Source organism: Nyctibius grandis, chromosome 1 (assembly GCF_013368605.1).
Source record: "Nyctibius grandis isolate bNycGra1 chromosome 1, bNycGra1.pri, whole genome shotgun sequence".
Taxonomy (NCBI): domain Eukaryota; kingdom Metazoa; phylum Chordata; class Aves; order Nyctibiiformes; family Nyctibiidae; genus Nyctibius; species Nyctibius grandis.
Genome location: NC_090658.1, coordinates 35,711,757 through 35,782,084, shown reverse-complemented (window position 1 = coordinate 35,782,084; position 70,328 = coordinate 35,711,757). Strand labels below are relative to the sequence as shown.

The 70,328-nt window shown below is 49.7% G+C and overlaps 1 protein-coding gene across 5 annotated transcripts; it reads left to right on the top strand.

The window, feature by feature from the left end:
- Positions 1-14,456: 14,456 nt before the first annotated feature.
- VEGFA (vascular endothelial growth factor A) lies at positions 14,457-37,873 on the top strand. Of its 5 annotated transcripts, XM_068415813.1 has the most exons (8): positions 14,457-15,214; positions 21,263-21,314; positions 26,440-26,636; positions 28,339-28,415; positions 28,830-28,862; positions 31,613-31,684; positions 32,823-32,954; positions 35,233-37,873. In XM_068415813.1, the coding sequence occupies exons 1-8, from the start codon at positions 15,149-15,151 to the stop codon at positions 35,252-35,254; spliced, it is 651 nt and encodes a 216-aa protein (XP_068271914.1). In that variant the 5' UTR covers positions 14,457-15,148; the 3' UTR covers positions 35,255-37,873. The 5 variants fall into 5 exon arrangements, with proteins under 5 accessions (XP_068271914.1, XP_068271924.1, XP_068271933.1 ...); XM_068415823.1 differs by lacking the exon at positions 31,613-31,684; XM_068415832.1 differs by lacking the exon at positions 32,823-32,954.
- Positions 37,874-70,328: the final 32,455 nt, after the last annotated feature.

Here is a 70,328-nt window from a genome sequence, read left to right as displayed (position 1 = left end):
AGTGCTTGAGCATTTCAGATATAGCTGCATTTCTCCAACATTGGCTAAATTAGGGACAGAAGTTTTACTCAGGGGAAAACTGCTTTAGTTTTGGATAATTTTTTTTAAAAAAATTATTATTCAAAAATGTTATCTTCATGGGAACAAGAGGTTGCAGGAGAGGCCAGGGCTGACCACTTTGAGCAGGAAATTATTAACGATCCTTATCTTCTGGAATTTGAGTAGATTTGGTTGGTGATCTTTATAGAACAATATTTATCTTTCCCTGGTGGACTTTCTCTTTGTCTCCACCAGCTATCAGAATTATAACCTGGCGTTCTGCATGAGTGGTTTTGTAACTGTGAGCCGAGGGACCCGGGAGCAAAGACAATAGAATTACGGTTATGGTTGGCAAATTGTGAAGACTTTTTGTTTAAGGTTGGATGGTAATCACAAGAGATTGGGTTTTGTGATTACTAATGGTCCTTCACTCCCCTTTCCCATGTGAGTCTTTGCCTGTACAGAGCTGCAAGAAATTGCATGGAGTGAGACTTTCTTTTTTTACATGCTATTAATGTGAGTTAAGATTTCAGTGTGTTTTTTCCCTCCTCCTGTTTATGCTGCTTCTGTGTTTACGAAGGAGAAGATCTTTGGAGATCATCTGATGTTTAAAACTTTCTCATTCAAATTTTCAATCTCTCAACTGCCCTGGGCAAAATCTCATTTTCTTTTCTTCCTACACCACCTTATCTGTCCTTCCTCGCTGTGCTATCTTGTCCCATAAATACCCCAGAATCTATATGTTTGTATGTCTTCAACTATTTTTCTTACACTATCTTGAGCTATTCCTGCTGCATATGCAATAGTAAACAATGATAGCACAAACTGATGTCGTTTTTTACTCTTTGTATATAAATGTGTCTAATCCCAGTTGTTGGGAGAAGTTGCTCTTTGCTTCCCTGCTTGAAAACTGGTAGTGTTATATGGGCTAACAGTGTGAGAAGTGTCCTGCCACAGAAGAAATCAGTGCTGGATTCCTTACCAGATAGGCCAGAGATATACTAAAAATTTAATTTATCACTAGTGGGGCCGTGCTGTCCCTGTTACAGCCAGGTCTGTGCTCCCTTATTGCTTTATTCAAAGTGTTTTGGTGGTGGTGCGCAGCCCACAGACCAGACCACATGCTGGTCTGTTGTGTTGGTAGGCATATCGGAGTCCTTTTGTACCAAAGCCTGGGCTGTATTTTCCCCGATAAAGCAACTTCTTCTGAAAGAGTGAGTGGGTTCAATTGGAGGGGGAGCTTCAGCAGGAGATGACAGGGTTGGTTTGGCAGAAAGATATTGCCAGAGGGATGGAGGTGTCCCATGGGATTCTTGAGCCTCAGCTCTCTCCAGTGGGAGTATAATCCTGGTTTTCTTTTTTGAGGTTTAGCAGCCTTGCCCCAAAGTCCTCTACACACAAAGAAAATGCTCAGAGTAGCTTCAGTGTGCCCAGGGTCAGGCTTTCTAATGGCCTGATGGGATCTGGGGAGCACAAGAAATATGAGGTGCAAGACCAGTTGCATTTCACTCTGGAATTTTTCCATCTTCTTGCAGCTAGACTACATTCCCTGGAAAGCCCAACTAATATGCCCCTCCATTAGCCGCATGTTAATTATTACCAGCTATCTCAGAAACAGAAATCTTCACTCGTTTTTCTTCTTAATCCCTATCTTCAGAAGAAAAGTCCTGTCTTCAGAGGGTGGCTGGCAGGAGGGGACAGACCATTCCTTTGAGTTAGCACTCCTGTATCTGGCGTCTTAGTAATAACAACAACAACAATACTAATAAGTTAATTTTTAGCAATCTATTTCTGCCGGGGTTATGACCGTACTGTCAGAGGGCGGAGGTAATGGGATTGTGCTTCCACTTCCAGCTATGAGTCATGCAAAGCGTGAGGTAACATTCAAGTTAATGACATTCCTGTTCACACATCTCTCCAATAGCCTCTGTAGCTCTCTGATGCTGTTGAGTCTTTCCTACAACGGCGTTTGTAGGCAGAGGTTTCCATGGCTTGGGCGACTGTGTTTACACAGGCTTTATTTTCTTGCTAGCATCAGCCAAATAAAGAGGCATTCCTCATTGCTCCCCTCATCCAGGCTGAAATTCATGCCCTGTCGAAACACGTGGGTGAGGGATATTTAATCCTGAGTACCTCCAGGCACGGGACCAGGTGCCATCATGATCTTTTTCTATATCTCACCTCCAGAATTGGAAGTAGCCAGAAAACGAGTGGAGTCAGGGATGGGCCAGCCTGCAGCGAGGGCCGAGAAGCAGTGTGACCAGCAGAGGGGAGTGTGGGCAGCACCGAAATTTAGTCGCTTCACTATCAGCGGAAAAAACAACAACCGACCAAACATGGTCTTAGGTTTTGAATGCTGGTGCAGTAGATGGGAGTTTGCTCTGGGTCCCTTCTTCGCTCTGCCACAAACCTGGGGTATGACCCGGGCAAGTTGTTCATCGTGGGAGTTGCCTTACCTGCTCAAAAGTTGCCTTTAGCTGCCCAAAAATTTGCCTCTGACTCAAGCCTGAGGCAGTTACATAGCTGCTCTCTGTAGCCGAACAGAGAGACGTGGGCATCTTTCAGGGCACCTGTAGGGTCTTTCTCCAGAGACATCTCTTGGGATTTAACAGTAGGAGCAGGGAGGAGAAATAGCACTGACTGACCAGCAGGAAGGCATGAATCCCTATTGCATTGAGAGCAAGCAACAAATATACCCACAGAATCCATCGACTTTTGTAACAGATTCAGAAACATAAGGCAGAAGGGACTGTGGTGTCCATCTCATCTGATCTATGTAACAACTGACAAAGGATCTTCCTGAGTTCATCCCTGGTTCAATTAAGGAGAAACATTAAAGCTCTTTTCTAGAAAATAAATTACTGAAAGAATTCCAGTTTTCAAAAAATCTGCCAGAGCTTCTTGTAATTTTCCTCAGTTGCATTTTTGCCTCATTTCTAACCTCCAAGATTGCCTTGCATCATTTCCCCCCATTGTCTCTTTTAATATTTGTAACTTCTAAACCAAAGAGAACCATTTGTTATTGCATTGCTATCTCCAGTGTAAAACTCTTATATGCCATGACCAAATCACCCATGACCTTCTCTTTCATCGATGAACAGACTGTGTCCTGGCAGCTCTACTCCATGGCATCTTTTCCAGTGCTGCAGTCATCCTCTGGCTCTTCTTGGCACCCTCCTGACTCCTCCCCACCCATGCAGTGATCCCAGCAGCAGTTGTCTTGGTGCTGAAGGCTGGGATAATGCAACCTCCCTTTTCCTGCTTAATATTTCCTGTTTTGCAGCCCAGGACCTTGTTACCCTTGACACTGTATTTCACCCTGGCAGATACATCCATGACCTCCGAGTCCTCTCCAGATTTCTGGCTTGCTTGGGTAGAAATCCCCTTTTGGTAGCAGGTCTCCTGCTTTCTTCCACAGCTGAGAGTCATACATTTCTGCATTAAAATGCATGATGTTTGCATGAGCCCAGGCAATCTGTATTGTTCTGCACCAGAGACATATACTCTTCATTACTTAATAGTTCCCTCTTTGTGCTATCTTCAGACTTCAACAGGAATAATTTCATCTCTCTTTCTGAGTTGGATTTGGAGGAGCTGGGCCAAAAGAACCACCTGCCAGATGGTGACTCTTCACTTACAGTATCAGTTCCTCACACCTACTAGTTAGCCAGGTTGTAATCCATTTAATAAGATCCATGCTTATTTTGTATCATCCTATGGCATGAACTAAAATGGCCTGAAGAAGTCCAAGTAAATTACATCAACCCAGTTACTTCTGCCAAGCAAACTCATAATCTCACTGGTAAAAGCTGTCATTATTCTAACTAGATCCATTTTCTACGTATCTAGGCTCACTGATATGAATTATGCTATCTCCTTTAATTCATTCTTATTGAAAAGCTCAGGAATGGAGGCTCCACCAGCTCTCTGGGTATCTTGCTGCAGTGCCACACAACCTTCTTTATTTACTCATTGTAATACTGGTACAATGCCACCTTGTTTCTAGGCCTATGAAACCTCTTTTCCAAAACTTGTTGAAGCCCCTCAGAGTCTTCTTCTGCCAGCTCTTTGTAATGTTTTGCAGGGGGTTTTTTTTTGTGTATTCAATCTACATCGCTGCCTTCAGGTTTCTTACGCTTCTGTTAAATTTTTAAAAATCTCTGTAGTCTCTATGGGGAAGGAAATGTGTGTCGTCACTGTCCAAAGTCTACAACAGGCATATTTCTTGGCTACATCTGCTCTCTCTATCATTATTGGATAATTATTTCACAACTATTTCCACGTAGAAATGGACCAGAATTGTTTTATGATATGTTTTGTTTTGACTCTGCTTGAAAAAAGCTGTCTTACTGCCCTTAAATCTACTGTCCACAAATATCTTCCTGTCCTTTTGCTCCCCCTATCAATTTTCTACAGTTGCAATCAATTAAATTGTCAAATTAATTATTGCTACCAGCTTCTCTCTCCCCCTCATATCTACATACACACAAATCCATACAGAGAGAGCATCTACATATTTAATTTTTGTGACTGCTTTATTTTCCCTCCAAACCAGCCTTCTTTCTCAATTGTGATATTTCAGCACCAATAAAAATACTCAGTTTCCCAACTATTCAATTTCTTCCGTTTGCATTTCTCTCCCAGCCGATTTAACTCAAAGCTGAATTGTTTTCAGCTTCGGAAACTGGCCCTTTTAAAACTCCAGGTTTGCACATTAGCAGTTTGGACTTTATTCTGTTTGCCCATAACAAATCACATTGAGTCACGCTCATTTAACTCTTTAACTAATCAATAATTCATTTTCGGTTCTGCAGTTAGTAGTCCTCATCTAGCGCGGAATACCAATAGGGAGTGAGTTTCTACCAAAGGAAGGTGTTTTGCAAGGTCTGCCCTGACCCCTCCTACCCCGCTCTGTCTCCATTCTGCCTGCAAATGTGTGCTAGCTGTTGTGGGATCACCTCCCACGTTAGCCTAGTTAGCCTAGGCGCTACTAGTGCTGGTCAGAGTAAAATACGAGTGACTCACAAGTCTCCTGGGATGCAACTGGCTGTTTTGCTCTCAGTCCTGCAGTGCTTTGGAGTTGAACACGCTTTGGTGCCTTTGGGACAGGAGCAGCCAGCAATGAACTGCCCTGGATAATTTTTTCCCATTTGCCAGGAGGTGACTGTCCCCAAGGTGTCTGCAGTGACAGAGCAAAGGCCACCTTCTGTAAGATGGCACAGAGTTGCTGTGCTGGCCAGCTCCAGTCATGTGCTTGGGTTCCTCTGGCTAACGCTTGTCCACCAGTGCGCAGGTACCTCCACATGGCTCACGTCCTGATTCTTGTCTGGTTCCTGCTACCAGGCCATGTCTGGTGAGGAGATTGCTCCCGCATTGGGGGCCTGCCTCAGTGGTGACACCATCAGAGACCTTTGTTCTCCTAGGTGGCCAGATATGTACAGGTGGGATGCCAGGAGAGAAGTGCCAGCATGATCCTCGCAGTCCTCTCCCTGCCAGGATGAGCTGCAGACCTGGGAGAGCAGGTAGCCAACCTGATAGCCACTCTCTGAGGCACACATGCACATCGACGGAGAAAAACGCAGCTGCTCAGGCAACCTCAGCAGCTGCTTAATGAGTCTTGACTCATCCGTGTATGCCAAGCATTCGACCAGATGAAATTGGTGCTGGCTGATGCAGCTCCTCCATTCCCACTGTTCAGTCCAGAGCAAAATGAAAGGCAAGCACTTTCAACCGAAACCTGGCACAAGCCCCCAGCTACCAGCCTCAGCTCTCTGCACCATAGGATGCTGTCCAGCAGCAAGGCCAGTCTACACACGGTCTGCACCTGGGTCAAGGATGAATGTTATTAAAGAAGACAACTCCCTTGGCAACCACTTCGTTCTCCAAGGTGGTAGCCCTTGGGCTTCTCAATATCTCCAGTGTGTCAGAAGTGCTCTGTTACATTGTGAACTGACGGGTTGTCCTCTTCCCATTAAATCCACCAGGCATGGTCCCTTGGGTGAAGGGCTACAGACCCTCTACCAGAGCCTCCTCTCTCAGCCTCTGCTCCATTTCTTCACTGTGCACTCTCTGGCCAGCCCAGCCTCGTGTGCCCAGACCTCTCCTCAGTCCCAGTCAGGGTGGGAACGTGGGTACACATGCAGCAGAGGTGTTAATCAGTGAAAGAACTGAAGTACAGAAAGAGGAAGGTATTTCTGTTCTGGAAGTCACTTCTTCCCTTCAAAGACAGCAAAGCTACCTTCCTTTTGAACAGAAAAGGCCAACTAAATCACAGGCTCAAATGCTGCTTCAGCAGAGCTTTGCAGCTGGAGCCATTCACTGTTGCAGGGTCCCTCTGGCTGAGTATGCCAGAACCACAAAGGATCAAGGCAAACTCCCTGAGTGAAATGCAGTGAAATGTGCCAGTGTGCAAGGGAGAGAGTGAGCACAAGTGTCAGAGACGGGACTGCCAGCCTTCAGAGCAGGGCTAGCTAGCCAGGCACGGCGCTGCATTAAACACACTTATTCTTGCATTGAGTTTGCTGCCTGGCTTCGTTTGCTTAATTGTTTGTTTTCACAGATAGCACCGGGTTGTGCAATCATTTTCTTTGAAAATGGGATTCAGCTCACGTTATTTCACCTAACTGGGCTGATGTCGAGCGAAGTAAAAGCTGTTTTGCTGACAGCCCTGGTCCCCAGCCAGTGACATGTACTCAGGATGTTGCCTCAGAGAACGATTGTCTTGTCCCAATGTCAGGCGTGTCCTGGGGCCCCAGCACAGCACTGCACATGGCAACTGGGAGACATGTAAGCCAACTCCTCAAAAACTAATGGCACGTGGCTCCAGTTGTGGCATGAAGGTATTTTGAATGGGCAGGAGGGGCTTTTTCCCATCCAAGCTTCAGGGTTACGAGCGTTAAATGGTAAAGTGGCTTAAGCATTTGGTCCTGGGTAGAGAGGGTGTTTTGGGGCTTTTGAAACTTTTGGGGGTAAATGAGAAAGGAAGATGGAAAGAAATGGTACGCTGCTATTTCTAAAGGGTGAGGGAAGCTTTATTCCAACTCAGCCTGCATCTCTTGTATTTGCAAACTGGTTGGCTCTGGAAACAGGCTATCCAGATATAAATACATTGCTGTGAGAGTTGGTTTATGGCTCACTTTCAGGGAAAACAAACTGCTAGGTACTTTATAGCAAGTTTTTTTTTGAGCAAGGACTGTATACTTTCTTTTGCTAGGAAGGCAGCTTGCTCTTTCTGAGTGCTGCTGCCTCACATTGTAGTGGTAAGACAGCACTGCCCTGTGCAGGTTTGGAGCACCGCCCTGATGGTCCTGTGCTGCCCTGCAACATAACGCAGGTGGGTGAGATGCTAGTCCACCCACAATGTAACTCTCATGAAATGTCCAGGAATGGGATGGGGTAAAGCTGCTCTATATTTTTTGCTACCAGGATAGAGACAGTATGTTAGATTCACTGGAGATTTGCAAACTCACATCCCTTCCTGTGTCCATCCTCCTTTGGAAGAGCTAATATTGTCCCTCGGGGAGAAAAATAACATATATGGGAATACAGATAATATTGAAAAGCAACTTCTCTATCAAACTATGGATGTCAGAAGCTAAGCTCTTTGACCTACAGCTTTGTTCCAGAAAAAACACTTCTTCTTAGATGAGCAGAAAATAATCTGGAAATGATGAAACTGATCATATGTTTGAACTTTACTTTTGTTGATGAATGGCAGTTGTATGAGTAGCTGCCCCTACGGTTTTTGTTTAAAATTATCTGGGCTTTTAATATTGACCTTTCTGTGAATTGGTGACATCAGAAAAACCCATTACCCAATTCAGATTTTGCCAATCTTCTTCAGAAGTGGTTTTATTTATGAATATCGTATTTGTAAGAAAAGGGGCATTTCTGGCATCTCAGGCATCTTAAGCCTTGGCTATGTTTTCTCCTACTGGTGTAAATGTTGTTTTCCCAGAACTGTCACTAGTGAAGTGTTGTCTCAAGCTGAAGCTGTTTGGATCAAAGTTCCTTCCTCCAAGATTTCCCCTAAGAGCTCGGTTTTGAAATGCTGAGAGGAAAAAGGAATTTGGGAAATTATAATTAGCAAGGAGAAGGCTGATGAGCTTGGACAAGGATGAGGAAAGTGCTCTCTCAAATTCTATTCTCAAGAAATGCTGTGTGGGCTGCATTTCGGTTCCAGAGCTGAGAAGTACTCTCGCAGGAGACTGAGAGCTGAAGCATTTAGGAACCTCCTAACAGCCAACTTGCCTTTGTTTTGATCTTTCACTAGTTGGAGTATTGCCCAGCCTTTTTTTGGGTGTGAAGGTGTGGCTCTGGGCAGACAGCCCAGCCAAGGTGTGTGGGCATTGGTAGAGTCCAGAGACAGAAGGAATTTAAGAAAACTCCCCTGCTTTGAGCAACCCAATGAAATTGCTCACTGAACTGTATTCAATATGCTCTACTTAAGGTCCTGCCGAAACTGAAATACTATCTTGTGTAAACTGTGATTCAAAAGAGTTATCAAATTTCCATTTATCCAAAACAATTTGTTGAAGTCTGTTACTTAAAAAAAATTGCATGTTTTTGGAGTGTTGAGCCAGACATTAATATACCTCTGAGATGGAAGCTTTACAATTGTCTGTATGGTTTGTGGTTTACACATCAGATAGATAATAATCTAGTTTCAGTATGGAAATATTTAACTGGCATCCAGTGGTGGATTTGATTGGAGCATCCTTTGATCGGGGTTTATAGCCTGCACGGTTGAGTGGGCAGGATTTCCTGAAGGGATCGGGCCCCAGGTCATTTGTGGAGGTAAGTCTGGGACGATCACGAGTTACTTGTGGGAAAGGGAGTGGGAGGAGGAAGTGGTGCAAGGAGGCCTAGAGTCACCTGTGGGGAAGTGGTGCTTGGGGATGGGGAGGTTCCCTACCTCAGACCCTAATTGCTGGGGAAGAGGCACGGGTGTTGCTTTGGTGCATATACATTTCATGCTCCTCTGGTACCCTGCGATGAGGAACCACAAATGGCTGGCCAATAGCTGCTCCTCAGCTTTTCACTCTAAGGAAGTTATAACTCTCAAATCTTCTCCTTTCATTGCAGAGGGGCATTCGAGTCTTACTGAGCGGATCTGAGAGGAGGTTGGGTCAGCGCTTGTTGGCACCATGCCTGTGTGGCAATAACCCCACACTTCCTGAAGGGATGCAGGAAGAGTTTCTCCTGCCTTGGAAGGAGAAGGAGGCATCAGGGTTTCTTCTGCAGCTTCTTCCTTCTAGGGGAGCACTGGTAAGTGAGCAGCCAGAGAAAAGACATGATTTGCGACAAGGTGTCTCCGTGTCCCTGTTCCCGTGTCTCCAGCATTTAATCTGACTGTCAGATCTGTGGGCAGGAGGGAGTTCTTCCTTGGTCAGATAGACACCACCAGTTGGGGTTTGCTACCTTCCTCTTTGGCACGTACAGCTTCTGATGGTTGTGTGGGGCACTGGTGCAAACCACAGCCTGCCACTGCTGGGGCTTGGAGACCGCCTTGCGCTCTTCTCTCTTTCTGTGGCATGTTACGTTTGTGGTATTTGGTCTTTGCTACAGCACTGAAGTGCGGTGTGAGGTGCTGGGAGGGACTTTGTGGCCCATGGCACATAGAATAGATACTCTGTGGGTTCCATAGACTGGTGTTCCATTTGCTTGTCTTTGCAGAGGACTGCACATGCTGACTGTCCAGCTTCTGTGTCCCTCTGTTACCGTACTCATTTGATGTGTCTTTGGTGTGATTCTGATTTGATTGTTGTATAGGTTTATTTATTGTTCAAGTCAATATTGCTAACGGCCACTTGATTTGCAGGGGAGGGATAGGCGTACTTGAGTTTAGTTTTATTTTTGTTTGGTCTTTACCAAAATGTTGAAATCTGAGGCCAAGTCATAACTTCTTCAGCAAGCAACATGTGTCTGGCACCTGGGACAAACATCAAGTGATCAACCTCAAACAACAGAACAGCTTCTCTGAAATTAGCATTTGGTTCTTAGACCCATAGCCATGAATAACACCCACTCCCTATGCTGGGAACGTAAGATACAAGCACCAGGACAAATGATAATAAATGAGCACAAATGAATTCTCCCCTCCAGGAAATGATTTAATATATAAGGCTGCCCCATCAGACACCTCTCCGGGGACTGTGATGTAAGTGTAAGGTGAAGTACTATTGCAATAACCGCGTGTGTATATTCCTACCAGCTCTATTAGCTGGGGACGTATAAGTGAGGGTCAAGATGTCTGTACCTTTAGTTGACATTACATGTAGTTTCAGCAGGAAAAAAGCTGTTTGAGTCTCTTGATCTCTCTGTAGATATTAAAACAATCCTGCTGATGGCTGAGGACCTGTCCTGTTACCTCCACTCACTTGTCACTGCCTCTGCTGCCTGCTGCAAAAGGATCATGCAAAGATCCAGTGAGAGACAGGAAAATAGAGATGGAGAGAAGGAAAGAGGGAACAGCTCTTCGTAACCTGCTGTAATTGTTGACTATGGGAGAAGCACCCAGGGTACAAAATCAACTCAGGAGGACAGAGAAAGTGATGGGGCTGCACATTCGTGAGCATTTTTCTCTCTTTCCAGGAGCTGCAGATCTTTGGACAAACTCCTGAGTGACAGAGGCAAGTGAAACTGCCAGTGGGTGGTGCATGGGCATCTCTAATGCTTGCAAATACAAGGCTAGCACTGCCCGTGCCCGCTGCATGTATTCTATTTATACCACAGTAGAGGGAGCATTGGCAAAGCATCTCTGAGGAGCAACCTTTTGTTATACCTACAGCTGCTCCCTTCCCTGTTAGTGCAACCGACAAAAAAATAATCACAATAATAAGGATCGTGCAGTTAATTGATTCGCTGCCTTGCTACCATCCTGCAGCTGACTCGGCCATAGCTTGGTTGTTGCATCTTGTGTCCCTGTGATTTCTTACAGGGAAGGAAGCACCTGAAATACCTCAGGATGTTTAGGATCCATTCACCTGGCTGCTTCTCTCAACAGCTCACTCCATTCAGGCCTTTTTTCCACGTCTGCTAGAAGGCCGGATCAAGACGTGGATTTTCCTTGTGCTGTTCTCCAGGCTCAGCGCTGAGGGACTATATTTGACATCAGAGAGTGAGCTGCGTGTTAAGAAATAGCTCTGGCACTAAAATGTTTAAAATTACTCTTTGTTTCCCTGACTTCTCTCCTAATTTAGATTATCCAAATCCAGATTCCCCCCAGACTTGCCCACAAGATGGAATTCTAAGAAAATATTGTTTTGTTTCATTTGTTTTTTAACCTCCACATTTCTCACATTTCCTGTTGCAGTTTCAAAGTGGGCCTGAGCTCCTCCGCGAACATTGCTCCAGCTGTTATTCCGGGGATCTGAGAGAGGGGAGAAAAAATAAACGAAGGGTGGGGAGGGCGTTTCTTGCATTTCCCCCTTGTCAGCCACAGGTTCTTTTAGGCGAGATGGTAAAGAGTTACTGACATTCCTCTCTTTTCAGGTTAAATAGAGGGATTAGATGAAGGGTATTACTAACATGGGTCAAGGTATTAAAAAATGGATGCCTAAATTTAGGCTTCTAATTTTGTATTTTGAGACCCTAAACAAGGGCTTGATCTTGTGCCCTTTGAAGTCAGTGCCAAAGCTTCCACTGAATCCAATCTGCAAGATGAAGTCCTAAATTATGGTCAGGTTCTTAAAAGTTCTCAGCGTCTCACAGCTCCAAATAAGTCATCCCTCAGCCTCTTTGCAAATCACGCGTCTTCCCTTAAGTGCCTAAACATGGAGCTCGTGCTTTTAGGTATTCCATATTTAAAATCCTGCCTGTTAATGCTGTCTTTCTTTCTGTCTCAGGAGCCTCTGACATGGGAAAGATAACAAGGCTAATAAAGAAGCGTAGCATGGACACACACTGATCTGCTTTTTCGGTGAGCGGTGCTTAGCACGAACACTGGAGATTCTATAGCAATACCAGTATTTATGACAGTGTAACGTTAACATGGAAGGCACATGAATGTCCTTGCCAGCGCCAGAATTCAGGCAAGTTCATGACCATTCGCACAAGCTTCACATACACCGCTCTCCTGGTAACAGGATGTTGGCAGGTGGGAAGATCACAGGATCCAGTTGAAACGTAAGATGAGATGAGCAATCCTGTAGGGGTAATTTTAGAAGCTGGGTTCTGTACATTATTTACAGTACATTGTAGCTTCAAGGGGATAAGGCTCCCCCTTGCCACTTGTGGATTTAATCTTTTCTGTGAGTTTCTGTGTGGGACTTTCAAGCAGTGCAGCAGCCGGAGGAATTTCGTCCATCCAGAGGAGTGTTAAAATTGCAGGTTATTTGCAATTTTAGAGCAGTAGAGCTACCTTCATTCATAAAATGTGCACCTAGCAGGAGGGGAAAAGGACCTTCTACCAAATAAAGAGAAAAAAGTACTGAGTGAGCTATCTGCTTGCTGCTGATCTGAAGTGGAAAGGCCTGGCATAAGGAGGGAGCTGCTCACAGTGAACCATGACAGAGTTGGAAGCAGTTCCTGCCTCCAGGAACTTTAATTTGGCTTTACCTTCACTTAGTGAAATATCCCCTCTTTTTCCCGGAGGGGGCTTGAAGCGTCCCTGTCTCTTGGAGGACATTTTTGGCAATTGCATTCTGAATACGGGAAACTCCGTTTATTTTGGATGGATATTTGTTTCTTCAGAAATCCTCTGCGACAATTAGTTAAAAAAAAAAAACGAGAGAGCAAAGAAAAAGGGATTCTTTTGCAATGTTTGAACAACACTCACCACCCCTCTGTAGAAATGTGATTCCTGAGGGGAAAGGGACTACATTCTCCTCCAGGCTTTCGACTAGGCTGGATTTCTGCCCTTGCCCAGAAAGAAGGCTGCAGACACCAAGGGTGCGGGGTGTGACCCTGCTGCCCGGGCAGGAGCTGGAGTCACTCCTTGCTCAGACAGACCTGTCACTCATCTCCCAACCTTCCTCGGGATCAGTGTGACCCAGGCGACATCCCCACCCCAAGGGGTGATGCAAAATCTTAAAAAATAAACAAGGGGAAGAACAGGTCTAAGATCTACTGAAAGCAAAGATTTTAATTTTTTTCCTGTTTCGTGTGTTTCCCTCAGCCAGCAGGTGCCTCTGTAGAGCTAACGCTTTGCCTGTATCAGTAGGAGTCTGTGGCACAGCACTGGAATACCTGCTTTCGAATGATAATATGGCCTTTTCTTTCTTCCGTGCCTTTTTCCCCTTCCCCTTCCTCCAGCCCATGGAGAGCCTCAGGAATCTGCCAGTCTGGACTTCCACTCCATCTGCCACCCAAGGTCCTTGAAAGGACAGTGGCAGGAGGGAGATTTATATATGTTGACACATGCGTATTGTTACTATATATCCCAAATGAGGAAATTTTGTGTGTGACACCAGCGGAGGAGCTCAGCTGGGGAATGCCTGCGGTAACCCCAGTGAGACGAAGCTGCCTTTTTGCCCATCAAATACCTTTCCCAGACAGCAGGGTGGGGGGTTTGTCTGGCAAAACCTTCACCGCTTCAGTCCGACACCCTTCTGCGTACTGGGGCACCGCTCAGCCAGTGCAGGCAGACCCCTTGAGCAAGGGGGATTGGCGCTGGATAAAGAGAAATAAAATCCAACCGAGGATGACCCCCCCACCACCCCTTTAGCACGTAGGTGATAAGAAATCACTGTATCTGAAAAGTGAAGGCCTTGGGGGGGACAAATGATGACCATGATCACAATTTGTCCCCTGCTGCCCCCTCCCCCCAAAATGGCTCTGCTGGACTTTGGAGCAATTCCCACGGGCAAGGTGAATTTTGACCCGAACGTGCATCCATCGGCAGGGCAGGAAGGGTGGAGGAAGCGCGGCCCGTGGGGCGGCCAAGGGGAAGGCAGGGCAGGGATTCTGGGGGCGAAATGGTGCGAGCCGCGGGGGGCTGCGGACCCGAGCGAGGCGGGAGGGGAGGGCGGCGGAGGGGGCGCGCATCCTTTTACCTCCGTGGCCTTTTCGCCCAGCGCGGAAAGGGATGGGAGGGGAGGAGGGAGGGGAATCGCCGGGGAGGGTGGGACTTGCCGGAGCGTCTCTCCCCGCGGCCGCGCCGAGCAGTTGCAGAGCGCCGGCGAGCGGGCGGTGGGGCGGGCGCTGCGCGGAGCCGCCGCTGGAGTGCGCGGAGCCCGGCTGCCGCCGCGCCGGGGGCGAGGAGCGCACGCCGCGCCGGCGGGGGACAGCGCGCCGCGGGAGCAGCCCTCCCCGGGCACCGGGACCTGCTGTTGGCTTGCCGCCTTGCTTTATTCTCTCGTTTAATTTATTTTTTCCCCACCTATACTTTGATCCGCTGGGATTTTTTTTTTCCTCCCTTTCCTGCGGAGCCTCCCCCCGCTCCGGTTCCCTCCCTCTCTAGCCAGTTTGGATTTTTTCTTTTCTTTTTTTTTTTTTTTTAATATTACTGATTTTTTTTTTTTTTTTTAAAGCGGTGGACAGAGGGAGAGAGAGACAGAGAGGGCAGGAGGAAAGCGCTCTGTTCGTCCCCTCCGCCACCACCACCCCGACTTGCGGAGAAGGGGTCGGGCCGAGCGGCGGCGGGATCAGCCCCTTCCCCCCGGAGAGGCGACCCCGGCTCGGGGAGCCGCCGGAGGCAGGCGCCGCGAAGAGGGGGGCGCAGGAAAAGAGATGCATTGAAACTTTCCGCGCAAACTTTGGCGTGAGTGCGCGAAACCGAGCGAGCGCGGCGCGGGTGCCTGCCTGCCCCGGCGCTGGGAGAGCGGCCGCGGACCGACCGGGCGCCGCTGTGGAGCTCGGACTGCCCGGCGGCGGGGGCCGGGCGGCGGCGGCGGGGCGGCCGCGGAGCCTGCGCTCGGCCCGGCGGAGCACCCACCGAAAGCAGCAGCGGGGGCCGGCGGAGAGCCGGGCTTATGGAGGGGTGAAACCGGAGACCCCGAAGAGGAACCCCCCTTCCCCCGGAGCCCCTCGCAGCGCCCGGCCGGCGGCACCCCAGAAGGCGGCGGCGGGCACGGAGGAGGCGCGGGCGAGAGCGCGGCGGGGCGGCGGCGGCGGGGCGGCGGCGAGGCGGAGCGCGGCGGGCCCCGCTCCGCGGCGTGCGGCGGCAACCATGAACTTTCTGCTGACTTGGATCCACTGGGGGCTGGCGGCGCTGCTCTATCTGCAGAGCGCGGAGGTAAGCGGCGGGGACGGGGACGGCGGCGGGACGGGGGCTTTGTGCCCCGCGTACGGGGAGGGGGGCGGCGGAAAAGACTTTTCCTCCGTTTTTTTTATTTCGCCCCCCGCCCTTGCCTCCCACCTGCTCGGTGCGGTGCCGCCGCGCTGCTGGCACCGGCTCCGGGTGGGTGCCTGCAGCGCACACACGTGTGTGTGCGTGCGTGCAGTGCTGCAGCGGGGGGGGGTGGTGGTGGAAAGCGCTGCCCGGCGCTTCACGGGCCCCCGGAGCAGGCGGCAGCGCCGTGCGGAGTGCCCGCGCACATGTGCGCGCATTGCACGGCCCCCGGCGTGGGGCTCCCGGGGCCGCGGGGTCCCGGCGGGGCCGGGCCCGGGGCGCTGCGCGGCGCAGCGAAGGGAAGGGAGGCAGCGCGCTGGCTTCTTGCATCAGCCTCGCCTCCCGTCCTCGGGTCTCCTGACATTGCAAAAGGGTGTTTCGGCGGTATTTGCCTTGGGTCCCAGCTCGGGTTTGTGCCGCCGAGTGGAGTTCAAAATACCTAGCTGGAAAAACAAATAGAGATCAAAGAGGACAAAACGGATCCTGAATTTCTTCCAGATTGATTTTTTTTTTTCCAAAATACATATCTCCTGCACCGAGATTACAAAACCCGCGCATTTTTCTCTTCTCTTCCTCCTCAGTCACTTTTACTTTTGCCTCATTGTCATTCCCGAGGGATTAGAAACCAACTCTTCCTCCTTTACTTGCCCTTTTTTTTTTTTTGTTAAGAAAAAAGAAAGGCAGTTTTCTGTGCAAACCTGTCCTATAAATCTGATTTCTAAAGAGTCAAGAGGGCTGTGTTGCCAAGAGATATTAAGGGGTTTAGACAGTGCCCACGTGAAAGCGGGCTGTTCGCTAGGCAGGCATGGATTACGTTTTAAAGGCTGTAACAGGTTAGTTCTCTCCTGCCATTTCTCCTCGACACTTGTAGAGAACGCGGGCCAGATCATCTCCCACAGTTGTGAAAATAAACGTCGCTTGCAAACTAATCAGTTATTCACATTGTTTGTTCAGCACTGATGCTGGAAGGTAACTCCCCAATTAGGAGCCATTTCAGCTGTAACTGAAGTCATGCAGGCATTGCACGCTTTGTTTCTAGCCTGTTATATCTCTACTTTCTCCAGTGACAGCCACACATTAGGCTGTGCTTGGTGGGAAACGAGGCGCAGCTCTCACTCGAGTGTGGCACAGAGCGGCTCCGTGCTGCCTGCCTGCCAGATTTGGCTCCTGGGACAATTCTTTCCGCTCTCCAAGAGTTTTTCCACCGTCACCTAAACCAGGGGTTTCTTTGCCTCCCAACTCCTCAGTAAACTTGTACAGTAGTGTCTGTTCCCCCACTATAGGTTAGACAACTCTGCATCTGTGTCTAGTGATAATACCCTTTAACCCTCCCCTTGTTCCTTCTCCCCTCCCCTTCCTCTTCCCCAGAGGAGGAAACGGCGGATCAGGTAGAGTCCAGGTCTGTCTGTCCTCCGGAGTTATGTAGAAGCCTCGTACTGCCTTTTCTCCTAGGCAGGAGGACGGTGCTGGTGAGAACAGGAAAAGGATAACGGTGGGAAAAAAAGTAGGGAGAAATTACGGTGTGGCGATGGGGTTGGTGGGCAGTGTTGCAGGGATAGATACATGAGAGATTGCGAGACGTTCAGATGGCTGGGTGATGCGGTCCATATAAGTGCTCAGGCAGATCGACGGTGAGGTCTGCCCTTCGGTTCTGTCCTTATTTGTCCGTTGGTCGCCTGGGCACCACGGTGATGGGAACGTTAGAAATGCCGGCAGATCTCACGTAGGCAGCTTGACGATGACTCTGGGCATGGCAGAAGGCATGACTCTTCACGCCGGGACTAGGGTTTTGTGCTTTGATGATAATATTTATCTGTATTGTTAATCTGACTGTTGTGCTGAATAAAACCTATCTAGCTAGCCAGGCGCGTTGGAGAGAATTAAATAAAAGCCCTGGCAGAGGCTGAGTTGGGGAAGCGGGGTCCAGCGCGTCAGGCTGCTGACACGCTTTCCTGAAGGCAAAGGAGGAGGGTCGCAGGAATTGCGGTGCTCCTTTGGGGAAGGCTGCAGTGGGATGCCTCCTTATTGAGGGAGCTGTTACGGTTGCTGCTGCAGCAAGGCTGGGACGGTGGGAAATCATGCCACAGTCAGGGCTGGGCAGCTCTGATGCCACAGGTGTTTCCCTCCACTGGTGGCGATAGTCTTTCTGTGCAGGAGAGGGAGGAAAAGGGGTTTTGCAGTGCCGCCCTCCCCGCTGTTTCCCGGTGCTGAGCTGTGCTGCGCAGTGCTCATGCCCCATGGGGTCAGGCGGTTTGCATTGTTGCCCCCTTCCAGTTCCCCCTTCCCTAGAGAATGGGGGCCAGTGGGTCATTCCCCATCTTCCTTTGTCTGAGGGTCGTGGTGGCAACTTGGTGGCAGGTCACCCCAGATGAGGGTCTGGGAACTCTTCCCTTCCTGCCCTGAACTGCGGAGGGACCTAGATACACCAGCTGTATTGCCACAGGGAACAGGCAGTGACCAGAGACCCAGGGAGGGAGAGCGAGCCTGTGACTAGACTGCTAATGATCACACACCCACCAGGCTCCCTGCCTTTGGTGTGCCTCTGCGCCAGGCCACGATGGGGAGCCACCAGAACCTGCTTCCTCAGTCTGTAGGCAGCTGGGACACAGCGGGTCGCCTTCCCAAAAGCTGCTTCAGGCCCGTGCTCTGAGAACAGGCTGGGAGGAGGCGTGCTCCTTTCGGAGCAGGGGAGAGGGAAGCCCGAGCTGACATCTCAGAAGGGCTCTCTGATTCTTGAGCAACACCAAATCTGCTCTCCTGTCTGTCCTGCTCCATGTCAGAGGTGCCTCAGCTGTGCCGGCAGCTTGCAGGATTACTGACCTCTGTCTTCATGTACAATGGAGAAGGAGTGCAGTGAGCCCTGTCCCCCCCACCCCCCCGCCCCACCTTAAGTAGAAACCGCTGAGAAGAATTTCTAGCGCCTAAGACGAAAAGTGCCTTAACTCCTGTCCCAGAGTCCCTCTCAAAGTGTATGGATTGTTTGTTCCAGTCCTAAACAGTTACAAAGCTCTTTTAATGAGGCTGCACAGATTAGGGGGAGGGGAAGGGAGAGAAAGAGTGCTGGTGGTGGTGGTAAGGGGGGTGATGGTTGGAGAGGAATGACTTGGTTAACCTTTTCTCTCCCTTCAGAGAATAACTGGCTTTGGACAGGGACTAGGGGAGAAGGGGGACAGGGAAGGTGCAGATACACGGATGGTGTGAAGTGGGTTTATTTGTTAGGGAGGGTTTTACACGGATGGTGTGAAGTGGGTTTATTTGTTAGGGAGGGTTTTACTCCACTGTGGGACATGCATTTGCTGCGACCTGCAAAGGGTGCAGAAAGGAGCTTTCCCTGGGTCAGACCCATTCCCGGGGTCATTTATCCCGCTCTCAAGCCCAGGGGTTGCTTCCACACCTCCATGAAATGTTTAAAATCTATTGGAAGGAAGTGGTGTTACAGAGCTGTCGGGTAATGCTGAAAGCCAGCAGAAGAGAGCGTGACCTTCAGGCTCCCACCAAAGGGCACGCTGGGCCTGCTTGTCCCTTGGAAGGCTTTTGGTTCCCCATTGCCCTGTCTGCTATGTAGCAGCCTGGTTTAACGAGAGGCAAAAGCCCGTGACTTGCCTGCTGTTCTAGGGAATGGGCTTTGAGGACACTAGCCACAGGTGAAAGGCACTGCCGAAAGGGCAGAAAAGTTTCTTGGTATAGTCAGCAGAGAGTGTGTTACTGGTAGTTCTGGGAAACCTTTCAGGTTTCTGCAGAAAGCTCCCTTGGGAGTGCTCAGAAGCTCTTTTCAGGTTTCGTACCGATCTTGTTTCCCGTTCTTGGGGTGGGATCGCAACTCAGGTCTAGGTGAGCACTGGGAGAGGGTTCTGGCTCCTGCTCTAGTACGTCACAGGCAGGGTGAGGTGCTGGCTAGGCGCAGGTGAGCAGTGAAAGTGTGTGGCTTGCTTTGGCTTCCCATCACCTGTGCACCACGTGTGCTTGCGTGTGAGGAGGCAGTGGGCTTGGCAGCCGACTGGGCAGCCTTGCATAGAGAATGGGCAGAATGACTCTCAAGGTGTCTCCGAGCTAATTCTGCTCAGTCTGTCACGGTCATTCTGTATGTGAACCAGAAATCCCTCTGCGAAAAGGTCTTGGGGGTGTTGTGACTTGGTTAAACTGACTTGGCTCGTGATCCTCTTCCTGTGCTACGACACAGATTGAGGCTTTTCTTGCCTTGATGCGGTTTTCTTTTTACCCATAGATTGTCAGGCGCTCAGTGGCTTTGGAAGGCCGCTGCAACCTCCGCTGCCTCCATTTTGTTTGTGCTGTTGCAGTGACCTTCACACTTCAGGAATGAAACTGTTTCTAGGAACCTGCTTTTTAAACTGTTGTCACAGCACTGAGGTTGGGCACACAGCCCTCTCCTACCCAGAGAAGAAATAGATCTATGCATGGGGTGGCTCAAGTCTGGGCTGGTGAGTTATGCCCAGGTACAGAAAGACTTTGGTGGAAATGAGAAGCGAGGAGTTCGGTCAGGGGCACCTTAGACAAAGGGAACTGTGCGCAGACACAAAGGAGCGGCTGGGAGAGGGGCTTGTAGGGTTCGCTGGCTCTCCTGCCCCCTCCTTTTAAAAGCTGACACTTTGGGCTGCTCGGACGGTGGTGCTGCCCTGTGCACGAGGCTGCCAGGAAGACCGTAGGTGGCAGATTCCTGTTATGAGCTTGAGGTCGACTTTGCCTTCTCAGTTTGGTCCTGTCTCTGGCTGCGAGATCAGAGGGCCTTTTTCGAAGCCTAAATGCAGCAGCATATTGCTGATGAAACAGTATTTTGTGTGTATGTATTGCCAGGCTCTTTTTGGGCCTCTGCTGAAAGGCAGCAGGTTCTGGGGCGGATGGTGTCACACAGGTGGCAGCATACCTCGAAGCAGTGAAGAAAACCGGCCATTTTTCGGTTTTGGTTCAGAACAGCAGGGGGAAACCTGACTTGGCTGGAAAGTTACGTCAGAGCTCAAACCCTCACTCTGAGCAGGAAGAGTGGAGTTTTTGTTTCACCTGGATTTAAAAGGACTGCCTTCGTAAAGCGGTGTAATGCTTCTCCATCCTGGTCTGGGCTTGGGTTACCTGTCCCCAGTCCTGCCTGCGTCAGCAGTGTGGAAATGCCCCTCATCCCAAAAGGCAGCACGAGTGAATACAGAGCTTGGGGCCTTTTTGGTTTTTGACCCCAGAAAGCTGTGGGGAGCACAGGGACGGCAGCACAGGCGCTAGGGACCGGGCCTGTTAGGTGAGGGCGTGCGGTGCCCTCCCTTGCAGAGGAGAGGAGGGAAACGGGTGGTTTGGTGGTGTTCGTCAGCGACGCAATGCTGTCACAGTTAATCGCCCTGACTCCCGGCCAGATACTGACACCTCGGTGGCCACCACCGCTCCATGACAGACATCTGTGACATTGAGAGGGGAGCAATGCCCTTTCACGCCTGGCTGCCCTTCTCCCTCCTCTGCCCTCCCTGCTCCGGCCGAATTCACCTTTACGTGGGGAAATGGAGGCGCCCAGCCCCACTGGTCATGTCAGCGGCAGAAGGTCACCCCCGTTAGTTTTCTCCCCCGGGCCCAGGTTTATTCGCTGGTTTTTGACCATAATGACTGAAAGCGCCTTGCTGGGGACACGTTTCTCCCCTCGGTGCCTCTCTGGGGCCCGCCGCACTGGAGGCCCGGCCGCCTCCCTCCTGCCTGCCCCTTCCCTCGGCGCGGGGCTGTCCCGCCCGCACCGCCCGTGTCCTTCTCGGCTCCCCGGGGCACAGGGTGGGGAACAAAAGGTCCCTCTGTGCCCGCCAGCCCGGCCGGAGGGGAACGGGCTCCACCTCGGGGGCGCCCCCTCCCGCCGGGGCCTCTCTCCGCCTCCCGCCCGGCGGGGCGGCGGGCCCGGGAGCCTTCCCGCGCCCCGGGACAGCGTAACGACTCCGCGTTGTGACCGATTTTCTGTTATCTTTGCAGTTGTCGAAGGCTGCTCCTGCCCTGGGGGATGGGGAGCGGAAACCCAATGAAGGTAAGCGCTGGGCGGCTTCCCGGCGGGGGGCGCGGGGGGCGGCCGGGGGCTCGGGGGAAGGAGGCCCGAGCCCCGGGAGAACCGCCGGCGGCCAACAGCGCCACCTCCCGGGGAGCGGCGGCGGCGGGAACGGGGGGCTGCCGGCGGGAGGCGCCGCCGCCATTAACCCCTTCGCGGCGGCGCCGCCCCCCCGCGCTCCCCCTGCGGGCCCGGGGCGGCCGCGGGGCCGTGGCCCAGGGCGGCGGCGGGGCCGGGGCGGACAGCAGGGCCGGCCCAGCCCGCCTCTCGCTTCCCACAGCTCTGAGGAAAACTGTGTGCGTGCACTCGTGCACATACACACGCTCATTTATATATATATATATATATATGCCCACACGTGTGCACACAAAGAGCTGAGTAGCGGTGAGCAGTTTGCTAGGGATTCGCCACAGTGCCGTAGGAAGGGATTTGTCACCTTCGCCACCCACCTCTTCCCCGGTGGCGCTGGCCGTGCCTGGTGGGGTGGCCAGGGCTGATCCCCAAACAAAGGCCGAAGCAGCGCTCTGACTCTCCCCGATGGCCGGGCGGCAGGTCTCCGGGGGTAGAGAAGGGAAAAAGGGCGGCCCAGGATGATTTTACAGAGTCGTGCCTCCTGACAGTCCCGGGTATGCCCCCAGTCAGGATATTCAGGATATTGCTAAGCGCTGTGCAGAGCCAGGCTCGAAAAATACACCCTTTTATTCTGGTTTGAGCTAGCAGGCTTAGCAGATTCAGAGGACAGCGGTGTGATCCACTAGGTTCTACTTAATTTGTTGCTGATGGTTCAGTACGGATGGGACCATTGCCTGGTGAGGAAATGAGGTGGTGCTTCTGCAGCCGTTGTGATTTTCTGTCGCTCCAGCTGCCCAAAGGCCAGGCTGTGGCAGCGTCCTCTGCCTCATCTGTTTGTTGCAAATAAATGTAGACCAGAAGAGCAGTCAGCCCCCAGGTTAGTCAGAGACGCCTCTTGCAAGTGGCCTGTCTGGTGGGGCCCTGTGCGTTGCCGGAGGTTGGCTTTCTGTCCTCAGTCCTCAGTTCAGAAGGGGGGTAAAAGGGCTGTGGACTTTAGAGCCTTAAGGCTGAGGTGATCATCAGCTGCTTTAAGACCATCCTGACAGTGTTTTCCCCATACCTTCGTAGCAGAGCAGACCACTTGCTGCATGGCAGGGCCTGGCCAAGTTCTTGCAGGGTCCCCATGGGTTGTGACCTCCAGCGTTATTCCAGCTGGAGGTCAGCAGAGGGCTCTAGCAGTGTGGGCCTAGATTGGCCATTTTTTTGTCGCACTCTATTTCGATTTCAGTAACTTTGTGTGACAGGCTGCATGTGCGTTGCCAAAGGTTTGTGGCAGGCTGTGTTTGGGATAGGTGTCCATTTTGCATGGGCAAAATATCTGATTTGTTGGTGGGCTGCTGCCTGTTGCGCTTGACCCTTGCTCCTGTTGAAGTCAACAGAAGAAGGTTCAGTGACTCCAGAGAGATCAAGATGGAGTCTGCTGTGAGGCTTATTTTGGTAACCAGTCCTCTGCTGTTGGTAGAGAAGAGGTAGTGTCCTCATCTGTGCCATTTGTTGTGGCCGACTGCCTTCCTGGGGAGGGTAAGAGTTGAACAGAATTTAATTCCCTGTCACAAGAAGAATGATGGGATCGCAGGAGAAATTGGTCTGTCAATATGAGCGGTGGGACTTAGGTGCTATTGCCTTGGTGCTATTTCTGGTTCTGCGGTGCAGATATATCTGTGAGCTAAAAATCAAGACTCTTGGCATTACCTTCCTGGCTCTACTTCTGTCCTACATATGACCTTGGAGGTCCTTTCTCAGCACCTCCGTTTCTCTTCTGTGAAGAGGAGACAATGATGCGCCTCTGTTCACAAGGACAGCCCTGTAGTTCTTCCGCTGAAGCTCCTGGAGGCTTTTGGGTTGGGGTGAAAGGTGATTTTGTGTCATTGGCCATTTTGTGTTTGCTCTGAGATGTTGAGGTGTGACAGGTTTTTATTTGGGATGGACTTACGCTGGTTGGAGAGCGTAATTTTAGCTTCAGCCCCTACCCTTTTGTGCTCAAGAGAGCGTTCCACATGTTTTGTGGCACGGGAAGTTGTAGAGGAGTCAGACAAACACTCTTTGTTTGTCTCACGAGAAAAGATTTTCTGGTATAAATAAAGGAAACCACCAGCACTTGTGGCTGCACTTTTGTTTTTAAAAGAACAGTGTGTCTGTATTGCTGCTAAGCCATTGACGGGGAGGGAGGCAAAATCATCATAGACCTGCTCGTTTTCTAGTCTAGCATGTTCCCACTTGACTGCTCCAAATTTGGACTTAATCCTGCCTGCTGTGGCTATGTCAACTCTGAAGAGTTAATGCGGGCCCTGACTGCGTTTTAACCTTACTTCCCCCTCCATTCACAAAGAAGAACCTCTGACTCAAATCTGGAGGTGTTTTGCAGGGTAGGGGTGTGGGTTAGATGCAGGATTAAATTTTAACATGGGCTGAAGCCCAAATTACAGGAAAGGAACAGGCCAAGTGGCGTTAGTCCTTCAGTGACCTTCTTGTGTTTCCCTATGAAAGACAGACCTTCTTCCGTCCCTGACACAACCAATGGAAAGGAAGCACAGACTGAATCAGCCCAGCAAAGTGTGGAATATGACTCCTGGTACATAGGAGTAAGCGTAGGTACGGTAGCAGGGGCAGGGCTTTGCTGTGAGGATGACTGTACCTCAGTCATGCGCTCCAGTTTGGGTGCTAACTGTGCAAATGAACTGGAGCGTTGCACAGTCTCTGTGTGAATGCTCTGTGTCCAGCGAAGTCAAGGCAACGCGCCTTTTGTGGCAGGATGTTCTGACTGGCAGCTGGAGAAAGATTCCCCGTTTCCTTTTCAGAGGCTGATTCAGACTTTGGAAAACCATCATATGTTAAAGTAAAGGCAAAAACTCCCATGTCCTTTATGGGAAGGATTTGGTCCGGTTAGATCTGCCAGGTCTCAAGTATAGTCATCAGGGTGCAGCTGTGAAAGTAAACCCTCTGCAAAAGGAGTTGAATGTGCTGTGCTGTGGCCAGTCTGTACTCCGGATTCTGTGGTGTAATCCAGCTGCTTGCACAGTGCAAGCATTTGGAAAGCGTGGCAGATGTGAATCAGTTACACTTCAGTTTTCTACTCTGTTTCGGTTTCTGCCTCTTTATGCCCCAGACTACTGTGGTGAGCAGCATTTGATCTGCACAGGTAACTGCTGCTTTCCCTCCCTCTTTTCTTCCCTCCCTCCTTCCCTCCCTCTCCTTGATGTAGGTCTGTAAGCATTTTTATCCAGAACTGTGCGTTTACTGCCAGAGTTCCCAGACCCTTTCTGCTGTGAATAATCAACAGTGCAGTTCAGTGGCTGTCATTGTGCCTGCAGAATTTCCCACATGTTAAATTGTTCAACTTACTGGACCATAGGGGAGACTGAGGTCACTCCGAAGGGGAACGGGAAGAAGGAGGTAGCCACAGACAAGATAGAACAGACAGGAGGCATACTGCAGTTAGAGGAGGAGGGAAGAGGAAGGGAAGGGACAAGGAACAGAAACATGCTGTCTTCTAGACAAGGAATACCAACGAGCAGTCCATGCCTGCCAGGCTGCATTTCCTTTTCACAAGCCACTTTCTCTTTTAATAGCTGCTTACGCTCTCTGACACTTCAGACTCCCTGGATGGAAGCTCCTCCTCTCTTGTACCCACTCTCAGCACTGTGGCACTGTCAGCTCTTGCATGACCTAGAATTAACTTTCAACAATTAACTGCGGGCTGTGAGCTCCAAGCCCTGCAGCTTTTGCATTTTTGTGGCAAAGTAACCTTTATGCCAGTTTGTCACAAGTTCAGGGCACTTCAGAAACGCTTACTGGAGACCATTTTTTTCCATGATGCAAGCAGTTTGTGCTTATCACTCGGAGTTATCAACCTTGGTGCTGTAGGACTCTGCATACTGTACAGGTGGATCATTATAGTGCATAACAGCATGGGGCAGGTACTGTCTCTTTGTGCGTACTCTTATCCTCTGCTCCATTTGAGACATCCTCCTTTGCCGGCGTGCTGGTAGAGCTAGGAGGCCTGGAGGGCTCCAGGTACTGTTTGCAGCTGGGTTTTGTGCGTGTGTACTTATCTATCCTATCTCTCATCTCTTTAAATCTCTCCAACCCTTGACCAAGCAGCAAAACGAAGCTTTGGCAAGAGACTGGGAAACATTGAGAAACACTTGTGAAATCAGTGCAGATCGCAAGCAGTTAGTGTTTGCTCCACTCGGAGGGAAGGCAGAGGATAATGCCAGATCCACCCTGTTCCCCTCCCACACTGCCTCATTGTGGTTCAGTAACCAAGTATATGGTCTAGTTAATCCTGGGGGTGCTGTGGGCTTGCTTTGAATCTTTCAGTGCGTGGCTTGATTCCTTGGTCTGGGAAAGTGGTCTGTGTGGAGGCATGGAGGCTGTGACTTGCAGCAGGTGCTGTCATGGTTCTGAGGTGGCCTGTTGAGGTGGATGTTCTGCGTGGGCAAAAGAGGTGGCTGGCGGGAAGAGTGAAGATATTTGGATGCATGGTTCAGAACCCTCTGCTTGTTCTCCGAAGTGTGTTTGTGTCGAGGTCTGTAGAAAGGATGCTTTTGGCTTATCCCTTTGCCTTCTAAAACCCACTGTGGCATCCACTGGCTGTTTTGAAAGGGGGTAAAATGCAAACTGGTGAAGGGCCTTAACCCAGAGAGCAGATCATCTGCAGCAGCCTCAGGTGCTTTTTGGCTGAGCTAAGATACTGGCAGCATGTCTGAGTGTGTGGGGGATAGCAGGGAAGGGGTTTGGGGAGGAGGCACCTGTGGGATGCATCATGGTGCTAGGGAGGCAAATAGTGGGGCTCTCTTGTCTATCTTGTCTCTGCCCTGAAGCAGCAGTAGGAAGAGGTTGTCTCTTTCTCTTCCCTGCTTGATTTGTGTGTGTGTGTGTGTAGGGCAGAGACAAAGGACATAGGCCTGCAAGACTGTTAGTGAAGAGCATAGGGTAGATGTGTTGCAACTGACTGGCTCATTTTAAGGGGTGAAGCACTAGATGTTCTTGAGCTAAGTATGCATTAACTTATTCCCTCCATTCCTCCTTTTAGTTATCAAATTCCTGGAAGTCTACGAGCGCAGCTTCTGCAGGACAATTGAGACTCTGGTGGACATTTTCCAGGAGTACCCTGATGAGGTGGAGTACATATTCAAGCCATCCTGTGTGCCTCTGATGAGATGTGCGGGTTGCTGCGGCGATGAGGGCCTAGAATGTGTCCCTGTGGATGTGTACAACGTCACAATGGAGGTGAGGGCCCAGCTTGCAAGCTGGCATGCTTGGGTGGAGGAAGCAAGTCAGCCATCACAGCCACCCCAAGTCCCAGCTCTCAGCTAATTCAGAGGAAGGGCAGCCTACCCCAGGGAACTGGAGATTGTGAGATCAGGAGGGCTTACCTCTATCCTGACCCTTGTGCCCAGCGTTGTACCATGCAGGATTAAAACATGAGCTGTCCATCTCTATTCAAGGCTAAGAGGAGAATCTGTTTTTCGGCACTGACCTCGCTAGTGCCCAAATACAGTAGCTAGGAGCATGCAAAGGAGCTTCATGCTTAGAGAATGCAAAGGAGCATTTCTGATGCTGTTATCTCTGAGGCCCCAAAGAAGATACTCCTTGGGCCCTTGCTCCACCTTAACTCTGCGTTGGGTCCACGCAGCTGTTTCTCTGAAGGCAGCTGAGTAGTGCAAAAGGGGAAAGCCTGTCAGTACTCTCTCCCAGAGGGCATGTGAGGTTGGCGTTTAGGAACAGAGCAGGGGATTTGGGTCATTAGCTACATTGGCACAGCAGGGGTGGAAGTGGACTCTAAGAAACACACTGCTTCAGTGTCAAGTGGAAAAGCCTTTCTGCCTCTGGGCATCTTCCTCCTTTGTTTGGAGGCTGCTGAATTCATTTGGTGGAAGAGACAGAGATGGCCTCCCAGTCTGCCAGCCTGGATCTCAGCTTGTGTCCACAGCGGTGCTGGTGTCCATTACCCTTAACCCATAGCTCCCTCACCTACTCATCCTCTTGAGTGGCCACTGCAAATATTACCATCACTTTTTGATATAGATGAGAGACATGCAGGACTAAGTGATTAACCAGCAAGCTCTTTTTATTTGTCATTTGAGCTGTGTTTGAACTCTGGCAGAGAACCTGTCTGTTCCCTTCCATGGTTCCCCATGCTGCTTTTCCACTTGCAGGCTCCAGCCTGGGCCAGAGCATACTAGCATGGTGTAGCTAGGGATGTTTTTCTTCCTACCATTCCTTGCTGAATTACAGTTTTTTGTCTGGTATGTCTACATGCCTGTGAAGGGTCAGAGGCACTTGAGCAAATCTCTGGTGCAAATGCTAAAGCTAGTAGTCCAGCCAAGTTCTGGGTTGAGGGACTGTGACAATACATGCATAGCTTCTAATATAACTTCCCTGTAGGCATCTGGGGCTGGGGGATGGGCAATGTCTGGCTCTGCAGGGCTGTTTTAAGCACAGATCAGTAGATTTACTTTGTGTATCGAGTCACTGAGAAAGTGAGATGTGAGCTGGGAAGGAGTGATGGCTTAGGGAAAAGGAATCGGATATGGAATTTTTGCTTTGCATTAGACTGAAGCATGCTTCTACGTGAGAGCAGGCTGGATGCTCTGTTGCTGTCTCTCTAGCGTCGACCAGGGATGGCTCAGTGAGAACCTTGCTATGGTGTTACGCCCTCTCCCATGCCTGTCTCCAAGGCAGTCCACCAGTGCTGGCACCTTGCATGCTTGAGCAAACAGAGCTTTGGCACGAGTCAGGTGTTGCCGCTTGCTTGTGATCAAAGGCCTTCCCTGACTGGGAGAATGGGGCCTCAAAGCCAGTTCAAACTCTACCGTGCTCTTCCCAGGAGCACCTGGGGTGCAAATGCTTTGCCATGCAGCGGGCTGATTTGGAGCTGTGAATATAAATAGTGAATGGGCGGTGACCCTCTTTGTTTCTTTCATTCCAGATCATGAGAATTAAACCCCATCAGAGTCAGCACATAGCGCACATGAGCTTCTTACAGCACAGTAAATGTGACTGCAGGTGAGAATGGAGCAGCACTGGTTCCTCTTGCAATAAACTTACTCTGAGCCTTTCCTTTTTCCTGCCATTGGATTGGGACTATTGTCCAGAGGCTTCTGCAGTCTCCTCAGTTGGTTTGCAGTGGGATGGCTTAGCCTGGGAAAAGAAGTCCTTTGCTGGCGAGTCTCTTCCATCTCTAGATATCACAGGTGGACAATGCTAGCCTGAAACCTGGGGTCTTTTGGCACTGGCTGCCAGCGAGGTGCAACAGGAAAGCAAACACTTTGAGAAGGACCACTTAACCTGTGCCATGGGTGTCCTGCAATGCCAGCTGTGCATGTCCTTCCCTGGACTTGGTGGGAACTGGGGATAATACTGGAAGCGTGTGTGGTAAGCTCCCTTCTAATGAGGCCTTTGTTTTCTCTTCCCCCACAGACCAAAGAAAGATGTCAAAAACAAACAAGAAAAGTAAGTGACAAGCCTTTTCTCCTTTCTCTTTTGGTGGTTGGTTGGTGTTTCCTCTCCCCACTGCCCCTTGCCCTTTTCTTTGGTTAGAGATACTTTGAGAAGGTGTTTTTGGAAATGGCATATGGTAGTGCATGGGACGACACTCTGAATCCATTCTAGGTGGGCACAGAAACCCAGATCTGATGGTCCTTCCTTCATACCCCAGACCTGGAGCTTGCATGACCCATGGCCATGGCAGTCATTCCTAATGCTTTATCCTGAGTCAGGGAAGTCCCATCATGTGTGTCCTACCAGAATGGATTCAAGGTGCAGCCCCCATTCTACCTTCCCTCTTCCTGGGATGTTTCTGGTTACTGCAAATTGCTGCCTTTCTTTATTATTAATTTTTTTCTTACTGCTTGAGTGAGTACTTGCTGGCTTCTTTCACAGCAGCTTGAGTAGGAACTCTGCTGGCTACAGGGAGAGGTGGCAATAGAGGCCTGGTGGAGGCAGGACGGATGCCATGCAGGATGTAACTCTGGTTTTGGTTGGGTAGGGACCTGGGAGGGTGTAAAGGGAGGTGAATGTCCTAGCTGGGTCTTGGTGGAGGCTTTCATGAGAGTTTTTTTTTTTAATCTGATGGATTTGCTCTGGTGACCTGAAGGAGGTTAAGGCACAACCTTCCCTTTCCTTCCTCCCCAAAGTAAAAGGGTTGTGGAAAGTAGAGATATAAGCTCTCATCCTGCAGTAGTTGCAGGGACGATCAAAAAGTGTGGAACAACATCGAAAAGAAAGAGTGACCTCTCTGGGCGAGAGGGTCAGCTGGACTGCGCATGGCTGGGATAGCGACTCTGCCATTTAGAGCTGCAGAGTTGGAGAGGAAAGGGGTCAATATTGGGAGATGAGGCAGAAACAGAGAGAGCAAGCGGGAGAGTGAGAGAACTTCTTTTGCCCCTGTCCTGGTGGTCGTATATTTCTAGCTGCCTTCCAGCCTCTCCTTCTCCCCCTGGAAACCTGCTCCTGGCTGCATCGGGCTGCATGCAGCCAGCACTCCTCTCCGTGCAGGGCCGTGTTGGGGATGGTCGGTCTGCGTGGCTCTGTGGTTTGAAGATGTGCGAGAGTTGGGTCTGTGTGAACTCTGGTGAGGATGGGGTGTGGGTGAAGCAGCCAGCCCGGACTGTGTTGCATTCCCTTTCCTCTTCTAACAGCACCTTGCCTACTCTTTGCTGGTTCTGCACTCCCCAGGGAAGGAAGGGAAGGGATAGGAGGGACTGGTGTGCTTTGATTTGTGCTGGATTTAAAGTCCTGTTATATTGGTGCCCCTCTCCTCCCTTCAGGTCGATTTTCCTCCCCTCACCACCTCCCTGTGACTCCTGACATGTAGGGCAGAGGCTGGGATCAAGCTGATGTTCTGACACTCGTTTCAGTGAGACGACTTGAACAGGGCCTAAGAAACACCTATGGTGCTTTCCCTTCTATCCCCCCATGTCCCTTTGACAGCTCCCTCCTGAGATAAGCTGTGCCAGGGAAGGAGGGAGCCTTTGTTGAACTGCAGCAGTGCTGGGGCTCACCTACCTGGCAAGCCCTGGTGTTTTGCCTGGGCCCTTCTCCTTGCATGTCTCTCCCTTGGTCCTGTGCTAATGTGGCTCAAGGAGCAGCGCAGGCTCCAGCCTCCCTCTCTGAGCTCTCACTGGCCTGTAGGGATCCATGGTTAGTGTCCAGGCCTGCATGTCCCAGCCCCTGCCTGTCCCAGCTCCTGCCCAAGTCAAGAGCAACTGGTGGATTTTGTCAGAAGAGAGTCAGTGCCTTGGCTGTGTCCACTTGTCTGTCTGGCAGATCCATGTGGAAGGTGAGGGGAGGGAGGGAGGGAAAGGAGGGAAGATGCGAAAGCTGCTTGCTGGTTATCTCCTAGGTGTCATAACTAGGTCAGGCCTCCCTCTTTGCCGTTCAGTTCTCAAGATGGAGGCTGCCAGAGGGGATGTTAGCAGACATCCAGCGAGGTCTCATGGAGTCCTCCGAACCACAGGCAGGAGGTGGAGTGGGTGAGCAGAGCCTTCGGCCTAGATAGCCCTCTGCCACACAGCACTGCTGTGTAGACCAGGTCTTTCCCCTTGTCTGTGGGGTGCTGAGGCCAAGGCCCCCTTTGCTCCTATCCCAAGGCAGGATTACCACCAGCCCTGCAGCTGTTGGAGCTCGGCTGTCGCCTCCTAGGCCTGGTGCTGGGCAGTGCGTCAGGTCAGAGCAGTTTCCTTTTCCCTGGGGAGAGCCCCTCCGTTCAGGTTGCCTCTTGTCAGTCAGCGTGTGCCCGCGCTTGTCTCCCTGGAATGGTTGTCTGCACTCACTGCGGTTGCGAGATGCTTTCACGAAGCTTTCTGTTCCTTCCCCCACACCCCCTGTCCTTTTCCCACTGCCCCTCTCTGGAGGGAGCAGGTGCCCCTCTAAGGCTCCAGCAGATCCGCCTCTGCTGGCAGCAGCCCTGCTGGAGGTGGTCTCTGTTGAGTCCCCTGGCATTGGCTTGGCTGTGGGCAGGCTGGTTGTGGTGCTGGCAGGAGCGCAGGAGGGCCGGTGAATGTGTGTGCGAGGTGGAGATCTGCGCTTCGGCCCCGGGACTTGCTCTCCAGTCCTGCCTCATGTGCTTCCCCCCTCCCAGCAAGGCACATGGCTGTATTTTTTTTTCTCTTCTTCCTTGCATTTTCTTCCGTTTTCTCTCTCTCCACCCCTTTCTTTCCTTCTCTCTCTCTCTTTCTCTGTTTTTTTTGTTTTTCTTCCAGAAAATCAAAGCGAGGAAAGGGGAAGGGTCAAAAGAGAAAGCGCAAGAAAGGCCGGTACAAACCACCCAGCTTGTACGTTTGTGTCCTCTGCTTGTAGACTCTCTTCCCTACCTCTCCCCAAGCCAAACCGCCTGCTTGCTACTTACTCAAAATCTCACCCTCCCCTCCCAGTCACTGGTGGGCTGCAGATCCTGCAGGGGCAGCACTGGTGGTGGCACTGCTCTGGCACTAAGGGTTATCTCAGGGAAGGTGGCTTTAGCTTGCTTGGCTCTCTAATCATCAGTGGCGACCATTTTCCCAAGGCACAAGAGGTGTGGGTGGATGGGTGAGTGCCCTGCACCTCTTTTCCACGCCTTCCGGTTGCAACTCTTTTCCCCCCACTCATCTTGTGCCCTCACTGCTATGACGACTGGCGACAGGCAGGCTGGCATCTGCCGTGCATGTGTGTGAGTGCGTGCCTGTGTGCGCGCGTGTGCGTGCGTGTCTGGTGGAGTCACAGGTGGAGAGGAGAGGTGGGACGGTGGGAAGCCGGAGAGGGGGTGCTGGGGAACTGGGCGGGCTCTCTCCTTTTTCCTCTTTTTCTGCTGGATTTGGTGGCTTCTCTTTCCCTGTCCCTTTCTCTGTCTCTTTCGCTCTGCCTCTCTCACGGTGGTTCACAGAATTCTGCATTGTAAATTCACGGCCCCTCCGTAGGAGACTCCTAGGTGGCAAGGTTGGGATGGGGCTTACAGAAAGGAGAGCAGTGCCAGCTGCAGGGGTAAGCACGTGATGCTGGAGCCCAGCTGCTTTCCAGGGGAGGGGAGACACTGTGTGTTTAACTCGTTTAGCCGCTGGCCTCTTTCTACTCGAGTAGCCCACTTCACAGAACTCCTTTCATTGATATGTCAATAGCTGGTTGGGACCTCTCACCTTCCCAGCCTTGCTTTCCCCTTCTTCCTTCCTCTGGCCTGTGCCGATGGATCCAATGCAGCATTTGTGAATACTGTGCAGAGAGCCTGTTTTCTTTCTCTTTACGCTAATGCAAGGGGGTGCTGTCTTGGGGCTGCTGGGGTGCTGCTGGAAAATCCATCAGCCTGTGATGCTCCAGTGGGCAGCATGGGGGCTGTGGGAGGGGGCAAGGGGATTGCTTTGATGTTTAGGGTGTTGCATGTGTATTTTCTTTCTGCTGAAGCGCTGTAGCTTAGACATCTTTCCTTTTGCCTTTTTGCAGTCACTGTGAGCCTTGCTCAGAGAGGAGAAAGCACTTGTTTGTACAAGATCCCCAGACCTGTAAATGTTCCTGCAAATTCACAGACTCACGTTGCAAGTCGAGGCAGCTTGAGTTAAACGAGCGCACTTGCAGGTTTGTGTCCTGAAGGATGAAACAGAAACACACAAAGAGAGAGAGAAAGAGAAAGAGGGGGGAGCTTGCTTCCTGTTGACTTCTGGCACCAGTGCTATATGATTACTTCTTCTCTCTGTCCTATGTGGGCCAGAGGGCAGAGGGGCTAACTGAGTTGAGGACAGAGTTTCCCTGTGTCAAAGGACGGCTGTGCGTTTCAGATGTGCTGTCAGGACTTGGACGGGGACGGCTCCCAGAGACAGGGCATTTGTATCTGTGGTGTCCTTTCCCGTAAAACAAGATAACGGAGTTCATGTTGTTGAGGTAGCCAGGGGGAGGGTCTGTAGCCCTCTGTACATTATCATTTGTATGCAACTCTGAGTGTACTGTTGGACAAAGACAAATCCCTAGCTGACTAGCGTTTGACCACCCTTGTCTTCCAAGCCCTTTTTATGTGGCTTGTGGACACTCTGCTGTGTGCAGAGTGAGGAAAGCCAGGCCAGGAGCCTCCCTCAAGGCTGTCCCCACATTCTCCTTTGCCTCTTCGTTCTTAAAAGCCAGGGAGAGCACCCTGTCCTGTTGCACTGTGCTCGCAGTTCCCTGTCCATATCTCGGCCAGAGTTGTGGTTTGAGGGGCTGCACTCAGGGCTGTGATGTGGGATGCAGCAGGATTAAGTCTGTCTCTAGGTGAAGGCGGGCAGAGGTCTGTATTTCAGGTGTGAGATGCAGAGACACTGGTGGTTAGTGTTTGTTCAGAGATCCATGCTGTGCATGTGGCATCTGAGTGCTACCTGTCACGCACCATCTGTGGCATAGACATGTGCAGAAACTTATTCCTGGTTCTCACCTGAGTGCTTTGGTGAACTCTGTGAGGTCTCTTGACTCGCTCCAGCTGTATGTGCATCTCTGGTGTGAGATCATCCTACCTATCCCGAGAGAGACATAGAAATGGTGTTACTAAAGAGCCTTTGACTGTGACTTTGAACTCAGGCCCCTTTCACAGAGATCTAGGAGATTCCTCCTATCAAGAGAGTATTGCAGTGGCAGTGGCTGGATAGAAGAGAATAAGGGAGAGAGATCCAGGGTCCTCTGTGGCTGCTTCCTGAAAGATGAGACATCCGTTTGCCTCCCTTTGCCTGCCTGGAATTGGCTAGGTGACTAAGGCTGCTACAAGTAGCAAGTGCTTACTTCAGGTGTGAAAATGCTTTGTGCCCAAGCCAGAGAGGCGTTGGCACTGCCAGCGTGGTGGAAAGCGCTCCGTATACAGAGGAGTTTTGTGGGGTGCTGTAATTTCAGTGGGAAAGTAATTGATGGAGGGGCTGGAATAGAGCAGCTTCTGGAGTTAAACTTCTCCCAGCGAGCACAACCCCTGAAGCGTGAGACCAGATCTAACTTTGGCCTTTTCCCTCTGTTCCTGTTGCCAAACCCCAGAATAACTGGAAATTACCCTGCAGAGTTTGAAGGGTGAGAAATAGTCACAAACACAAAGATAAAACAAACAATACCCCAAAGACGTAATGATGGCAGAAGGGGTTTACTAGTTTCTCTTACTAGTCCCTTTCTGTGGTGGGATAATTGGCACTAAGGGAGGTGTCCAGAGCTGGTGTGTTAGCCAGAAAGATAGGAAGGAGTCACAGGACTGGGTAGCTTATCTGTTTCCAGATAAAAACCTGGTTAAGCTGAAGTTCCTCATGCTCTTTCTTGTAGAATTAGAATTGGGCCCTACAGGGGAGGGTAAATTCTCATTTCTCCTGCTGCTTCTTCAGGCTACTGCTGCTGTTCTCTGGTGCTAACCCCTGCTCACGGTAGCTAGTGGAATGAGAGGCACTTTCTTTTCACCTCCTTGCCTGCATGAGGCCTTGTTGTCTGCACTGCTTCCAACCCAAACAACAGGCTAGGTGGAGAGCTGAGGGAGTGTGTCTTTCTGCATGCATTGCTTATCCTTATTTTTCTGTGTGTTTGTGTGTGTCTGTACGTACACAGTATGGGAGGACGCAAACAGAATACTGTGAGGAAGCCTCTGATTCTACTCCTAAATTTACCCCTGTACCAGTATCCCCCCCTGCCCCGTGTAGGTGAGCCTGGGGGAATAGAATTCATTGACCCATTCATGGGTCGAGATTCTCAGCTGTTTTGTCCCATCTGCACAGCACTTCACCCCACCAGTGACGTCATGCCATGTCTTAACACCCTGCGCTCATTAGCCACCTCCCTTCCTTCCCTTCCCTGTCCTGCTTGCACCCCCATCACAAACATTAACCCCTCCTCTCTTTTTTTCCTTCCCTCTCCTCTCTGACAGATGTGAAAAACCGAGACGGTGAGCAGCGTAAAAGAAGGGGGAACAGCCCTGTTTCTGGAGCCTGATTTCTCGCCTGGACAGAAAAAAACAAAACAAAACACTAATCCAAATGAACCCTAAAAATGAAGGATCGGTAGAGCACAGCACTTTCAGTATGGACGATGGACTCCGGAAGGAACATTCCCCAAGGCACCCGCCGCACAGAATTCACCTTTGGGTTTTGAACTGTTTTATTTTATTTTTCTTTTCATGCTGCTAAATAACAGAGCCAGGAAGACTATAGGGGTGTATTTGATGGGTTTTCCCATTCATACATATATATGTGTGTATACATGCATATACATATATATATATGTATATATATTTTAACCACATCTATATATACATATATGTATATCTTAACCACACACACACACATATATATATTTTATATATATATATATATACTGATTATTTTTTTTAACATTGCTAATGTTATTGGTGTCTTCACTGGATAATACTCGACTGCTGTGGACACAAGCGGGCTACTTGGGGCATAAGAAACAAGCTAAGACTGGACTTGAGTAGAAGCGCTGGGTGTAAACTTCTTAACTCTAACTGACTTGTGCGGCCTCCGCTGTTTCTCTGTAGAGTGTGCTGTACCACAAACCACCTTCTCCTTGCCTGGGACAGGGAGGAGAGGTGATGGAGAGGATGGGCAGGGAGTTCCAAAGAGCGGCATCCTAGGGTGCGATGGGTCAAAGGCCAAGGAAATGGCTGTCTGCGTGATCAAGGATTCCTCCTTCCCTCTCTTCCCCCAACCTTCGCCCTTACTCGTCTCATAACCTGCCCTGCCTTGCTGGGACGTGGGATGTCAGTGTACATTTTGCGTTGACTTCATTCGCGCTAGAAACTTCGCCAGAGAGACATGCTGGCTTCTCTTAAGGATGGTGGGCAGCTGATGCGCACTAACTTTCCATTCAAGGAAGTATCACAGGAGCCTAGATTTCCCGCCCTTGGTGGCTGCAAAAGGACACAAGGCCTGCAGTGTGCTGAAGCAAGAATGGGGACCGGTGCATAGCCACGCAGTTGTTCAGCCCTGTCTGCTTTCTTCACGCACAGAGCTGCCACTCAACAGCATCCAAGATGCTTACGGAACATTTCTGGAAAGGGATATTAATCAAAAGTATATACACAGTAGGGGGGTGTGTGTGTGTATGTGAATGTGTGCATTTGTGTCTGTGTGTATGTATGTTTGTGTTTTTATCTCTTTTTTATATATATATATATTTATTTTTATACATATATATATATAAAAAATAGTATATATGTATGTCAAGATGGAAGGAGGAGAGAAAGAAAGCAACTTTTGCTGCCTTCAGTTTGCGTGCCCAGTGTGAATGACCCTTAAGAACATCAAGATTTTTTTTTTGATGACGTACTGTAAATATCAGGCCCCTTTTCCACGTCTTGGGCTGGGGAATCAAATGTGAAGGCAGCCGGAATCCCTAAGCCATGTCTGAGAATCTTGGCTATGTGTGTATCTGCAATATACGCTGTGGTGTATGTGAAACCCACCTTACACATGTGCGCACGCACACACACCCCTGAAAGCGTGTTTGTACATCTATGTGGATATATATAATCTAGTTCTGTGATTAAAATTATTAATAATAATAATAATAATCAAAAAGGTACTCAGTCTGTGTCAGAATGCTGCCCAACATCATCTGCAATTGAATTTTCAACGCCTGATAATGTACAACATGGAAAGCTTCCAAAAAGACAAGACAGTCTAAAAACAGACTCACAACAAGCGACTACTAACCACTAGGAACTCCCCATCCGACTGATGGCTTTCAGAAGGAGAAAAAACACACGGGTGGGTGCTTGCATCTGCAATGTGTAATACTCATGCTGCACCGTGCGCAAGACAGAGGCTTCCGATGCGGGGGGAGGGAAGAGAAAGTGTTTTATATACTTATTTAATATCCCTTTTAAAATTAGAAATTAAACAGATAATTTAATTAAAGAGTAGGGATTTTTCAGTATTCTTTGTTAATATTTAATTTCAACTATTTATAAGCCGTACCTCCTTTTTTTTTTTTTTTTTTATTTGTACTGGTTGTGTATAAATTTAACCTTCCTGTTGTCCAGTCCCATCTCTCCCCAATTGTTGGCAGAGTCAGTAGCATGTTATGGGCAGTTATTTAATTAATTTCTCTTAACACCTACCCCTACACATTCCTATTGAGACGAGGGTTAGATATACATCTACATACTATATATATATTTGGCTATGTGTTTGTATATATATATATATGTTTATGTATATGTGTGATTCGGATTAAATAGATGCTACGATTTTTTTATATATGTAAAAAGAAGAAACAGGAAAAATAGAAAATTCTACATCTTGAATCTCTCTCCTTTTTAATTTTAATATTTGTTATTTTATTTATTGGTGCTACTGTTTATCTGTAATAACTGCGGGGAAAAAAGATATTAACACTACATATTGTGTCTAGTGAATTTTTTCAAGATATTCCTTAGTACATATTTATTTTTAAACAAAGAAATTACAGATATATCTTAAAAAAAACGACGACGACGACGAGAAACAAACTTCTTTTTGTATTAAAGAATTTAATTCTGACCTTGATTTCCTTTGCCTTCTCCTTCTGCTTTGCATCCTGGTTTTCTTCCATTGTGTAACACACCCTCCAGCATTGCTTCTGGAGGCTACAGGGCACCAGCAACCTGCCAGTTGGACTCTTGGATTTGGGCCCAGAGCCTCCAAAAGCATCTAGGTACCTAAAGCCTGTTGAACGGGAGGTAGGCACCAAAATACTTGTGTGGAGCTCAGCCCGAGTTCCTCACTCCATGAGAAGAGGGTGGTCTGATAGGCAGGAACGAGGGGGCAGGGCTCCAGGGTTCCTTCCCAGCCTTTGATGCAGAGGAGCACGGTGATGGTCCCAGCCTTGATGCCGTCTTGTCAGGAGTCAAGCCCATGAGCTGGTTGCTATACAGGCACAAGTAGACGCGATCCCAGTGGAGATTACAATCCAAAATGAAGGTAATACTCTGAGCCTGCCCTTCACTGCTAATGGACTTGGTGTTTGTGGTTGGAGCTCAGCAAGACCTCACCATCCTGGCTGGCGTTGAACAAAGAACTGTTCAGATCTGACTGTGCTCATCACTTCATGAGGGATCTTGATACCGTTGCATCTTTTGTGATGTGCTTTGGGGTCTTTGGGAGGAAAAGCACTTTGGAAGTGGTGTCCTTTCCTCATCAGCCATGGAGGTGAGTATATCACATGTCAGTCATCTGGCCATGCCAGAAAGGAGCGTAGAGGATGTTCCTGGGTGTCTGGGAGAGGACTCACCTGGGTTAATACAGACCACTGAGTTCATGGCTGCCTCAGTCCTGCTTGTGTGAAAGTAAAGGATCTGGCTTTTATTTAGGTGGACTTACGCTGCTTAACAGGTGGACGTGCAGTCACAGCCTCTGCAGAGGGCAGAGTGGAGGAAAGAGGATGAGTACTTGAGGAGGCTCTGGTTCATCTTGTTCATAACATCTTGTGGAGTGCAGCTGCAGCGGTGAGGTGGGAAGGTGAGCGGGGCCGTGCATGGATGCTGCTGCGTGAGGAACCCAAGGAGTTGCTTCCCTTGCGTATTCACCACCGGTTTTTGGTTTGTGAGGTTCTGTGGGCTGTTTCACAGATGGCTGTGGAAGGTAACAAAGACAGTGAGCCTATCCTCCGTAGACCTGCCTTGTCTCTGCGTGAGCTGGGAAATGTTTACAAGTCAGCAAATGGAAAAGATTGAAACCTGCAGGTCAGTGTTGCTCCGCTGGACTGAACTGGATGTGAAATCTCAGTATGAGGGAATCCAGATCTTCTGGATGGATGAGGCAGTGGGTCCCTACTGTCAATTGCAACACATCAAACCCTGCCCACTGATAGTGAGCTGGGCTGGCTGCTCCTGGTGCCTGGAGAAGAGCATGCTGCACCCTTCTCTTTTCCTTCCTCTGAGAACTCAGGAGAAGTAGGACAGATCCAGGTGACCTGGTAGTCACCTACTCCATGAGGCAGTGGCTGTGACTGACTGGATGGCACGTTTCAGCTGGGACAACTACCTGCTCAAAGGATTCACTTATGTGTGGCTGCAGCAGAGATGAGGCAGCTGCCTCAAACCGCTGCAGTGAGAACGTGCCTGAGCCAGCTCTAAATGAGGTGCCTGGGGCCTTGGAAGCAGTCCAGCACTTCTCCTTTATCCTTCAGGGTGGGTATGGCTGGGCTGTCAGCTCTTGTGAGGTGACCGACTGCAGCTCGATGTTGGAGAGGAGCTCAGACTGGCTGGAGGGGCTGCACATGGGGCAGGACTCCGTTCCTGGAGGAGTTGGGACGCAGGAGTGTGGCTGCCCCTCACCCTGCCCGCCTGAGCCCGTCTCGGACCTGGCTCACGAGTGCCCTGTCCTGAGGTGAGGCGAGGACGTGTGGAGCAAGGCCAGGTTTGCAGGCTGGTGCTCTGATCTCAGAGTGCAGCCTTTTACCCTGCGCACAAGAACTTGGCCTCAAAGGCTTCTGGTCATGTCCACGTTTTGGTGGCTGGCTAATTAAAATGCTGTCTTCAGGCAGCCGGCTGGTACTTTCCTTGTGCCTGCTTCATTTATTCTGTGGGATTCAAAGAGCGGAGGCACCTTAAGAGGGAGAAAAAGGTGGCCTGGCAGGCATGACAGAAATCCCCACCAGCAATGGGAAAAGGGTGCTTTTGGTTGGAAGCCCCTTCTGTCTTTCCTGTTTGGCACCTGCTAGCTGGTTTAACCCCTTGTTGCTAATGTCTTACACTGCTGATCAGGTCTGTAAGTCAGCCAGGCTTTGCTTGGGTTCCGCCACCACCTGCAGCGCCCGTTAGAAATGCCTGTAAAACCTGTGTCCTTCAGCATGGTACCACGAAGGACCTTGGAAGCCCAAAGGAAATCCGTCCCACAGGCCACATCCTCCACTGTCCACCCGCAGAAGCTTTGGTAGTGAGAGACGGATATTTTTATCCCAGACCACGTGGTGAGCATGAGGGGAGCCTCTCTGTGCTTGGGATGCCTGAAATTTAAGTCTAATCCCTATCGTCGAGCACAAGGTCTGCAGTCCCAGTCCATGCAAGAACCATGCTTGCTCCCAGCACCCTGTTCGGGGCTGGCCCCACAGCACTGTGCCACCCCACAGGCAGCTGCTGGCCCCCACTGTGCCCCACAGCACCCGACACCCTGCAGCACGATGGGGCTGCTGAGTTGCCGGCCCTCCCAGAGGAACCAGGTGCTCGTGCTTGGACCTTCAGCCAAGTCCCCCCATATCTCATGGGAGGTGGTGAGTTGTGGATAAGAACGGGAAGGTGATATCCCCTGCACCAGCAGCGAAGGAGGGTGTGAAAGGAATGCAAACAGCACCTGACCATAGCTTTGGGGAAGGCTTTCGCTTTGGCTTGGGGAGCTGGGAGGACCATGGGGGCTTTGCACAGTGGAGGGGTCAAGTCCCCCCTCAAATGTCAGCAGTTTGCTGGCAGCATCGATCGGGGAGAGGCACCCAGGTACCTCTGCTTCTCACCCCGCGCTGCCCGTCTCCTGGCCAAGCCTGGTGCACACAGCAGTGGGAAGGCACTGTGCTGCGAGCCCGATGCTGGCATGGCAGGGGTTCAGCTACGGCGTTACTCTGACACCTCCTTTGCCAGCTATTCTGGGAGCTGTTGGTGTGCTCAGTGCTTGGAGTGTGTCGCGTGGTGGGACCTGGCTGGGAAAGGCATCTGGCTCTGCTGAGCACCCTGCCAGGACTGCCTATGAGTGGCAATTCCTGCTGAGCACTCCCCAGGGAGGCCCGTGTAATGCCAAAATAATGTGGGATGCAGGTTAGGATGTCTGGCTCCCAACCTGCATGGTGCTTTGGAGGTGAGAAGCTTTGGCTGCAGATGGCAATACCTCTGAATCTTGGTTGAAAGGGTCTGTGGTGAAGGAAGGATGTGTCTCACGCGTGCCCTTGGACCGTTCGTGTGCAACCCTGTTCAATGGGAGCATTGTCTAAGAGAAAGGGGAGAGACCTGACCCCTTAGCTGCAAGCCCTATGGACAGCTCAGGAGAGGTGGCACAGGATGAGTACAATGATCAGCTTAAGCAAATAATCCAGTTCCATCACCTCCTCAGAGATTTTAAGGCCAGAAGTGTGACCTGCCTGAACTGACCAGAGCCCTTCTCCTTTGTCTTGCCCATAACTCCTACCTGAGCCATGGTGTACACTTTGCAAAGGCATCCAAGCTGCCATCTCACTGCCTGGCCTTCCTGTCCTTTTCACCCACAGAGAACCTGCTGGCACTGGAGGCAGCCTGTGCCACGAACATTGACACCTGAGGAGGATGTGTTTGTGTCATTGGCCTCTTCTCCAGAAGCTGGGCTCTCACTGGCACCCCTCCCTGCCTTCCCTGCCTCTGGTTGGCTCTGATTCCACGAGTGCAGAAGGAAAAGCCCCAACAGAACTTTGTGATGGACTCATTCCTTTCAAAGAAACACCTCACATGGCTGCTCAGAGGCCAGTGCAGGTACTAACTTCTGAAAAAGCAACTTGCTGTCAATCACCTCCACTGTTTTTTTTTTTTTTCCAGCTTGAATTGGCTCATTCCTTTGTTAAGTCCCCTTCCTTATGCTGGGCAGCTCACCGGAATGTTCATGCCTTCTTTTTTTTTGTATTGCAAAGATCTCACATCTGGGAGAAGCAGCCTGGAGACTCATGAGCAGATCACATTTCTTCTAAGGTGTTGTTGCTCCTGAGGAATAAGGAGCCAAATCCTACTTATTTTGATTTTTCTCACCATTGGAAGTGCAGCAAATGGGGGGTCAATAGCACTGGATCTGATTGTTTCCAGTCTCTTGTAGGCACTATAAATTATGAGTCATAGGATCATCCTGAGTTATTTGGTGACTAATCTGAGGCTGGTCTTGAGGCTTAGGGCCAACTTCTTGCTTGCAGTATTGGCTTGCCAGAGCTTGGTGTTGTGAATCTGCAGTATAGCTGTAGTCAATACGTGGCACCTAGGAGAACTGGCTGAGCTGCCGGAGGTGGTGCTGATGAGTCAGGCAGTGGCACTGCCCTCTGCACCAGTACTCCACTGGGGTGGCTGGATGTACAGTGCAAGAGGCTGTGACATTTGTGAGTCACTTTGTGGGACTGAGTGTGACTCACACCCCTGCTGAATTGTTGGGACCAATCACGGACTCAGAGTCATCCCAAGAGGAACAATTTCTGGGTTTAGGTTGTCTTGTCAACCAGTTGCAAATGTGCTGCTGTTCTGAACATACCTATCTTTGTGTGGGTCATACCCCACAGCCTAACATGTTGCATTCCTGGACTCTGTCCTGCTCTTTAGCCTCTGTTTTATCTGCCTTACTTTCACCCTGTTGCTTTAAGTTTGCAGATGTGTCAGTAGATGTGTTCCTTTCCTGTCTGAGATAGACCCCTCAGATGCTTGTGGAGTCTTATCATGTCTCCTCTGCAGATGTTTCTTGGCCAGTGATGTAAAATGGTTCTTCAAAGCCCCTGGCATCAGCTCATTGAGCTCTGCCCTCAATCATTGCCGTTCCTCATCTCCTAACACCTTTCATATATAGCAATAATACTGCTTTTCCCTCAAAAGGTGTCTGCTGCTGAACACACTCAAAGGTGGATCACTCCAGAACCACAGAAGAGGAAACAGCTGGCTCTGAGCGTATCCCTTTGTGTCCCTCTCTGGATGCATCTCTTCATGGTTTCTCTTTCTCAACCTCTTCTGGCAGTTCTGCTTTCCAGGGTGTCCCCTCCCACTGCAAAGCAGCTTTGCCCCAGTTACATTAGCTTATCTTTTCCCAAGTTAAATCTCATTTTGTTTCCTGCTCATTTCTAATCTCTCTAAATCCTTTTGGAGGATTTCTCAGTTTGCACTGGAATTCACAATCGCTTCTGCTGGAGGTGCCAGCTTGGGGAGTTCAGGGGGGAACCTTCTCCTTGGTGCTGCTGAGTCAGGAGGGTGCTGCAGCTCCCAGTGCCAGGGTGGTGATGCCCCACAGTGTGGGCGCAGGTGTGGCCCTGCATGTAGCTATGTTCAATCATCTGGTGAGCTGTATTTCTCCCTCACCATCAGATAGGAATTGCCTAGCACAGCTGGAGGAACCATGAGAGTCAGTGGGTCCTAGTCTGTAGAGCAGAGCAGAGGGAAGTGAGGGAGCTGGGTTCAGTTCCCAGCTGGGCCACCGATGCTCTGCTTTCCCTCCCTGCCTTGATTTCTCCATGCATAAGACAAATCCCATCCTCCTCTTTTGGGACCCTTGACAGATGATCAAGCACCGTTCACTGCTTATTGTTTTATTGCCAGTTAGTAGAAGGCTTTCCATCTTGCTGAAATTGTTAGGGATCTCTCTGTACTTTCCCCTAAAGCAGGTAAGTCCTCGTCCCCTCACCACCCAGTCCCAGCTGCAGTCATGACTCCCTGCTCCTCTCTGTCATTTGAAAGAGAACATCAACAGGTATTTTGGTACCGATGACAGCATCTCCTTCCATCTGCTCTTTGGGGAGCGGACAGGAGCATATGGGTATTGGGATGGAGGGGAAACAGCAAGGCACGGCTCAGGAGGGGCTTTGTGGGCTGGGAGAGGTAGGGGACAGAGCAAGGCCGATGAGGGTGGAAGGTAAGGGATGCCCTGTGAGGTGGGAGGATGAGGAGGACTAGGCTGACTGTGTCCCAGGAGTGGGGTGGGGCAGGCAGACATTATCTGGCAGCCCCGGGCGTAGGGAACCCTCCCATTTATGAAACCTCTTGCACTACCACGGACACATCTCTTGCTGGTGTGAATTACTTTGAGTGCTGGAAAATTCATGGTTAGGGTTTGCACGATGGCCTGAGCTGCCAGCTTCACCAGCACCAGGGAAGCCTTCCCTGGGCAGCCCCTTGGCCTCCCCGTGCCACTGAGAGCCCTGCTGCAGAAAGGGTGGTCATGAGATGCTGCATGGCTGCCTCCATGGCTATCGACTCCCTGGAGTCCCCCCTCTCTGTGGGGTGACCAGGCAGGCAAAGAGGCAGCTGCTAGAACCCAGGGTGGCCAATGCTGAGAATCTTGTGCTACTTACACCAGCACAAGAGCTGTGTGGTGGGCAAGACTACCTGCTTTTAGCCAAACCAAAAAGCTTTCAATCCTTCGTACTTGTGAAAAAGTAAAATCCAATGTGACCCAAGTATACTCCAAAAGCTTGGAAGGCTAACGTCCCCAGATTGCGTCAGTTTTCAAACCGCGGTGGGGTTCAGCTGGGTGGATGATTTACCAGCAATGACTTCCTTCCTAGCCTTAAATCCTGCCAGTGAGTCCCCTCAGGCACGCTTTAGACTCTGCTCTCCAGGCTCTTGCCATATCCCTTTATGTCCGGGTTCCACCTTATTTTCAATCCACTGCCCATCTTCTGGTGTTGTCAATTTCAGACCTTTCCTAAGCCTGGAAGAGGATTGCATATATGTCCTTGTCTTGCTGTGGATATTTTTTACAATTTCTCTCATGGTTTTAAGTCACTTGATCCCTGCTTGCCTTTTGGGTTGTAGATACACACAAAGCCCAGGCATCCAATCAGAGGTATCCACAGCAACTGCTAAATATTTTGTTCCAGAGGGGACCTTCAAGGCTGGTTGGTGGAGAGGTTAAGTTTTGGCTGCTCTGTGCCAGGGTACGTCACCTTGCACCTATCCAGGGGCCGTTTCAGAGGGCTGTTGTGCTGCTTTGCTCCAAAGTGTCTTTACATCCCTTTCAGGCTCCTCAGACATCTGAGCACCATGAGCCAAACCCATTAGCTCCTCATCCTCGGTGTCCTGGGATCATTCAGCAGAGATCGAAGCACCGGCACCCTGTGGCTTCCTCATTGGAGGCTCTGCTCCAAGCACTGAGTTTTCACTTTTTCTTTAATCACATCACCAAGTTTTAATACCCAGCAAGAACTTTGACCCTTATCCAGGGATTAGTTGTTATCCTTAAGAGCTTTCTGCAGCAAGCCTTATAAAAGAACTCCAGCTTTGGAGAATGCGGGCAAATCATGTCCACTGGGTTAATTTTCTTCATTAGCTGACTACCTCATTTTTCCGTCCACAGCCCTCAGATATTCTCCCCTTGCTCTGGGAGAACGGCCGTTCCCATCAGTTCACAGGATGTTCACTGCCGGTGTCCTTGTGACCACCAAGCCGCCCTCAGCAAGAAGGGGAAATCTTGGCCTTGGTGAAATCAAGGGAAAAAACTTATGTTCCCTTGTTGGGCTGTTTCGCATCCCTCCCCAGCAAAATTAGGCAGTGATGGAGGGCAACCAGCGAGACCTTGTAAAGAGGCCAAATGTTTTAAATAAGGGGTATAGAGGCAGCTGGGGTTAAGCAGAGGTAGCAAAATCCATTCAGCTGTTTAGCAAGTTGTCTTCATGAGAGGAAATGTGGGCATCTGTCTCTTTCCTTGTATCTATCTCTGTCACAGCCTGTTTCAAGTATAATCCTGTTTACTGAGCAGGATTTTAGTAAGGCATAAAAGGGGATTTTTGTTCTGGTTACTGACTGTTATTTTGTTATGTGTCTGCAAGGTACTCGGATACGGGAAAACCAGGAGCACAGTGTTTTTTTGCTCTGAGTAATTAGAGGCAGGATTCACAGGTATATTCTGGCTGCTTTCAGCCTTTCCCGTGACAGAAAGCAGCTGCACACCCAGCATTAGCCAATCTGCTAATAGGCTGTGTCACAAGACACAGCATCACCATGTCTCACAAAGCAGCTGCATTGTCCTCTCTAAGCCTATTGTGCTAAATATCACGGGAACACCACCAAATCGTGTCCCACAGACCGTTCCAGACTAAACATCCATGGCCTGGCTCCCTCACCCGGCTTGGGGTCCTTGAGGGAGGAGAGGAGGTACCTCGCTTTTGCTATGCTGGGAGCACAGGAGGTCCGTGTGCTTGTTCGGCATCTCCACGCAGACCTGCCTGTATGCATGGACTCCGATGCATGCAGAGGGTCCCCATTTTCGTGTTCAGATGATAAGTGCGTGGAACATGTTAGTGACAAAAATTGGTCTGTGAGTACCTCTGAATGAGGTCTTTGGCTCTCCCAGCCCAGGCGGCGAGGCAGAGCGAGCCCTGCACCAGAAAAGAGTGGATCCTTTGTATCCAGGGTGCTAGCTAGCACTGGACGACTGGTCTCTAACTCGCTGGGGGTGAGGGGGTGTGGGTAAAGACAGAAGGCAGAGTAATGACGGGAAACCTGCTTGGAGGCTACTATAGAGAATGAAGGCAGTTTTGGATAGGATCTTTTAGCCAAGATGAACCAAAACTGCAGCCTCTATGGAAGATTTTTTGCCAAACCCTGTGTTTTGGCTTAGTTTAAAAGAAACTGGCTAAAAATCACAGGCTTGTGCAGTACAGGTGATCCTGTGCCTTGGTGCTGTGCCAGAGCTGGGAATCCTGGGTTCTCTTCCCAGCCCTGTGCCTCACTTGCTAATTAAGGCAGCGTCAGTCACGACTCTGGTCTTTGCCTCAGTTTCCTCATCTGTTAGTGGTGATAACAGTACCGTGGTGATAACCACACTGAGCTACCCTGGGGGATGATCTGTGAGTGAATTGATGGCGAGGAGTTAAAGATGGATTAATTGGTAGCCTCTGTCGGGTGCTCAGAGATTCCACGATACCGGGCAGCAAGTAGCGATCCGAAGTTTTGCGTGCTGTGCAAAGCACGACCTTCGCTTACATTGCAGCCTGCCTCTGAGTCTTTGCTCCTCTCTGCGTGGCTCCAAAGGAAAGTCACGCCTTGATTAAGACAAGCGCTCCTCAGTCGCATAATGTTATTTCCAGGTGTGCAGCAGGCTGTGTGGGCAGGATGGAGTAACTTCCCAGCTGCAACTGTCTTCCCCTGAAGCAATAAGTAAAGAGCTAATGCAAGGGTAACATCCTCAAGGAGACCCCTACATGTTCCATGTGATGACAGAGAAAAGGGAAAAAACTAGGAGAAAAAGAGGAAAGTGGGATGTTGCTTGTAGCATACTAGTGCTGTAGTGTTTTAACCGTAAACTGGTAAAAGCTAGGGAGCACATCTCTGGAGGAGAGAAACCTGGAGAGTGCAAAGCATCACACAAAGTCTGCTGGGAGGGTAAGATCAAGGACTGGAAAGAAATGTCTGCTGAGAGCTGTATTTGGCCTTCACCTCCATAGTATGAACTGTGAGTCTGGGGTATGACAATTGCTTGTTAAGTTTCAAGATTTTTCTGTCTCTGAACCCCTGCCCCTCTTTCAGGGCTGTTTCAGAGCTCTTTAGAGAAGTCAGATGCATAGATCTCTGCAGAACACCCAGCTAACTGCCCTTCTTCGTCACTTCTTCTGGAACACTAAGATGTAGTTGCCAAATCTGTGATCATCCCTGGAATTTAGCAGATCACCCTTGGTGGATCATTTCACCTGTCTACACCTCCATTTCCTTCTCTGCAAAACAGGGATGTTAAAACCAACATCCTCCTAAAGAGCAGCTTGGTGCCCAGAGGCTGGCAGGTGCCATGGTGCAGGAGCGTGGGGCAGAGCTGGGGGGCCACATGTAGGTCTGAGCGAGACCCCAGAGGACCAGGCTCTTCATGGATAGGGGATGGTGCCTTCAGTGCAGCCGAGTGCAGGCAACGGGAAGAAAGTGGATGCTCGGTGCTGGCATGTCTGCTCTGCACCCATTTACACAAGCTGTGCTGTGTGTTACGCAGGTCACCCCGGGGAGCTGGGGTCCTCCAGTCCATGGGGGCTACCCTGCACCTCAGTTCAGGATGCTCTGCTTGTAACCCCCTCCCCTGCATGCAGCAGGTCCCCGAGGCAGCCGGGCATCCACCTTGCCCCCCATCCCCTGCGGCTTCTGCCTCCATAGATGGAGCCTCTTTCCCCTGAGAACAGAGCAATGTGGCAACGCTCTCAGACCTTGGCTTGTAACAGCAGTAACCTCCGAGCTGCTGACTGTTGCTCAGCAATAAACACCACTCGTGCTATTAATAAACACTATCTGTCAGCCTTGGTATTTTTAATGCCGGGACACTGTGCCCTGGCATGCGGAGCCACTCAGAGATTGAAGGCCGGATTCAGAGACGAGTCTAAACTGGCGTAAGGCTCTGCATCGTGCAGCCCTGCAGCCTGCGCCTGCTGCAAGTGGAAGGTCTCTGCGCTCCTGGGTGTATTAGACAGGATCCAAGTTCCTCCCCATGAGGGATTTCCTCTCCCGCCTGTTACAGTCCCAAGGCACTGAGACTCAGAGACAGGCTCTACCCACTCTCATAGCCTGGGATAGATCTAGCAGGATCTCTGGACTGGTGTGAGTCAGTGAAAATACTTCAGCTTTTTCACTGTGATGTGCCAGTACATTTAGCTGAATCAGCAAGGGAACACTGCCTACTTACACACTGTCTTTGGACTCACAGTCCTGGCATAGGAGATTTCAAGCACCAGACTGAGACGTGCTCCCTTATGCACATAGGTTGTCGAGAAAGTCCTTATGGGATTGATGCCTCTGAACGGGGTGCCTGGATCCTGCTCGCTGTCCGTGACTCTGCCGGTAGCCTGGAAGAGAAATAGGAAGGAAAAGAAAAAGGAAGCATGTATGGGAGCCGGTCATGTTGTACTGAAGCTCCTGGCTGATTCCACCTGGCTGGGGTGTGAGCCATCCCTGCATCGAGCTGGTGTGTTCTCTGCTGGGGTTAGTCTATGCCCAGGCAGGGTCGAAGGGGGCTGGTGTGATGCTGCGAGGGGAGTCCGCATGGGAGAGGGTCTGGGGCAGTGGGAAAGAGCCAGTTTCACCTGCAGCCTCAGTGTTTGGCCCTGGAAGTGCAGCTTGGGTGGCGGGTGGGTGGCTCCTCCCGTGCTCAGGGGCAGGGAGTGGGGCTGTGGGTGCTGGTGAGCCGGGGTGGGGTGCAGGTGATGTCAGAGGGGAGCAGCAGCCCAGGCGCTGGCTGCTGCTGGGTTGCACGCTGGGCTGCTGGACTGGCTGGGGCTGCATCCCAGGGGTGCTTCGCTCTTTGCTGCTGTGAGCGTGGCAAGGGTGGCTGTGGAGGGTTTTGGAGGGGTGGGGGGGAGGAATGGCTGAGCAAACAATGAGCTGGCCAAGCAAACAGCTGCCAAAGTGAAACAATCTGGTCCCACTCTGGTAAAGCTCAGCAAATACTCCGTAAAACCTGCTGCTGGCAGTGGTGCTTGCCCTAGTCATCAGGTATAGCACTATCAGAGGGCAGATACAGAGCAACCTAGGGAGGCAGGGAGAGGTTGGGCAAAAGAAAGCTTTGCCCAGCGTGACTCAACACTCATTAGCAGTGGCACACCTACGAGAAGCCCATTAAAACTGAAAGGAAGAAGCTCAAGCACCTTATTTCTTCTCTTTGCTGTAAGCCATCTCTTTTCCCATGTGCACATCTCAGTGTCTGCAGTGATGGCAGCAGAGAGAGAAGCGCCATGTATCATAATCCCTGGTCCTTGGAGCTGCACAGCATTTCTGGGGAATTAGTCCCTGGCCTGAAGAGGGACTTCATCTGGAAGCATCACTGGAAGCAAGTCAGTATAATGGAGAGCACGTGGCCAGGGGACGGGGAGGTGGGAGAACAAAGTAACAGAGATAATTCCTTACCCCATCACTTTAACCTCCTTTAAATTGCCCACAAGCCTGGACTCAGGCCCCCCAGCTCTGCCTCTGCCCCTCTCTCCTGCCCCATGGCCCCACACAGGCCCCCAGTAACTCCCTCCAGCCTGATGGGCTTGTCAGTGATGTGAGCCAAAGCTCATTTTCCAACCACTGCCTTGGACTCTGATTTCTTCAGAACCAACCACCCTGATGTCTGCAACCTCTTATAAAGGCTGAAGTAGCCAAAAGACGCACTGTCCTTGTGCACTGTGTGCAGCCCTGCCCTGGGCTGACAGTGTCCGAGGCACAGCTGTAGATCTGCACTTGGGAGATGCCCTCACCTTTTAGGGTGAAGTTGTGCTCTCTGAACACCATCCACCTGCCAACTTTCCCTTGCCTGCTGGCTGGTTTCTTGGACATGCTATGTCCAATTTTGGTCCCCCTGGTTCAAGGGGGATAAGGAACTGCTGGGGAGAGTCCAGCGGAGGGCTACAGGGACGATCAGAGGACAGGAGCATCTCTCTTATGAGGAAAGACTGAGGGAGCTGGGTCTGTTTAGCCTGGAGAAGAGAGGACTGAGGGGGGATCTTGTCAATACTTACAAATACATCAGGGGCGGGTGTCAAGAGGATGGGGCCAGACTCTTCTCAGTGGTGCCCAACAACAGGACAAGGGGCAACGGGCACAAACTGAAACATGGGAAGTTCCATCTAAATATGAGAAAAAAGTTCTTTACTTTAAGGGTGACAGAGCACTGGAACAGGCTGCCCAGGGAGGCTGTAGAGTCTCCTTCTCTGGAGATATTCAAAACCCACCTGGACACGACCCTGTGCAATGTGCTCTAGGGGAACCTGCTTTGGCAGGGGTTTGGACTAGATGATCTCCAGAGGTCCCTTCCAACCCTAAACATGCTGTGATTCTGTGAAAAAAACCACCAAACTAGAGAAAGGGGGGACTTCTATGTGTCTAGGTGTAAACACCCTGACCTGGAGTGTGCAACGTGGAGATACGAGCAGAAAGCATGTCTGCAGCGCATCTCCCTGACACTGGTGTCCCTTGCTGGTGCATCACTGGGAAAATGGCTTCATTTTTCTGCTCACGTTAAAGACACCAAAACATAAGTTTACTCTGAAGTGCTTAGCATACACCTCTAGAACTGGCCTTGGAGTAAAACTCCCTTAAGTCACTTCTCCATTAGTATTTTACAAGGAGATAGCTAAATCCAGTCATTCCTTGGGCATGTCTGCATTGCATTCCAGAGGTGGGATCACAGCTTGGTAAACACACCCTAACAAGCTTGGGTTTTTATCTGAGTTTTAACCTAGGTTTCTGCCTGTTAGTGTGGGTACCAGTAGCGGTGTGTCACTGAGATGTCTGGATTGCAGACCCCTCCTAGGCCAAGCTTGTCTGTCTGCTGCTGCTCATACTCTCCCATTAGTCCCCAGCTAGTTTAAAGCTGTCTCAAGGATGTCTCCCCAAGCCATCCTCATGATTTTGGACTACTGTTTTGGCACTTTACATCACTGTCAAACTCCCACCACATCCTCCAGTCCAGAGTCACTGTGAGAACTCCCCTTTTGCCCTGCTGTTCCCCATACATGTCTGAGCCCTTGGGCTTGTTGGTTTGGATCAAAGTGCGCAGCCCTCCTGCAGTTTGGAAGAAGGGATCTCTCTGCAAAGGCAGGGGCTCTGGGAGGTGTGCTGCATGCTGCAGCGGGCATGGATGGTCCCAGCCTTCTGTGCTGAGGGTGGCTTTGCTGTTCTAGATGGTTACCTGCTGCAAAGGAGACAGCTCATCCTGCCCCATGCTTCCTCCCTGTGCCCCTCTCTCATGCCCTCATGGTGCCCACAGCAAGTCATTAGGAGGGATCTTCTCTCTCAGAAACACCATCCTAGGCCCACTGTCTTTTATTTGATTTGTGTTAGGTTTCTTTCTGCTTTTCTCTTCCCTCCGTTGACACACAGAAGAGTGATACCCCCACAAGGGAGGGTCTGGACGTGGTCCATATGATGTCAGCTTTCATTTATGATTGTTTAATATCTTGTTGCTTTCTGTTGCCATTACATGGAGTTAGTTTGGGAGTCAGTTTGGGAAAGACTGCTCTTCTTTGGACGGGACAGACGGTCTGAAAATTAATTTTTTCCCTTGCCTACATAAATACCCAAAGCAGGCTGTTCTGTCATCAGAGCTTTGCTTAGGCAAGATCTTCCCTTGGCAGAAGTGGCGAGGGAGAAGGTGGGGATAAGGGGGAGAGCAAGAGGGGGATGAGTGCGCTCTACCACAGTTGAGGTTTCTCAGTTTGTCTCCTCATCTCCCCTCCGCAGAGCCTCCTTCCACTCCTGCCAGTTTCCCAGTGGTCTAATTCAGAGTTGCATCTGGGATGGGGCCGGTGCCAGACACTGCAGGGAAGAGGGGGAGGAAATGCGGCTGCAGGTAATTACAAAACAACCTGCTCAGATGTGTCGTTTTGTCTTAATCCCTGTCAGTCAGGACTGGCTTATATCCTGGAGCAAGAGGGCTTAGATCTCTTTTGTTTTATTCTATCACCTCGTGTAGCTCTGGATGTTCTTTTTTATCCATTGAAACATCTGATCCTTTCGTGCTTCCTGTAAAGCTCTTGGCCTCCCTGATGACAATGATTTCCATCTGTGCTCTCCCTCAGATCATTTCCAGGCTCCTTTTGGTGAGCGTGTGGGTTCGTGGGGATCTGAGCTCCTGTTTTGTGAATGAGCTCAAGGGCTTGCTGGGAAGACTGCTTGAGATCTTGCTGCCTCGCAAGCTCCACAAAGCTCGGTGCCCTCTCATGCAATCGGCAGGAGTGTGTGGGTCCTGGCCAGTGTAGATGGGTCCTGTTGTGTTTTTTGCCAGGGTCACGAGCCAAGCTGTTGGGCTGTTCAGGGCAGGGAGAAGACAACTCCATGCAGGAGAGGAAGGGAAGATGCCCAGAACCCACGTGCCCAAACCAGCTCCAGTTTCAGTCTTAGCAGGGACGCTACCTGACACACACTTTACTTCTTGTATGTTCACCGAGCAGATGAAGAACACTACGTTTATTGCCACTACTACTTTTAGTATGCAGCTCTCAAACGCATAGACCTATATCGTCTCAAAATGTTCGTTTATTTTGTTTGGCCTGAATCCTAGAGGACATAACTGTGGGTTTCCGAATATTTAAGGCCAATGTGTTATTTATAAGACATGTCGGAAACATCCTGAGCATGTGGATTTTTAGTGAGGAGAGTCTGAGTTTGGTATGTCCGCACACCTCGGGTTGGCCATTCTGCAATGCTGTCTGTGGTGATTGCATTTGAGGTTAGCGATGTCTGTAGCTGCGCTGGTCTCATGACATTCTCTTCTTAATGTCTTCAAATCTACTGGCAAACAGCAATGAATTAATAAGGTGGGTAGTGAAGGACTGAGGGAGACCTTGTGTGCTCTTGGATCCCTTGCAGTACCCCCGTTTAAACTAGCAGCTGTCACACCCCTCCTCTCTACTGTCCTTTGGCCCCCTAACAGACCCCTTGCCCTTTTCTTCTGAGATGGTGACCACTGTCCTTGGTGTAGCAGCCCAACCTGCAACCACCTCCCCAGGGAGGAGCAGGAGACAGACAACTGAGCCTCCTCTTCTCAGTACTGCTCCATCCAGCCATCCCTCATGGTGTTTAAAAGGAGCTCATCTCCGTGCTGGCTGCCCACAGTGTCCCTCCTCAGCAGCCTTTCCTCCGAGATACATGATCCCTGCAGAGCAACTGCCCGGCAATTAGCCGAGAGCCAGAGCGGCTCCGGGGGCCCACATTTTCCTTCTCCTGCAGGAGCAATTAGGCTGCTCTGAGGCTGTCTACAGTAGGCTGATGTTATCTCTACTGTGACGCATGCGAGCAGCCCTTGTAATAACCATGCCAGGGTCACTCTCTCCCTGCTGCCTGTGTGCCTCTACTTGTGAGATAGGCTGAGCTCCAGGACTCTTCCAGCTATCTTCAGCCAACGGGCAAAGCCTTTCCTTTAGCAGCACCAAAGCTTCAGAAAGCATCTCTGCCCTGTGCTTGAGGCAAGCCCGCAAGGTTTTTTGGAGGGGAGACGCATCCTGCAGCGAAAGCCACACTTTGCTTGGCCTGTTGAGGCCAGGGAGCTGCTCTTACTGGGGACTGGTTCTCCAGGGGAGAACCTTGGCTTTCCAACCAAAGCACAGAAGATCTGAGATTTTGCTGCCAGCTAATTGAGACAAGACAAAAGTTTGTGTCAGGGACGCCTGCTCCTGCTGGCACTGTCATATCCAGCGGGCCTGCTCTGCTCGGGTGTTAATTGTGTCTCGAGGGCTCCCAGCCACGCCGTGTCGCTGCCCGGGGAGAGGCGATCTCTAGCCTGGAAAGCTTTTACCTAATTAGACAAGACAGATAGGGAGGGAGACAGAAAGAAGGAAGTGGCTTGCCCATGGCCATGTTTTGGGTAAGTTGCAGCAGCAGGACATCAAGCCACGTCTCATGGCACTGGTGCCATGGGTGCACGTTGCCTCCATGTGTGTGGTACTGGAGCTGTCCTGGGGCCAGGCAGCCTGCAGCCCACCATTTCCCTTTGCCTGCGGGCTGTAGGAGAGCACTTTCCTCTCCTGGCACAGACCATAGCTTGGCAGGAAAAGCCTGGCCTGGCTAGAGGTGCAAGTGGGAGGATGGGAAGGCAAGCACTGGCCAGCTGGCAGCCCCCGAGAGTGGACAGAGGGTTTGGGGCACTGTCTGCAGTGGGTGGTGACAGCTGGGTGAATGAGAGGTATGTGGTCCTGGAGCCAGGGGCAGGAAGGTGTTGTGGCTGATGCCAGTGACAAACATGCGCAGCCATGGGAGTGATGCGGTGTGCCATTCCTGTGTAGCTGTGGGTGGGATCCCCCTGCCCAGAGAGACCGCAGCATCGACCACTAAGCCCAGGGCCACCTCTTTGAGGATGTAGTGTCTGATGCTGCATCGGTCACTGGAGAGAGAAGACCACAGGTTGGGCTCCACACAGGGCACCGGTCCCGTTATACTCTGTCCCTGAGTAATGTGGAATTTGCCATGGGACAAAGGGGCTGAGCTGGCACCAAAACCACCCCCCTGATACCTGCCTTGCCTTGAGCATGGCTCCAAAGTAAAATTAAACCAGACATGCTACCTACACTTCTCTGTATGCTGCGGGACACATCCTTCCAGGTCAGTGAGACCCCTCAGCCCTGCCCTGATCTTACACTGACCAAGGGTCTACCCTGTATCGTCCACTTTTGCTGCAGAGCTGCGGGGTTTGAGTGACAGGACATGCAAAGAGACCAGTCCAGACTAGGGCCCTTCTTGCTGAGCTGTTTTATTCTGCAACCCACAATTATTTGGGGTACCTCAAGATCTTTAGTTATACATCCTGGCAGAACACTTTATATCTATGGTGATTGCAAGTTCTTTAAACAGCAAGCCAAGGCCTTGCAAAGGAAGGGCACGGGTGAAAGAAAATGGCCCTGAACTATGAGACACTGAGTGGAAGACATTGAGTGGAAGAAAGATCCTTATTTTAGCTGTTTCAGCAGGCAGAGTTTCCTCTAGATACCAACAACCACTTGGGAGCTGCTTGTGGTTCCCCAGAGCCCTGAAGCATGAATGAGAGAGGAGGTAAGTTAGGAACAATGTACTTCCAGTGAGCTAGGACGACCATGTCTGCTGGACTTCAGGTTCAGCCTGGTCTGCAAGCCATCTCAGCACATGCATGCTCACACATGGTTGCCCACAGGATTACATTAGTGGGACTGTTTTTGCCCCGTTCAGCTATTTCTGATGTTGGGGATCACTTGGCATTTTGCTCACAGACTTTATTCGCTGAGGAAAGTCAGTTGGGGCAAGCAACGAGGTGTTTCACCTTTCTCCCTGATTAGATGAGCCAGTCCCATGCAATTAAGCAGCTTAGCTCAAGGCAACAGAAGCCGTTATCGCTGGGCTCCTCTGCTCTGCTTGAACTCTGTTATCCATGCTAAAAATGTCAGAGAAAGAAAACATTTCCTTCTCTCCCCGGCGTCTCCCTGGCGCTGGCTGAGTGGCAGGTGCATATCTGAGATACCTGTATGTGCATCTATCTGATCACCCTCTCTCCCCACTTCAGGCTGTCTAATTTGAGGTGGGAGTCAGTCTCATGAGAGAGCAAGAACACCTGGCCAGGTGTGAATCTCAGCCTCCTTGGGGAAAACCTCCTTGGTTTGGCAACCTTCCTACCTCTCAGGGAGACAGCTCATCTTAGCTGCTGAGGGCACCATGCAAAACTCTCCACTTGCCCCCTTAGGAATCAAAGGTTGAGGAGAAGGCCTCCACTGAGTGTCTCTGTGCTTCTCCATCCTTCTCCACTATGCCTGAGCTGGGCCTGCACCAGAGGAGAGGGAATGCCTGGGGAAGGCATGTAAAACACCCCAATTTTCGGGTAATCCCATGACTTTTTGTCTGAGCTGGAGCTTGGCATGTACTACAGGGTTGGGAGAGGTTTTGCAGACAGGCATAAATATTGCAAGGATTATTCTCTTCTGGTTATGAATGTTCATGCTGCAGTCCCACTCCCCCTTATCTGGGCAAAAATGTGTAACATTCTAAGAAAAACACACACAAACACAAGCATACATGTACATACATACATGTGCAATGCACAGAACTAATCCCTGTACGTAGCCCCAAACGCAATTGATGCTTGAGGGCAGGGTGTACTCACTCCTGTGCAAACCCACAGACTGTCTTTTCCTTCACAGCTGTCCCTGTTCATTTTCTACCTATTTACCCAGATGTCACTAAGCATCGCTCTGTTACTCAGACATGTTTCCTGGTCATAACTCATCATGGGTTTTTACATTCAGGTGCTATTTTCACCTATTCTTGTATTAATAAAGACAATTAAAGGCCTGTTTTTAGAAAGAAACCTCTTCCAGTGAAGATGCCTCTAATCCATCTCACTGGTTAGAAAGTCTTCAGTGTCTGTTGGCACAACAATAACTGTGTTATGGCCCAGTGGTTGCTTCCAGCCAAATAGCCTAAAAAGGTGTCCCAGGCTCTCTGGGTAGCTCTGAAAGGTATGTGGGCACTTCCATAGCATTTCAAACACCACTGTTGCCACTGGCTGTGAAGTGGCCCTGCAGGAGATGGTGGTGTATATCATAGCAGCTGGAACATGTGCTGCTTAGGACAGGACAGCAGAGCTGGGGAGTCAGGGCATGGAGGGCAGAGTCTGAACACAAGTGGGAGAGTAGGGAGATTTGTGGAGGTAAACTAATCCAGCTTGTACTGGATGCTGAAGCACATAACCTCCAACAACACAGACTACTATAGACATAACTGAACTGTGCAGAGAGACTTCTCTCTTTTAGGAGACACAAGTCTCATACTGTCACCCTGACTGGGAGAAGATCAGAATGAACTGGTTTCATAGAATCATAGAATCACAGAATGGTTTGGGTTGGAAGGGACCTTAAAGATCATCTAGTTCCAACCCCCCTGCCACAGGCAGGGACACCTTTCCTCTAGACCAGGTTGCTCAAAGCCTCATCCAGCCTGGCCTTAAACGCGGCCAGGGAGGGGACAGCCACAACTTCTCTGGGCAACCTGTTCCAGTGTGTCACCACCCTCACAGGAAAGAATTTCTTTCTAATATCTAATCTAAATCTACCCTCTCTCAGTTTAAAACCATTCCCCCTCATCATGTCACTACTTGCCCTTGTAAAAAGCCTCTCTCCCACTTTCCTGTAGGCCCCCTTCAGGTACTGGAAGGCTGCTATGAGGTCTCCCCAGAGCCTTCTCTTCTCCAGGCTGAACAGCCCCAACTCTCTCAGCCTGTCTTCATAGGAGAAGTGCTCCAGCCCTCTGATCATCTTCGTGGCCCTCCTCTGGACTCACTCCAACAGCTCCATGTCCTTCTTATGTTGGGGGCCCAAGGTGGGCAATCACGTGGGATTAGGTAGGAATATGAGCTTTTATCCTTATGAAAGACCTCTGATTAGAATTGAAGAACTCAGCCCCTTTCCTTGAAGAGATTGCATGGGATTTAAGAGTGAAGCTGTAGAAATGAGCAATAGAATTTGCTGCCAAATGGGGAAAGCTCCTCTGTGCAGGGAGGAGAGCTTTCTGGTGGGCTAGATAACCTTTGACAGGAGCAAAGGACCACCGCAAGCCTTTCCACCTTCTGTCTAACATGTAAGAGCACTTCTTAAAAGATTCTTTCTCTGGCTATGATACCTGGGAAGCAAAATAAACCACTTGCATTACCTGTGTACTTCTGCCTGTGAGAGAGGAATGAGGAAAGAAGGAACCCCATAAGGCAGATTTTAGTCAGACTGCCTCAGGTGCTTCTGGGAGGTCTTCAGATACCACCACAATACGTTCATGCAAGGAAGGCAGCAACTCTGAGGTTGCGTTACTGTGGGCTGGGGGCCATGGCTGCTGATGTGGAGTCCAACATTTGGGTAAGAGTCAGCAAAGTATCAGGAGTGGGAGAAATGGCTGGTTGTATAAAAATGACACATGGATGGGGGTAGAGAAAGGAGGGCCTCTTCTTGTGAAGCGGTGTCAGGAGAGGGCTTCGTTTCGTACCACTGCTTTAGCAGGTGGTACATCACCCTGGGATGGGCAATGATGGACTCATTTCTGAAGCTGCTCGTCCCTGTGTTCCTGCAGACACAAATATTCCCCCCAATGCTTTTACAACACAGAGAGGAAAATGACTTCATGGCATTCCTTTTCTGACTGTTTCTCTGCCATGTCCTTTCTAAATATAGATCTAAAAATCAGAAAGCACTGGAGAATTATGGGTTTCTACACCCTATTGTGCTTTATAATAATTATAATTATTGTAAATACGGCCCAGACACTGTAATTTTCTGCTCTCCATTGGGTCTTTCTTTTTCATTTTCTTCTTCTTTTTATGACTGTTTTCTAAGAAAGTTTTCATATTTCACCTTATAAATGGGAAATAGCAGAGTCAACTCTTAAAATAAAAGGAGACGAGTGGCTTGGTAGGGGGGTGGAGAGAAGGATGAGAAGTGAGCAAGGAGAGAGAAACGTCATATAGTCTGTGGTGAAGGGCACCAGTGGGGGCAATGAGGAGACCTGTACCTCACCTAATGCTGACCTGCTGTATGATTATAGGCTCCATCTTTGTACCTGTTTTTGGTTGTGGAGGCCTTGCCTTACCTCTTATCTCATTGCTTGGCTCAAGAACTACCTGATATTAAGTTTAGAGGTGCTGAGCACTTCTCACATGCAATGTCTGGTTGGAGTTATTGTAAGAAAATATGGTATAGATATTTGAATAGGTGGAGTTTTTGTGGCATTGTTCAGGTACAGTGAGGAAAACCTGGTTTACACTACAGATAAACGTACACTATCGTATAGACTCTGGTACTATGCCCTATGAGTGTGCAGAGCAGAGATGTGGCTGAGATGTGTCTTCCTGCCCAGGCAACTTGGTCTTATTCCTGTGGACATTAAGGCATGGCGTACAGTGGAGAGAGACTGAGAATCAAGCATATCCAGGTTTTGTCCCACCAGGAAATCCAAATGTGGCCAGGATATGGACTTAGACAGGTAAAGTGGAAAATACTCCTATACCTCAGAGAACAGACACAGCTAATGCCATCTGGAGCTTTGCACAGGAGTGAAGAGGAAGGGAAAGATGCAGTAAGCAGCATCAGGGGAAACAAAAGACAAAATATCCAGGTACCCTGAAGTCAGGCAAGAGAGTTTACAATGAATTCAGACTGAACTTGAAGAAAGAATTAGAAAGAAAACAGAAAAAGGTAGGATAAGGATGGATAAGACCTGGTAAAAGACATGGGAGATATAGTGTGATGGACAGTAGAAAAATAGCAAAGATCTCTGTGTGATGTAGAGAATAGAAAAGCAGAAGACAGGCAAAGGAGAAGTCACCTGGAATAAGAATCACTATTTTTAAACAAGGAACTGAGTTGAAACATCATCACCAGAAACTCAGCAGAAATTCAGATTGAACTGCAATCAATTTATCCAAGTTTTGTCCAAACAGGATAGTTGAGTAGTCTCTCACTAAGAGCTTGGGCTTATTCCTCTCCTCGAGAGTCTCTCCTGGAGACTTCCAAAGCAAACCAAAGAGCAGAGACCCTCACTCTACCACACAAACAAGGGAACCTAGGTTTTATATAATTTTAAAGTAAATGAAGGAGTCTTGCTAGGTGACTTTCTACAAAGAGGGTAGGGTTTACAGTGTGGACTAGGGGCCTGAGAGATGTAGGTATTATTCTGCCAATGAAAAGCGAAGTAGTTTAGAGATTGCTGCTGGTGATGGGACTCAGGATTTTGGCTTCTAGTTCCAGGCTTGGGAACTGACTGACTGTAGCCTGGAAGTGAAAAGTGGGTTAGTGGAATTTAATTCCTGCCTTTCCCACTGTCCTACAGCAACCTACTGAATGACTGTCTTAGTACAGCAACACGGATTAATTGCCTCACAGAGCATTTCCCTGATGCTGAAGCCACTGTTTGTGAAGCTCCCAGAATTCTCCTGGTGAAATGTGATTTGGAGGAACAATGATTATCCCTTTACCTTATGGGGCAAGAACTCATTACAAGAAAGCTTGTGTATTTGCCTCCGGCCATCCATAAATACACTGCTATTGCAGGCAATGCAATATGCTGAGCAAGCCCTGCGCATTAAAAGGAACAGTTGCCGTAGTATTTGGAAATAAGTCAAATCCTCTGCTATCTGCATTTCTTACAAATACCACAGATTCCTTATGCTTGTGCCTCCACCATTCCAAGCTGTTGCTTTGACTTGCTAATAGGTCTCTATTGTAAAAAAAACCAAACGTGTGCTGCTTTATTTTTATGGGACTAACACTCAGATGTTACTTCATGCCCAGCAAGACAGCAAGAACAACATGGAGTGTGCAGGATTCCAAAGGAAAGGTCTGTAGGGATCCTGGAGGGAAAACTGCCAGCCAGGTATTTATGAAAAGGAGGTGATCTGGTTGGATTCAAGAATGTACTACAAACTAGATGCTTACCTGGTGTCAATTGACTGTTTCATTGAATTAATTTGAGCTATGCTGATTTATAGCTACTGAGGATTTGGCCAAGTCTATATAAACAACTCTTATTAAGCCCCTTTCAGGGCAGCAAGAATTAGTACCAACAGATAAATCTCGAAGAGCTATAGGTCTTTGCCAGTTGTCTTCCAAAGTCTGCTCCTTCTTGTCACTGTAAAGGCTGTGTGGAGCTTTCGTGATCCACGTTCAGCCAGCTCACTTTCCACCACTCTCAACTTTGCTGATGCAACTCCTCCAGCCTGTGCTGAGTCACTGGTCACAATTAAAAGCAAACAGCAAACCTAAAGAGATGAGCAGCCCCACAAGCAACTGTATCAGGTGGGAGCCAATGTATGGAGCCAGGTTCATGTGGCAAATTCTAGCTTGACCCACGGAGAAATATACAGCAATGGAGCAGGATCACAAAGACTTGCACTCTCAGGCTGAGCTTGGCTGACTTTCCAAGAGACATGCTTCTCGCTCAGCAATCACCAAGACTGTAGGAAGAGAGGACTGGCAGAAATGTCATGGCTGGTACTGAGCAGGTATTAAGCAGGAAGCTGGATGAACAGTGTCCAAGGATCCCTGTGGGTGCGCAAAAGTAAGGATTTAGCCAGTCAGACAGCAACCGTTGTTCGTGGGCTCACATCACCTTCCCCGCAGACCTGCTCATGGTGTAGGACCAACACTCAGCGGCTGTTTCCCCAGCAGTGAGTGGAGGATGGCCAATATGTTACCCACCGCACTTCATTGCAAGATTGACAGAGGGCTATGTGGCACTTGCTGCTCTTCTCCAGACCCTGGGTATTGGTTTTGCAAGACTCAATGTGGACCCTGGGCTCCAGGGCTGCGTACGTTGCTTAGAGGACTCCAAAAGGGGAGAGTGTGAAGATCTCCAGACTAGGCAGCTGGCAGTTTAATTTCAGCATGGGTAGGTACAAGGTAATACAACATGAAAGATCAATTTAAACTACTTATGTAACACGACAGGCCCTAAATTAATTATTTCTTACTCAGGAAAACATTAAGGTCCTTTTCAGGCTCCTTGAGCAATAGTGATCACAATAGCTAGCTAGCACTGAAAAGGTTGTATTATATCTTTCTATGAATCGAACTTATGTCTATATTTGAAATGATGTGCTCAGATTTTGACACTTTTCTGAAAGACGTAACAGAAATAGAAGGTATCTAAAGATAGATGATGCAGATTATTAGAAGACCTAGAAGGATTTCACAAGAAAAGATTAGGACCATTAATTTAGTGAGAGGGATGTGACATGGGAATGAAAAGAACAATGGCAGGGAGAAGGCACATGAGACCTTCCTATTTATCCTTTATTGAAATACCAGAATGAGAAAGAAGCAGCTCATGACTTAAAATACTGCACCTGAAATACTAATAAAGGAACACACAGCGTTACGCAATATGTAGCCTGTGGAATTCACTGTTTGAAAATACGACCGGGGCCAAGAGCTTGGGAAGACATTACTCTCACATTTTCCATACAGGAGCAATAAAAATATCATCCACCCCTACACCAGCTGGGAGAAAAACCTACACGGGATATAAATCTTCATCTTCACGACAATAATTGCTGCGAGCTAGACGAGGAAGCCTGTTGCATAACTGCCCACTACGAGGGTTTTACTACCTCCCATGAAGCATGTGGTGCTGGCTGCTAGTGGAGATGGGCTGCTGGGAGGGACACTGGCGTTTTCCCTTGCCACCCCTCCCCTTTTCATGCACAACCTTTCATCTGAAGCAAGTCCTTTGGCTGTGCTGGGGACCTCTGCAGCCGTGAATGAGACTGACCACCCTCCTCAATGGTCTCAGCAGTGAGGGCTGTATTTGGTGTGTGTGGTGGTGTTCTGGTGAGCTGGCTGAAATGAGACGTGCCTCTGGCCTTGAGAGATGTGAAAGCTGGTAGTCATTCATGCAGCTCCCTGCAGAAGCAAATGCCAGGGGTAGGAGTCAGCAGCAGGGAAGACATGCATCTGCTGCAGACATCGACATTCCCCTCGAGACAGAGATTTTTCAGGTGAATCACTGCTGCTGTGAGTGGTGGCGATCAGAAAGCATGAAGCAGTTCCCTTAGGCAGCCAGCGTCCAGACCGTGAATTGGTTTGGAGAGCAGGGCTGAAAGTCTGGATTTGGTCCAAAAATTGATACAGAGCTGGTGCAGAGAACCAAAGGGTCTGGTGGTTGAAGGTGGTGCCCAAGCCAGAGTTAAGGGGGGTAACTTCGAGGGCAGTGGTCTCTGGAAAGGCTGCATCAAAATGTGAACCCAGCAGGAAAGAGGTGTTGTGTCCTTGCCAAAAGATGCATTATTACTATTCATCTTCAGTACAGTTAGGTGCCAGCCAAGAATGGGACTCTGCTGCTCAAGGCAATGTTCATACAGAGCAGCAGATACGAATCTAACAGATGTGGCTATTTCAATGTCTAGAAGTGATGAGGAGCCAGGGGAACACCAAGGCCGTGGGTTGTCCTAACATGCTGGAAAATGGGGCTGATGATGTAAGTTCTCCTTAGCCCTCGCCTGCTGATTTTCAGGGCAAGATCCTCAGCTTTCCATGGGAAGAGAAATTCTGAAAGGCATTTGCAAGCCAAATCAGTTATTTTTGGAATTTTCTTACCAAATGGATTCTCTTAGAGTTTCCAGTTTGGGATTTTGGGTTTTGCATTTTGTATTTCATTCACATTCTGTAATTTCAAAGCATCAGTTAGAAATACTAGTTCATGTCCTTTCCATGTTTTAAAACAATTACTGACTGTTTTAGGATAAAGTTTTAGTGCATAATATGGCAAGAGATTTGAAGCCTTCCATTCTTTTATTTTTAAACACAATTAAGGGCAGCTGTTATATAGTACTAATTAAAAAATCTTATCTTTCTCTATAGATCAAAGGGACTTTTGTTTGTTTTGTAACAAAACACTCTGACAAGAAGTCAAACACAAAAAGTGTCAAACTGCTTCGTTACAAAACAAACAGGAGACACTTTGATCTGTTAAAAAAAGATAAGATATTTTAATTAGTGCTAAGTAACAGCTGTCCATCATGATTTAAGAAAGGAAATAAAACTCCAGTATTTCAAGTCTTTCATATGGTGATGTGCAAGCTGAGGAGCTCTCATAAAACTAAAAAGCATTACTGTGAAAACTGGGATAAAATTTTGAAATTGATATACTTATGAAAATGTATTTCTCAACCCAGAACAAAGAAGCAGCCCATACTGACATATTTTGCCAGGGGAAATTTCCATTGAGTTCAATATCTGGTTATTAAAAACAATGCATTTAATCAAAACGTCTTTTAGGACGAAAAGCTGTGTTTAAAAACATCCCAGCCTGCTCTGTCTGCAGGCACTGGTTTCAGCTGTGGCCCCGCTGGGTGGGGTATGGAGGTAAATAACAACATAATGCAGAAGCAGCTTCACCTACACGTTGCTGGCATGTCTGCAGCTGGTGCAATGCAGATGCAGCACTCCAAGCACATATCACTTGGCTAAGTCATTCTGGACTTAGGGCTGGGCTCTTGACACCTCTCTTCACTGCACCATTGAGCCACATATGGTCATGGAGGTGCTGGGGGGAAGACAGATGAGTCTGGTTCTTGCAGGTAGTGCTGGCTGTTGGGAGGCAGTGCCTGATCCCAGCCTTCTCTGCAAGGACTGAGGTGCCCTCTCTGTGTGGTCCTGCTGAGCTTTTCCACATTCCTGGGCCAGGGCAAGTGTTTTGAAGCTGGTTGTGTCAAATATTGCCAAAAGCGATGCAAGTCTGCTCTTAGAAAAACAACGGTTATCTATGAATAAGTATTTCCACTGATTCTCCCCAGGTCTGTGTGTTATGCAGACCTGGTGAAGGGAAACTTCTGTTCCAGGGAGCTAAGCTAGTGGAGGGAGCATAAACCGCAGGAGGACCCCATTCCTGCTAAGGAGGCCAGGGTGATGGATGACCAGGCAGTGGGTTAGCATGCCAGAAGGTCAATCAATGGTCTGAGCCGCAGAGTTTGTTTTGGTCTTCCCTTCCACCTTACTTTTAACAGCCAGTGAATTTCCTACAGGAACCCCATGGAAAGGGTCCTCGAAACAGTGTCCTATGATCTCAGGGGCAAGCAAACATCAGTCTAAGTCCAACTCTTGGACATCAACTCTGCCCCTTGTTCCCGGATCATTGAGAGCTGCTGGGCTATGCTGCTTGCTTTTCACGGCCTCCTGTTTATCTCACCTTTGGTCCTGCTCTGTGTTTACAGTTAAGCTGTTCATTCAAGTGCCATATAGTTTGTCAGGATTTGCTGAGGGAGCAAAGGTCTTCAAGCAGAAGACTAAAGCAGAGGAAAAACAGCGTCTGGCTGCCACACTTGTCCACGGCTTGCTTCAGAGAGGTTGCTCAAGATGGGCTGGCAGCTAATATGTACAAAAAAAGATAGCAGTAGCAGTACGTCGGCAAAATTTGGAGGCCTCTGAGACGCCCCTTTGTTGCAGTTTTTGGCTGATTTCTCAGTGCCATCACGATGACGATGATGCAGTCATTGCTGATTTTACTTCTAGTAATTTATCAGGAATGTTTTTTATGGTTGCACTAAATTCTGACATATAGATGGGGTGACTGCTTCTGCTGCCTCACCCCAGCCCTTCACATTTACAGTATCCCCCATTTGTGTTACAGCTGTGGTAAATAAAAGAATATAAATAAATAAATAGTCATGGGGAGAAAGTATGCCTTTTGCTTGGACCAAATCACACAGTTTGGGACAAAGACAAGATTTCAGACTCCTAAAGGCAAGTTTCCTCTTTCTCACTCATATCCTACAGTAATATAAGACATCAAGATTTAGCATTTTAGTTCTTCAAAGAAGAAAATCTTGGCAGGCTGGGCCTTTTTGACAGGATCCTTGATATCTATGCGAGGTAGGCACAGGTCTCCAATGCTATAAGAATCCCCTGGTCATTGCTGCAACTGTAATGCCATGAAATTATTTGGGATGCAAGAAATTCAAGGCTGTGAGTGAAAGGCAATAACCTGTTGCTTAAGAAGTAAACAGAAGTGGGAGCCACTGGAGGAGAATGCTAACTTAGGCAGGGACTAAGAAGACCCATCTGCATATTAAAAGACAGCAAAAATATTGTATGAAGGTGGAAAACAGGTGCTTGTTTATACAATTCAAAGGACCTCTTGAAATAATATTTACGAAGGGTCAGGAGAGGATAACCCAGCTATTTATCCAGGAAACCATACTGAATAAAACTGGAAATGGCAACAACACCAGGGGTCAAGACCAGGCATGGGCATCGTGTTTCAACCACTTCCCTCAGGCTGGTGGTGACGTTAGGGAAGAGTGGCTGTGCAGGTGGCTCGGGCCTCGGGTTGTGACTTCTGTGGAAAGAGTGGGTCTGAAAAAGCAAGCTCCTATGCAGGTTAAGAACTAGTCCCCTTGGTAGGCAGTGTGATGTAAACGTGGAAGATTAGAGCTAAGAGGCTGAGGTGAGGAGGTGGCTGGAGGAACCGAAGGAATAAACATGCTGGAGGTGGAATTATGCATTTTTCTGTATTTTCCAGCTTGGAAGTCCAAGGAATCACAGCTGGGGTAGCAGGACTGGCCCTAAGTGAAAGCTATCCCTGTCCGGAAGGACCACCTTCATCCCATGTACACCCAAGGAGTTCCTATCACAGGGGCTGTCCTCCCCACATCCCTCCTGGCTGGGTCTGTTGTTTTGGTGACCCAAGGATTCCCTTATTTCCCATAGCCCATATTTATGTCCTGAAATCACAGCCCTTCTCCCTGCTAACCACTCCCTCCCCAAGCTCAGCAGGAAAGGTCAATCACCTCTCCAGGCATTAATCATCTTCCTTGGCAGCCTTCCCTGGGGAGGGGACCTAGTATCCTTACGCAGCCCATGTGCTTCGTGGCGGTGCCAGCCCTGTGTAGGCAGTGAGTGGCACCTCCTGAGGCTGCCCCTGAGCTACCCCTTGGGTAGCAAGCCGCGCGACATTTCCATGAAGACCATTCGTTGCTTTTCCCCTCGAGACTGTCTGAAAGATGAAATAATCCGACACACACACCACCGTGTTGTTGTGGAGTAGGTGCTGCTGGGGTTGCACGGAGGGAGTGGGATTGCTCTCACAGGGATCGCTTTGTCCAGTATTCCTAACTACTTACTATCATTAGAAGCCCTTCCTTTTCCAAGCATGCATGGAGAAGTGAGCCAGGCCTGGTGAGTCAGCCACCACCAATGTCTGTGAGGGGTCCGTGGCATCGTGTCATGTAACTCAGGTTGGCAGTACGATTACACACGTAGAATCATAGAACATGTGCAAGCCCTGCCCTCAAATCACAAAGAACCCCTTTGGCCCCATGCTCTGGAAACATCACAGCACTGGGCATGCCCCCACACTTTACACCTTTCCTCCAAGACGCTAAGCTGCCTGCCCCTGTGGAGCCATGTCTCTGGAGATGTCCTCATTCTCTATGCTGTGGTCAAGGCGCAAGGAGACTACAGTCATCTCTGCTCTGAGCTTAGCCTTGTCTCGTGACTTGTGGCCTTGGAGGGTGCACACATGTCACATAACCACACAGGGACTAAGGCCTGGTCCTACGCTCCAAAATGGAGGGCTGCATCCTGTGTTGCTCTGTTTTATACGTCTGGTGGGGGATCTGCACGTGTCTGGTAGCTGGGCCTCCAAATATGTGTATCAGCCCTCGGTGGGAGAGGAGCACAAGTTTTCAGGGGTCGTGACCTCCTCCAGGGCACATCAGGAAATTTGGGGACAGGACATCTCACACCATTTTCTTTCTTAACACAAGGTCACCTCTGGATGAGATTATGGGCCTTTGGCCTGAATGGAACTTCCCACCTACTGGTTCCCCAACTTAATTGAGAATTAGTTTTCAGTTACTTCCCCTCAGCAGCCACTCTGAGAAGCTCTGGTCCATGAAAACAAAGCACTTGCCTTGGCCTCATGCTAGAGCTGAACATGCCAAGCAGATAGCCAGTCGGGCATTTCTTCCCATCACTCCAGTGGGGGATCTCAGGATGCTTTGATCATGTCCTCTGAGTGAGAACAGCTGGGCTGTAAATCAGGGTCCCTGCTGCTCTGAACTCTTTCCTTCACCTGGCACCATAGAGAGAAGAGACATGTTTTTCCTCTCCACGCAGGGGTGAGCCAGGGTGAAACGTAGACCTGGCAACTGGGCCAATAGACCTCTCTATGCCATTCACTTGTTGCTTTTGCAGGAATTTTCCACCTTAAAAACACGCCTCTCTTCTCCTCTTCCAGGCAAATAATATAGGCAAGAGGTCAACCTCTTGCTTGTGTAAAGAACAACCATGTTACACTTAGACGATAAGCTGAAGAAGTGCCAAATTTCTTTTTATAGCTTCTTTATTGCTCCCTGTCTGTGTATATAGAATGAAGTGAGCTGTGATTTACATGGTAGCTTTAAGGCTGCTCAGTAAAGGAGTCTGGGAATTGCAGAATAGACCGAGATCATTTTAAGGCAAACAGGTAATAAAAAAATAAACAATCAATGAGTAGCTACTTGCTGCCTCCTCCATCTTAAAAGGCATGAAGGCAATGCACGTGAGGGCAAGGACAGCGATTGGGAGGGAAATTCGAAGGAGGCTCAGTACTGCTTCTGATGGTTACCCGACCTCTCGCCAAAACTCCACTTCTGCAATCACTTTTCCAGCGAGCTCATGACCTCTGTTAAACATGCCATGACCCTGGAGTGGCTGTGTGCAGTCACTGGGCTCTGAAACAGCCTTCGACTCCAGGCAAATACCCGTCCGCTTTTAAGATGGAATTCAATATATTTCTGCAATGTAGCACCTGTGAGAACTGAGGACCAGGCTGGGTGAGCCAGGAGCCCGTACAATCTCACGTTCCTTGTCTGGAGACAGGTAGGGTATGTGTACAATTCTTGTACAAATCAGGACTACAGTTTACGTCATGCGGGACTTTTCTGTCCCCCTCTCCAGCTGTCACCCTGTATCACCCTCCTCATTTGAAGTTCCCAGGTCTCTCTTTTCAGTTCCAGAGGGGTTTTGTCCAGCAGACAAAACATTAATTAGAGGCTGTGTTGATACTATCACACTCATTTTGTGTCCTTGCAGATGCCAAGTGAGTGAAACAACCGCCCTGGCTGTTCAGTCCCCAGAGGGCTGCTGATCCCCTCTCCACATTCCACCTGCTGCAGGAAAACACCAGGGCATTAGAAAGACACCCATAACATTTGTATGCATTTGTGTGTCCCTGTTTCTACAAAAGCACCATGCTCCACAACTTCTCTACTTGGATGTGCAGGCCATGCATTTGTGTCCAGGCCCAGAGAGGCTCAGGCTCTAGGCTAGGAAGATAGTGCTTCCCTGGGGGCTGTGGAGGGACTTTTCATCTCTTGCACCATGTTTTCTGGCATCAGCATTAAATCCTGACAGCAGCCTTCATGCAAATGAGTCTGGCTTTTGGACCGGAGTGATTTCATTTACCACCATGTGTTTGACAGCAGGGTAACTGGCTCCTTGCTTTACTCATGGTGCTGCCGCTGCAGTGTGTTCATCTGATGACCCTGGTGAGCGGAGGCTAAAGTTGCCATGGAAGCTACCTGCATTTCTACGGGCCTCACTCCCAAGTTCAGTGGCAGACAAGGGAAGGACCAGCTCTAGTGAGCACTTGGCACTGAGATTTGCTTGACCCTCTAGGTCTCCAAGGGATGCACATCTGTGTTAGGATTTCTTCCTCTTGGGATCCGCCTTACTGAAAGTTGAGCGAATGGAGCAATTCTCTGGCTCCTTCCTGCTGCAAACACTGGCTTTTCTGGTCACTGCTCGGGATGCTCTGAAGGATACTTTGAAGCAACTGAGAGTGTTTGAAGCACTGAGGAGCATTTAAGCACGTGGTTCTTGCATGAAGGTGCTGGAGACGTGAATTTCAAAGCCTTTTGGGCAATTTGAAAATCTCGGTCCTGAGATTTAGAGTGAAGATGGAATGAAAAGGTAACACACAGGATGTACAAGGAAGTCACCACTTCCTCCCAGGCAGCGGTTTCCCACAGACAAACAGGACATGTCTGCCATGCAGAAAAATGACAACAGTAACTCTGCCCATGCCCATTGGCCAGCGCTGTGTTTTGCAGAGGCAGGAAAACCCGTCACACTGGTGCAGCTGCCCGATGAAAGCAGGTGATTAGAGCACAACAGGCAGCCCTGCAAAACCACCAGGCTGATGCCAGAATCCTGCAGTTGCTGCTGACCATGTCTGAGTCATGTGCAGGGTCCAGAGACTTCCCTTGTGGTGCAGAAAATGAGCAAGGCTTTCCTCTAAGTGCTTCATTCTTCCTGGTGCAAATTGCTGTTGTGACCTCCAGGTGCAGGCACATCAATTATAAAACTGCACAAATTAATGCCCGACCCTTCTAA

What these genes read in the sequence shown, in the direction of transcription:
- VEGFA (XM_068415813.1), top strand. Translation starts at nt 15,149, where the DNA reads ATGAACTTTCTGCTGACTTGGATCCACTGGGGGCTGGCGGCGCTGCTC. An exon ending in TCTATCTGCAGAGCGCGGAG is followed by an intron (nt 15,215 to 21,262) that starts GTAAGCGGCGGG and finishes TTATCTTTGCAG; the next exon opens with TTGTCGAAGGCTGCTCCTGC. An exon ending in GTCAAAAACAAACAAGAAAA is followed by an intron (nt 28,863 to 31,612) that starts GTAAGTGACAAG and finishes TTTTTCTTCCAG; the next exon opens with AAAATCAAAGCGAGGAAAGG.